Source organism: Leptinotarsa decemlineata, unplaced genomic scaffold, assembly GCF_025532065.1.
Source record: "Leptinotarsa decemlineata unplaced genomic scaffold, Ldec_3_MD MMD2_tig00001019_RagTag_RagTag, whole genome shotgun sequence".
Classification (NCBI taxonomy): Eukaryota; Metazoa; Arthropoda; class Insecta; order Coleoptera; family Chrysomelidae; genus Leptinotarsa; species Leptinotarsa decemlineata.
This window is the reverse complement of record NW_027412557.1, coordinates 1,591,342-1,663,430: the sequence shown is the minus strand read 5'-3', so window position 1 is coordinate 1,663,430 and position 72,089 is coordinate 1,591,342. Positions and strand designations below refer to the sequence as shown.

At 35.1% G+C, this 72,089-nt stretch overlaps 1 long non-coding RNA gene across 1 annotated transcript; it reads left to right on the top strand.

Annotated features, from left to right (window-relative positions):
- Nucleotides 1-54,559: 54,559 nt before the first annotated feature.
- On the top strand, nucleotides 54,560-56,978 carry LOC141482283 (uncharacterized). The gene is made up of 2 exons (XR_012465435.1): nucleotides 54,560-55,611; nucleotides 56,765-56,978. It is a non-coding gene; the product is annotated as an uncharacterized lncRNA (long non-coding RNA).
- The last annotated feature ends 15,111 nt before the right edge of the window (nucleotides 56,979-72,089 follow it).

The following is a 72,089-nucleotide window of genomic DNA, read 5'->3' as shown; positions in this document are numbered from 1 at the left end:
CACATTAGACAAAACTACACCTCTTAAAAATGTTCTCCACAAAAATGGCTTTTTGAGGAAAATATAAAAAAAAATACTAACCCAAAACCAAAAATTGATATTTGATCTGATGTACAAGTAAATCCCCCAGAAGAACATAACGATGATCAATCTAGATCACTTACTCAACATTCAATACAAAGGACCAATTACGAATTCTGGATGAAATAAGTAATAAAATGCTTCTTGCGTTTACGTGTATTTGCCATTCCGCAGTTAAAAAAATAATTGAGGCTGAACTAATAGTCAATCAAATATCAGTTTTTGTCTATCTCATGATAGACTAAAAGTAACTCGAGAAACAATTTTTGTATTTAATAATTATCAATTTGTTGACTATTGTTCTGAATACATCAATATATATGATACACATAAATCTTTCGATCTCATTGAATTACATTCTTCTAACTATACAGGGTGTCAATTTGAAAACTTTCCACCCTCAATATCTCCCTTTCAGTAATGTTGTGTTTGGTAAATGCTGCTGCTGTGAGTTTCTGTTTTCAGGCAAAATTTGGTTCGCAAATTTAAACGATCAACTCACGGGTAAAATATATGAATATGATATTCCATAACAAACGTTATCATATGATGACCACATTATATATGTTATATGCGAATTAGCGTGTCACACGTATTAAATTACAAAGCGATAACAGCTTCCTGCTAAAAGTGCTTATTGTGCAGTATCAGCAAGATGAACACTTGTGCTCCAGACAAAGCAATTGCTGACACTGTTCAAATATTGTTTTTCATACCAAACGTATAAATAGACCCTGTGAGGTCAGAAAGATGTTCATTAACGATTTATTCATTCTCCAGTACAGTTCACATACGATTCATATCAATTACTTATTCAGTTAATGTTCCAAGTTTTTCACGTTATATTCAAATTGTAATAAAGTGTTTATAAAGAAATAAACCAATTTTTAAAAAGTGAATTGTGAAAAACAAGATATAACATATGTGAACTAATTTTATTATCATCTCATTACGAACGTAATTCTTTGGAATTATTTTAGATTATCTACCTTTACCTGTTTACAAACTTGTACTAATATGCCATGCTCATTGCCCTCTCATTGTATTGAAGAGAGACGGATATTACACTTTTGTGCGGTAGGCAAAGTTTCACACTGAAGCTGAGGGCTCTAGAGTTTTAGCCAGTTTGTGTTGTTCAACAAAAAAGCTTTGAAGATTGCCATTTTTGCGAGACTATGGAAGAGTGAAGGGTCGTGCAGTATCTGTTGAGAGGATTGAACCTCAAATTCATCTGCTCTATTTCTGGTGTTTGATGATGTGCCTATCAGGCACAGTCAGTATTTCATGTTTAATTGTTTGAAGACCTATCGTGGTTTAAAATCCCTCTGGAGTCAAGAAGGGCTCTATTTTGAAATGGACTTTCAAAGCCTTCTGGTTGCCAAGTTTCCATTTTCCAATGTGGAAGGCAACCGATTTCGATGGATCATCGTATTGCTGGACAAACTTCAGTCGCTGAGATGTTTGGTTGTTGAGCCCATTTGCTTTTGAACCTATGTGTTGTTGGGTCCGGTTAATTTCAAATAGTCCTGATTCTAGATTTCTTCTGAGCTTCCAGTCAGTTGAACGAATAACAATATACCCACTAAATGTCACCACTACCGTGTGCAGATTATGGAGGTCAGTTTCAATTACTTTCAAGTATGTTCTGAAATTATTTTACATATGAATATCATCTGATTGAAACATTATCATTCTCCTATTTTCATTATATTACATTAATAGTATAAGATGGTATAATCAAGCCGGTTGAAAACCGAACAATTGTATTTGGATTATTAATATAATTTAATCGGGTATTTCAAACTTTTATTATATTACCCTCTGTCAATACTCAATAGGTTTTTGAGTTCCACAACACCAACAATTTCAGTGGCGCTCCGTGGCAATTGACTATCAAAAAAAGGTAACGTACTAATAATAATAAAATCATTTTATGTAGTTCGAACCCATGACCCAGTGCCGCTTGACGAAAAGCTGCCGTTAGCTTGTGCGCTGTATAAAAAATTATAATGTGCATGATTATTATAATCACCCCACCATCATTATGAAAATTTTTGTTTTGCATATGAATGTTGAACAGCTTCAAATCGAAAGGGTATATTCATAAAAATGTGGGAATCTTTCAAAGAAAGGAAGGAACAATCAATTTCGAAAATAACTCCGTACAAAGATCTGTACAGAGTTATTTTTGAAATTGAATTACTTTTTGAAATTGATTGCTTCTTTTTTTTCTTTAGAAGATTCCTACATTTTTGTATCAGATGGAGAAGTAGAAGGCCAAAAACTTTCTTTGAAGAGCTTATACTATATTCCAGAACCGTATTGTCATGTAGGTAGTTGTACCTGCTTTCGTGGTAATTTTAGTAGCTTTTTTGTACACACATTTTTTACAGTCTCAAATAAATGTATTCATATACAATACGATACAATGTATACATTTTTATACAATAAATCTTGCTTCTTCCAAAGTGGGGTAGAATACACCTGGGCGTATGTCGCCTGTTTTGTGCTGCTTCAACCCTACTTTAAGAAGTATTTAACTTCTGTAATAACATTATTATAGGTATGCATATAACAGCAGTGGTATTTAGAAAATTAAAATTATAATAAAAAAGTGGTAATCATAATGATGGTAATAATGCAGAGGAAGGGGTAGCAATCGGCATTGTAGGATTTTGAGGTTAATCTTCAAATATTTTGTTTTATTAAATTATTTTGAATGTCTTAGGGTTATCTTGAATGTGTTGCTTGAGGGTCGGTTAATATTTACTTAATTTTTTCATTTTTTTCAAGTGTGTTGAAAGAAGGTTGTATAGTTTGGGTCCGAAAAAGAAAACGAATCTTTGTGTATGATTTTTTCTAAAGAGCGGAATTTTGATATGCAAGTTTTCGACTGATCTTGTCGTTTTGTGAGCGATAAAACTAAATTTCTGAATAGTCAAGAACATCCATGTCAAACAGTGGTAGCTGTATTATGAGGATCTAATGTTGAGTATTTTCCTTTCTCTGTATAGCTGTTCCATTGGAAAACGTCTAGCTCTTTTGAATATAATTTTTATTAACGAGTTTTGGGTTGTTTGTAGGCAATTGATGGCATTATTGAATGCTCCTCCACACACAACAATATAATACCTGTGAATAGATTCTGCCAAGGAATTATATAAAAGATTTGTTCTGGTTCTGCAAAATTCAGGTTCTAGGACGTCAGGATCATGCTCAGTTGATATAGAGCGTTCTGGTTCATTAGGGATGAGTTCGGATTGATGAATCCTCTGTTCTGATTTCGACTGCGAAATGATCCTAAACTGTATTGAACCGTCCCGAATCGTTCTTGCTCTCGATGCTCATGCGCAATCATGTGGAAATTTGTTTGGGCTATTTTCTAGGATGTTTTTTTATTCATTTGACTTGAAAATAATTGATGATTGAGGTTAGATAACATATGAACCGGCTACAAGGATACGCTACATAACAAAATGGACATGATCAACAGTATTTTCTCGTACTTATAATGCACTGTTTGGAACCTTTGGTGTAGCAATGAATATTACTGGAATTGGGAAAAAACTTCAGTAATATTCAATATTTTCTCGTGTTCATCTCTTCATATATACGATAGGTGGCACAGTGTGCGCAGTTTTCAAACAGTTTCGGATATTAGAACCAGAACAAACCTAAAATTAATATATTTTTTCGAAGGAAGGTGTAGAATTTGAACATGAGAAGTCTCATCCTTTTTATAACGTGGGAAATATGTTCTTCCCACCTCAGATGTTGGTAATACCTACGCCTAGAAATTTTATGGACGTTTCTTTTTCTATTTTTGGGCAGCTGCATGTCATATTCTTAGTGCAGGTGGGCATATGTATTCTGAGTTTGTTGATAGGGGGTTGGTCGTCAGAGTTTAATGAAAAGCATTGAATTTTTTTCTTTTTTATTTCAATACTCAGTAGGTTATTGTTGAACTAGATTTTTAATTTCTGTAGGTCTTCCTCAGCTCGATTGAAGATATTGTGCCAACTGTCGTCTCTGAATATTAGCGCTGTGTCATCAGCGTAATAAATGATATGGCTGTTGAAATTTTGTATTTGGGATATAGCGTTAATGTTCACAAGAAACAGAATTGGGCCCAAAACTGTTCCCTGTGGAATACCAGTAGATATATTTAATGGCTCACTGAGTTGGTCCAGCAACAAGTCCTCGAATTCCGTATGTAGAGAGTTTGTTCAATAGAATCTCATGTGGGACGGTATCAAAAGCCTTTGCTAAATCAATGAATATCGCTAGGCATTTTGATGATTTATCCAAGGCTTCAACTGTTTGACCTATAAAATCTATTATGGCAATATATAATATCTTCTAAGAACAAGGATGTGCGATTGGCTTCTGTTGATAACTTCGTGCATTCGTGCTTGTTGTTGGAATCAATGATGCCATCATTCATTATAAATGAAATCAGGAGCCAGATAGGAGTCATTCCAGTTCATTGCTCATAAAATTTTGAAAGTGGGATACTATTTTTCGTTATAGCTCATAAAATAATTCAGTATGAAATTGACTAGGAGTATTACTAAAAAAATGCTTGCCGTTTGAGAGTAACAGCGCTTCATTCATATATTTTATTTCGACTATAATATTCGACTTTCAGGAAAAGGGAAGCAAAAGGAATAAAAAGTTGAGCATAACGCTGGATTTGATAGAATTTAATATCATTGGAATAGTTGACTTTTCCTACATTACTGCGGCACGGAAAGCTTCATTTCTTTATGTGTGTAATATATGTGGCATGACATCTAACGCTCAAACGTATGAGTCAGTGAGTTCTGGATTTGGACGCTATCTTTCCATCCTATTTAATGGTGGATGAATTATATATGACTTTAATTTTGTTGGTAACGCTTTCCTGCATACCAGAACGAGAGCATTTTCTCTCAACGCTTATATCGCTAAACAAGTATATGCAGGAGGTGACTATAGTAACTAAATTAGAATATTTTATATGCATTCATAATACTTGATGAAAATCTATGATACCATATTCAGGTATAAGATTTGTACTGTTTGAACACCATAAAGTTTTACCAAAATGTAAATCATTATGTTAATTTGTTTATGGATCTCAATCCCTAGTTGTGATATTGATAATCAAACTCATCTCTCACAAAATATCCTCTTCAATGAGTATTTATGATACCTACTAGTTGCTCAGTTACTACTTGTGATTTTTATTTTGTACTCATTTGTGGGGGTCTTTCAAGAATGTTGTGCCTTCTCTGGTTTACGAAACCAAGTATGGGAAATGTGCTCCATATCTGTTCATAAGAAAATATGATTGTTCATGATTAATATAAAATATTCAAGTTCGATTGATTGTATCATTTGGAAAATGTTAAATGAAGTTAAAAAAGTCATAATATTATTTCAATAATTTTTTAGGACAACCATCCCACAAGTCAAAATATCATATCGGCGCCTAAACCACATAGTAGGCATCTATCCTCATTCATAAAGTTGTTTATTTTATCTATAACTAACGTTAAATAATAAAAACAAAATCAAATTATGCAAATTATTTTGTTCAACAATAAGTACACCAACTATCACAAAAGTCAAAGATTTTTCATTTCTCATCTTCTCTATGCTAAAAATCCATTTCAATAAGTTTAGCAACTATCCCACATTCACCCTAATTTCTCTGATTTGCCAACGTTCTAACGACAGCAATTTGAATTCAATAGTTATGATTTACAATAATTAATTTCAGGATTGAGAATATACTTGAATGTCTATAGTATTCTTCTCCTCAAGATACATATACTACTTAGGTATATTTCATAGTTTCTATGAGAAGTGATGTCCAGACAGAGATGAACATTTCTGCCTATGCCATAGACTTGTCTGTTTTTAGTGCTTTTCGTTTTAGTGCAGATAAGTTGATCCACAGTGACAAGTATTGAAAAGCAGTCTTTTTGGTAATGTAAATTGTTGTAAATGGCGTCAAAATAAGATAATTTCACCCAGTAACCCTTTCCAATAAATCCCAATAGATTAATAATTATCGTACTGCCCCCTTGCCTCCGCAATAAGAGCTAATCACTTCCACCTAGACAAAAAGATAAGATGCTTGTCATGTGCCGAGTTTTGCTTCGCACAAGCAATAAGACCGCTGAACCCCAGAAGCAAAACTCGGCACATGACAATGCAGGTACAATAACAGGCAATAACAGGTAATAAGACAAAAACAGGTAGTCGAGCAAACACAGGTAGTGGTAGCAACACAGGTAAAGAAAAACATCCGTCCCTATAAATTGAGACACAGAGTTCGAACTAATCAGTCTGGTTGAAAAAATCAGACATCACCAGAAGATGACAAATGAGACTTTGCCGAAACGTTGTGAAAATAATCCTTATAGGCATAAAATACACAGAACACAGAGCGACACCCGAGAAAACAGCTCATCATACTTTATCCGTGAGAATCTTCGAGTTAATATATAAATATATATATATATATATATATATATATATATATATATATATATATATATATATATATATATATAATATATATTAACTCGAAGATTAAGACACATATAAATATATGTGTATATATATATATATATATGTATATATATATATATATATATATATATATATATATATATATATATATATATATATATATATATATATATATATATGCACAAGCCTGACAAAATAAAAATATTGGCGGTCACACAGGGTGTGACATATATTTATATATAATAAATATATATATATATATATATATATATATATATATATATATATATATATATATATATGCACAAGCCTGACAAAATAAAAATATTGGCGGTCACACAGGGTGTTCAATTTTTTCTCGCCGAACCCAACTGTGTTTTTTTAAATGGCAACCTATATGTTTTATCGCTTTTTCGGTTTCTACATAGAAAATAAAATACACTATGTATATTTTCACTTCGAAAATTTTGACGGTTTTCGAGATATCTAGCATGACAGGTTTTTTTCCAATATTTGTCACTCAGAATATTTGAAATTATAAAGTTGTGCCAAGTCCAATTGTATTTATTTTTTGGTCAAATATTCTACAGTGGCAACTCTCTCAAACGATATATCTGAAGTCGACCTGTGACATACAGGGTATGAAAAACCGCTTGCCACATATTGTAAATGAAAATTTGCAGAATCTTCCTTATTTTAAATGGAACACCCTGTATATTATTGATCCATTAGGAGCGCCAACGAAATCTCTACAAATTTTATTGAGTATTCCCTATGTCTAGGTTCAATAGTTTCTCTTAAAAAAGCATTTTTTTCGAAAAATGGTCGTTCTTCCGATTTCTACGCCATAAACTCGATGAAAAACTTTTTTCAAAACGAAATCCATTTGACAACTGATAAGAATGTACGAAAGATATCAATTTTGTACATTATAGCGTGTCCAAACAAATATTTTTTCACGAAATAAATGTATGTACCTATCACATTTTACTAAATGGAAAATTATTTTTTTCATTGGATGCAGAATTTTTCCCATAAATCGTGCAATATAAAACCAAACAAGTCACATATTTTCGGAAGAAGCTGGCGGCTCGGTGGCTCGACGTAAACCATATTTTTTATGTATCCCCATAAGAAAAATCCAGTTTTGTTAAATCTGGTGATCTAGCGGGCCACCGTACAGGCCCATTCTGTCCTATTCATTTATTGGAAAATACTTCATTTAGATGATCTCTCACTTCTGCCGAATAGTGAGCAGGTGCACATACATTGCTCCATTCATATGTCCCTGAAAAAAGTATGGACCATTTACATATTCTCCAATGATGCCTCCCCAGACATTTATCGACCACCTATAGTGATAGTCCACCTGTCTCAATAAGTGGGGATTTTCTAATATATATGATGGAATCGGCCGATACTTGATGAAAATCCATAACTAACGTATTCTAAAAACACTTTATTGTGTGATTTTCACTAGATAGTTTTACAAAAACGCAACACGTGTTTCGCCATACAATGGCTTCCTCGGGCGTGCCTTAATCCACACGCCATTGTATGGCGAAACACGTGTAGCGTTTTTGTAAAAGTATGTAGTGAAAATCACACAATAAAATGTTTTTAGAATACGTTGGGGATTTCCTGTCGAATAATAATGGTAATTATGTCGATTCACAAATCCATTTTTATGGAATGTCGATTTATCCGACCATAAAATGTTATTGAAAAAATATTCGTTTCGACGAATTTTTCCCATGGCCCAATTGCAAAATCTCACTCTTTTCTCAAAATCGGCATGCAGTAGTATGATATGGATGAAAGCGATGTCTTCAAAACTCGTTGCACTGATCTCTCACTTATATCCACTATTTCACCAATTTGTCGTTGACTCCTACTAGGATCTTCTTCAACAGCAAGAAGAACTTGCAATTCATTATCTTCATTATTCTAAACATGCGCTCATGTTTAGAATAATTGATACATCCGGTTTCAACAAATCGTTTAATTTTATTTTATTCGCTGAGGTTGTTTTACACCGAAAAAATATGGCACAAATTTCGAGATTATTGAAATTATTGTAATTATTCAAGAACGTACGTTTTGCAGTGTAATTCAAAACTTGTTTATCTAGCAACAGGTAATTTTAGGCATGGGGCGATATTTTAAGGAAAGGCTTGGACAAAAACTATGCATCAAATGAAGAAATTGCACGGTGTTCTATTTAGAGAATAAATGTGTTATAAACATAATATATATCTCGATCACAGTCGTCACATATGGATTTCACCGTAAAAAAATCATTGATATTATGGCGATACAATAGAGAGTTGTCATTTTTAGGAAAAAATAATAATAAGAAAAACTATAGGACACGCTATCATGTACAAAATTGAAACGAAATATCTTTCGTACATTTTTCAGTCGTCAAATGGATTTCACTTTGAAAAAAGTCTTTCATGGAGTATATGGCGTAGAAATAGAAAGAACGACCATTTTTCGAAAAAAATATTTTTTTAAGAAAAACTATTGAACCTAGCCATAGGGAATACTTGGTGAAATTTGTAGAGGTTTTGTTGGCGCTCCTTATGAATCAATAATATACAGGGTATTCTATTCAAAATAAGGAAGATTCTCCAAATTTTTTTTACAATATGTGGCAAGCGGTTTTTCATACCCTGTATATCACAGGTAGATTTCAGATATATCGTTTGAGACCGTTACCAATATAGAGTATTTGACCAAAAAAAAATTCAATTGGACTTGGCACAACTTTATAACTTCAAATATTCTGAGTGACGAATATTGGAAAAAAAACCTGTCATGCTAGATATCTCGAAAACCGTCAATATTTTCGAAGTAAAGATAAACATAAAGTGTGTTTTACTTTCTATGTAGAAACCGAAAAAAACGATAAAAAATATAGGTTGCCATTTGAAAAAACACAGTTGGGATCCGCCCAGAAAAAATTGAACACCCTGTGTGACCGTCAATATTTTTATTTTGTCGAGCTCGAGTAATAAGGTAATATAGAAATTTAGATTCCTATCTGTTTCCTAAATAGAGATATGTCATATATATACAGGGTCCTGCCACTGTTGCAGGAAGTTGATTTCAATTTAAGAGCCACCGGTAGACAGCTGTTTCAGCCTATTGGGCATCGTCCGTACCGGGCGGATGGTCCTCGATTAAAGACAAAATGAGAAAAAACCAAGAAAGTACTTGATAAAAATAGCTGCGTAAACGCAAGCGAAACATAAGTGGAACCACCTATTGGTGTGACACCCAAGTCAACTTGCCAAGTTTTTTATGTCAGTGTTGGTGGTTTGACCAATCAACCGACAACTGCGGTAGCAGAAATTTGGGAAGCTAACCTAAAATGCCATCGGAAAACGATTCCACGTGTTTCCAGAAATGATATGAAATCGAGAAAGGTTAATGCAGTCAAGCTGCTGGAAAATAATTCCATGAAAATCAAAAAATAAATAGATAAGTACTTTTTGATCATTCCCATATTGATTTCAATTTAAGAGCCACCGGTAGACAGCTGTTTCAGCCTATTGGGCATCGTCAGTACCGGGCAGGCGGTCCTCGGTTGAAAACAAAATGAGAAAAAACCAAGAAAGTACTTGATAAAAATAGCTGCGTAAACGCAGTTGTCGGTTGATTGGTCAAATCACCAACAATGACATAAAAACTTGGCAAGTTGATTCGGATGTCACACCAATAGGTGGTTCCACTTATGTTTCGCTTGCGTTTATGCAGCTATTTTTATCAAGTACTTTCTTGGTTTTTTCTCATTTTGTCTTCAATCGAGGAACGCCTGCCCGGTACTGCCCGGGTGTCATCTGACACCCTGAAAACTGAAAACTCTAGAAAAACTTTACGGTACATAGAGAGACGTAAAAGTTGCTATCATGTTTTTATTCAACTCAGTCAACCAATTTCCAGGGCCGTAATTTAAAAGGGAATAATTCACACAATTATAATCGAATATTACCGAAAAATCCCGAAATATAAAATTTAATTTAATTTCTCAGTATGAAGTGAACGTCTACGATCTACGTCTACGATCCAAAAAATACAGGTCCGTATTTAAAAATTCAAAGATGGGGTGGCCCAAGTCAGGTGACACCCTATATTAAAGTTTCATGGATATATTCTGAGAGCCCACATCAAGTGCCAATAGCAAAATGTGGACAGATTTTCACTATGTCTGCGAATAAAGAAAATATAGGCAAAAAAATAATTTGGGATGTTTTGTTTTTTCCTGTATATCTCCAGAACCAAAAGAGTTATAATCGATTTCTTCTCATCATTGAATAGGTCTCTAAAATACGAAACTTTGCCATAATTCAATCGACACTCTATCTCTTATCGTTTACGAGATCCCCATGTACAGAAACGAATTTGAATAGCCCTGTGTATATGAATATACCGCCAGCTATCAAAGTGAGGACACGGTTCAGTCTTAACCAAGTGAGGACCGCGGCGTCTGTTTTCCACATGGAAAATGGAAAATATACTCGTGAAAATCTTAATAGAAAATTTTTTTTTTTCAATATACATCTACAAAGTGAGGAGGAGTATTCTCCTAGTGAAGTGAGGTCCGTATATATTTTTCAAAGATCCTAACAATGTGAGAACATATATACACGTACTAATTCATCAAAAAGGCAAAGTGAGATCCATTAAACGTTGCCGAGTTTTTCACATGTGAAACAGATGGATGCAAGGTGGATAAGAGATATGTATATTAGCGAAGATTCATGACAATTTGATTTTTGCATCGTGAAAACTACTGGGTAATTTAGTTTGGTTTTGATCAAAATAAACTAAAAAATACATGTTGTTCATGTTTTGAGTATTTCAGTTTCACAAATACATTTTTCAGGATGGACAGAAAAACATAAATCTTGAATATGGTGAAAAATAATAACAAGGTTTTGGACCGGTTGTGGATTCCAGAATATGAAAGTACCAAGAGACTTGCAGGAATGAGATCAATAGTCTAGTTCACATGTACCATTTTCTTCTAAAATTTTTATATAGTCTCCGAAAAATACGATCAAGGTGTCATTCGATTCATACTGTCTCGTAGAAAGTTTGAGGATAAGTTCGAAAAGGCACTGAAACAAATTACGAAAGTCATGAACAAATTTGTTAAAAAAAAATTATGTTTGTTTTTTTCTGAATATCTCAAACAGCACTCAAAATTTTCGAATTTTAAAAACAGATCAGAAAAGATCATCAAATATGCTGAAAAAAAAGTTTTGATTCCCGGAGCAGAAGGTATCTCTATTATTTATAATTTTTACAGAGCCCTGAAACTAGAGCCAAAAACGGGTAGCCTGGATTCGCGTGCGGGGCGTCAATCTGACACAGCAACAAACTTTTTTTTTAACATACTAAATATGAAAATTGAGAAATGAAAAAAATTCATGCAGTTTTAGAATACATCAATGAACAATAATCCGCGATAAAAAAAATGTATCCCCATTTTTCCAATAATTATGCATTTGTTAGTTATTAATTTTTTATGAACTGAAGGTTAACATAAAAACCCTATTAAACAACTAACTAAAACCCTAGAATTTTTTTCACTTCGTGAATTTATTCTCAATAGGCTAATGAATAGACCGCCTCGCGCCGTTGCATTTACATGGGTGAATTTAAAAATATTTTTCGTTATATATTTATTGAATAAAATTATGATTTTTATAGAAAAATTTTTATTTGTTGCTAAAAAATGCGTTCATTTATTAACAATCGTTTTTTGCGACCAAATATTAAAAATTAAGGAATCATTTTTTTAATCATAAATTATATTGTTCTACGAAATTTAAAAAAAAAATGTTTTTCAATTGTTCATCCAAAAAACAATTTGTTATAAATAAATTAGTTTTTCTCATTAATTTTTATTTTGATACTCAATAGAAGTAGCCATATATGTTTTATTTTTTAAATTGTTTTTTTCTATTTTTTATATAACTAAAAAATGGTACATGTGAACTAGACTATGAATAGAAAGTGAGCATGTCGATTTCTTTTGTGAAGTTGCTGTACCAGGTGACAACGAAAAATTGTACGCGACGCCATTCAATTGTTTATGTAGTGAGAAATTTGAAATTCGGAGTTCTTCGAAGCTGATATTTTTTATATCAACCGGAAATAAAACCAAGTCAAGAATTTTCAATAGGACTCTGTATATTTTTTTCAACCATTTGATGAGAAATTGAAAAGAGAATTTTTTTCTCGTCAAACAACTCTATATAAAGAGAAACTAACGACGAAATTTTTTCAGTTTTTGAATAAAAGTCAACAATTGAAATTTTTCATTCATCAACGAACTCTTTACTGACTTTTCTGAACTTCGACATCGAAGTGTACCTCTTTTACTACAAAAAATGACATTGTGCTATCCATTTATCTGTACCGGTGAAAACTGTCATTTTTATGAAGTTTTTATCCCGTAATGATAGCTTTGACATTTTCACTTTTTCACTTTCAGAGAAAAATAAACAGACACCTTTTTGTAGTATAAGAGTCATTTCGAAGTCGAAGTTCAAAAAATACAAATTTCTATTTAGGTTTTTGAGATAAATGATGTAAACAATGGCGTTTGAACAAAATTGATGAAAAGTACGTGGGTGAATCAAAAACTTCAATTTTCAAACTTTTATCCAAAAACTAAGCAAACTTCGATACGGAAGCGCAGAAGGGCCACATATTTTTATTATTTGTTTCTTGTAAATTACGACTTTGAATCTCGAAATTTTGACTTTTTTCTCGAATTTTCGACTTTAATCTCAAAATTTCGAGTTTTATCTCGAAATTTCAACTTTAATTTCGTAATTTCGAAATTACGAGATTTCTCGAATTAACAGTTCTCTACAAAATAACAAAAAAAATTCCATTTACAATTCCATTGTTTATTCATTGAAAAATTTGTTATAAACAAATACGCAACTTGGCTCAAATTTTTTTGAAAGTTATTAAAATTATAAAAACAACCAAGAGCATAAAAAAATCGAAGACAATTTTTTTTCATTATTTATTCAATTCAACCTTCAGGACATTTTTGTAGATGATTAAATTATCTTTCAAATGTCATCTTGCATATATTTTTTAGTTATTGTTAATTTGTTGTTTTAGGCATTTGTTTATAAAAATTAACGATATTCTCGGGTTTTTACAAATTTTCAGGCTTACAGCTCAGTAAATAATGCAAATTCGGATATTGAACGGATGAAGATGAAAATAATTATTCTGATGATGGAGATGAGGATTTCGAATACGGCATGGTCACTGATCAACAAAATAAAAAGAAGTCAGCTCATTAAAAAATAATAAACTTAATCTTCGGAACAGATTTAGACAAAAAAGAAATGGAAAAATCTAGAGATGAAGAAGAAAATGAAGCAGAAGAGGAAGAAGAGCAAAAAATCGAAAACCTCCCGAGTAATAAAGGAAAAAGAATAGCACGTTCACTTCCAAACCTAAATATTGCAAGTACATACTTCAAAAACTTCCCCCCCAAAAAACAAAGGAAAAGACGAAATTAATAAAATAAATTGACTGCTTTATCAGTCTTGATATAATAATAACAAATATATTCGACGCTAATTGTAATATTACGATTAAAATTCTGTATTTGAAAGGAACACACTGCTTTCGGTTATATAAATATCATACAACATATTATTCTAACCTCGTGTCCTTATATTTTTTTATGAAATTGTTGCATGTCTAGAATATTGTGAAATAGAAGTAAGCAATTAGGTGGGAATATAATAATTCCCAAAATTTAGCGAAATTCATTAATAGCTCATGAAAAACTGAACAAATAACCAACTGCAACTGTAAGATAATTTATAGTTTAACAAAATTGCTCTGAAGGTCAATATCCGAATTCACTTAATTTACTGAGCTGTGAGCCTGAAAATTTGAAAAAACTCGAGGAAATCGTTAATATTTATAAACAAATGCCTAAAACAACAAATAAACAATAACTACAAAATATATGCCAGAAGACATTTGAAAGATGATTCAATTATCTACAAAAATGATCTCAATTTTTATTGTCGTATCTCTAATAGTTTAAAAGTTATATGAGTATTAAAGTCAACAAATGTATCAGCTGCTGCAACTTTTGCAGCAAGTGTATTTTCAAAATTGAATAAATATTCGAAAAAATTGTTTTCGGCATTTTTATGCTCGTGGTTCTTTTTGTAATTTGTTTAACTTTCAAGAAAAAAATAAAGCTAAGAGGAAAATTTGTTCATAAGGTATTGTTAAGTTAATAAACAATGGAATTGTTAATGAATTTTATTCTGTTATTTTGTAGAGAACTGTTAATTATGAATTTAGAAAAAAAAATGTCTCAACTAATAATTTAAACAATAAATGTATAAGAAAAGTATTAAAAACAATTAAATATTGTTATTAAGAATGTTTTTATCATAGTTGACAGTTCTCTATAAAGTTGAGAATTTTTTATAAAAAAATTATAAACGAATGAAGATAGAAATTATTTGTTTCAGTTTATGAATATCTTTTATTGACATAAAAACGATAAAATAATGATGAATAAAGATAATTTTTTCTACAATATTATTGTGTTTTTTCTTTTTTTGTTCGCTTTAAAAAATTATTATAAACGAAGTATTAACATTTTCAGATCTTTTATCAAGCTATCTTCTTCTGTATGTTTTTAAGAACTCCACAAAGCGAAAAAATTTTACCGTAAGTATTTAAATATTTATTTTACTATGAATGATAAAGAAAGTTTTAGAAAACTTTGATATAATTAACAATTGTCTAGATTATTGAAAAATAACTTTGATGAAAAATTCCAACGGGAATCAGTTCTCTATGGTGTTTAGATCATATCATGATTTTTTAAATTTTTCCATTTACTTTAAGTACCTCAACCTAAAAGTGGCGCGCGGACGGCTATTTTCAGCGTTAAACCAAAATTATAAATAATGGAAAAAATGGAGATATATATATATATATATATATATATATATATATATATATATATATATATATGTATGTATGTATATATATATATATATATATATATGTATATATATATATATGTATATATATAAACAGAAGTTAATATCGGACATAGCACTCATGAAAGTGTATATATATATATATATATATATATATATATATATATATATATATTGTCATCATAAAAGTTGTTTCGGAACCTACATAGGTGTACGTGACTAATAAAATCTAAAGTCAAAGGTGACAAAAATCGCAATTTATATTAGGTATAAATATTGTAGAGAATTAAATTCTCTACAACTTTTTTTTTCATATTTTTTTTTCAAACATTGAATAGTTGTCGAGACAAAGGGCGGAGAGCACGCGGTTAGAGCATCATTTGAGTTCAACCGGTAGTCTCGGTTATTAATTATTGATAAATACATATTCAATAATAAATGTCGTTTCTTATCAACAAATATATTGTATTGAATTTGTTTTCAATAATTGAAGATATATATCTATTCAATAACAGCGATTCCTAAAATCAAAAAATAATTCGTGAACAAACTTTAATTACATTTCAGTCATATTCTCGTTTCCTTTTTGAAAAGATAAAAAACGTTCTTGAAAACATTTGAGAAACCACCCAATGTGAATCAACTTGCAATAGCATTTAAAGAAGAAAACTGCCCGGTTCAAAGATTATTTGAGAATAGAATTTAAATCTTGTTGACAGTCTGTAATACGAGTACTCTAAAATCTGTGGACAGTATTGATTATATTCGTTATGCACAATACATCAAATTTACAAAATTGAATAAATCTGTACAGCAGTAGCGGGTCTAATGGGGAGCACAGGGGCACGCCCCTCCCCCTCGAGGATTGAACGTTCACTGAATATAATTTGGGGAAATAAATTTAATGATTGGGAAAGAAACTTAGGCCAATATAGATTGATAAAACCTCATTTATGAATAAAGCCTAACTGTTTTATACGTTACAGAAGTTTTGAGGGTACCCCTTCAGAAGTTTTGAGGGTGCACTTTCGAAACTTCAAATTTCGAAAAAATTACAAGAGGGTCTCTGTAATGTTTGATCGTTGTGAAGGTAGGACTAGTGATGTGAAACTAGGAAAATTAGTAATCAATCCAATTTATAAGAAAGCTGTAGACATTTTGAAAAACCATTCTAATGCGAAATATCATGAAAAAAATACTGTACTTTATCACAATTTTCATATGACTCATGAGGATAAAGCAAACAGTGTAGCAAACCGTGGAAAGCCTATTCCAATTATTGAAACGGTCATTTTATGTGGTGTCCAGAACATACTCTTGAGGGGGCACAGAGACGATGGTATTATTGAGACAAATGGGAGCTGTTTCCCCGAAGGAAATTTCAGAGCACTGCTATAATTCAGAGTTGATGTTGGTATTCTAGTCTTACATATAGAAAATTGTGGAAGGAAAGCCAGTTACATCACCAAAACCACGCAAAATGAAATTATAGAATGCAGTGGCGAAGTTATCACTGACAAGAATACAAGATTGAAGAAGATTTCATGAATGCTGTGGATGTGGTGGATCTCAGTGGTGAAAACTCAGCTCACATGATTTTACAAGATCTAGATAAACTTGGCCTTGATTTGGCTTATTACCGAGGATGAGCTTTTGAGGGATATTCCAATATGAGTGGAATATTTAAGGGTGTGCAAGCCCGCGTTTTCAAGATCCAGTCTCTTGAAATTTACAGCCAATTTGCCAATCATAGGCTTAATTTGGCTAAAAGCAAAACTTGTTTTGTTGCTAGCATCAGAAATGCCATGGAAGTTATATCTTTCCTGGCAAATTTTTTCGTGCCTCTGCTGCAAAATTTGAAGCTTTGGAAGAACAGGATGCGGGAAAATCATGACCCCAAGCCAGGAAAACATGGTTGAAAGAATGTGTGAGAAACGAGATGTATGAAAAGGCAAGGAGCCGTGTTGATGTTCATGGAACACCTTCCTGCAGTTTCCACTGTTCTCGAAGCCATTGCTAGTTCACCGGAGGGTAGAGGATGTAATACATTCGCTTCTCTGCACTCTATTCTATTCTCAGAGTTCTTAATAAGTGTGGTAGTGTTGGCTGAGGTATTTGGAGTTACTTCATCCTTAGCTCGCAAAGTCCGAGCAGAATACATGGATATGATGCAAGCTTCTCAGTTCGTAGAAGCTACAATACAGAACATACAGGAGACAACAGCTCTGGCACCTTCGAAAAGCTTCATAACCAGGCGGCTGATTTGGCAAAGAAATGGGCACAGTAATCCACATGCCTAGGACAACAGTGCGACAAAAAAACCGATCTAATGTACAAACAGACTCACCTGAGGTCTATTATTGCATGCCAGTCTACATTCCGTTTCTCGATTTCATTATAAAAGAACTGACAGCTAGGTCCTCCAAAAAGGAGATGGAATGTGTAGGCAAGCTGCAACACCTGTTAACACCCGATATAAATGATGCCTACATTAGTGACATTCTTCAAGGGGCAATCAAATACAAAGAAGATTTGCCATGATTTTCGGTCTTGGGAGATGAGAGGAAAATTTTGAAACAAATTTGGAAATCAAATCCCACATCGTTTAAATACTACGCAAGACAGTGACTGAAGAGAGACTAAATGGTTTGGCTTTACTGCAAGTTCACGAGGATATTTCTAATACAATGAAGGCTGAAGAAATCTTGAACGGATACATAGGAAATCGTAATAGAAAATTGTCTCTAAAGGTGTTGTAAAAATTTACATATCAATAATATAATGTTTATATTATAAAAATATTATTATGTTTGACCAATAAAAAAATTTAATAATAAAAAGTCATCGTCATCTACTTTTCAATTATTTATGCTTGTACCTGAATAGCTCTCCACTCGATGGTAATGATGTTAAGGGTTAATTTTAATATACACATTTTTCTTATTGTTAGTTGTGATAGAATATTCAAAACTTAGCGATGGTTTTTTCCCAAATGTTTGTTCCTGAATGCATACTACTGAACATTAATAGAAAACCTCCAGGGACTCGGTGCTTTATGGAGGGGTTATATACCCCATACTCTGAGTTGTAAACTGGGCCTCCCGGCACTACTGTGCAGTTATCAAATCTTTCACTTACGAGTGCAGCACCTCAACATTTAAGTCGTGTTCATTATCAAGTTCAAACTTGATTACGGCATAATTTGAACCCCAGGAATAGGGTTGAATAATGCGTAATGAATTCGTGGAACCTATCTCAACAATTTTAGTACCGTTCCAGAAGAAATAATCAACACAATAGGTATTGTGCAACTGCAAGAGTGGTTGTGGTTCGCGATGTGGATGCAGGAAATCGGGGTTACCGTGTAAACAGTATAAATGGCAGTCTTGTCTCAATGCTTCACCACATCAGAGCGATGTCAATGAAGACAGAACCTTTTACCCCGAACTCATGGAATACCTGGAGACAAATGTTGTTGCGTCATTGCAGGTGATAAAGAAGAAAACTGTGAGGAACATCAGTGGTCGGAAGACGACGATGAAGAAGAAGATATTTGCAATTTTCATAAAAAAATTTTAATTTCCACAATCATAAATGCATGGAATATGTTTCAATAAAAACATTAATTGAGAATTCATTTCTTTTTTCATTCAAGTTAATAATATGAATTACATTTCAATTGAAATATAATTTAAGTATTCTCCATAACAATTCTATAACTATACGGGCAGGTAAGTTTTAATAAATGAACTGATACTCAAAAACAGTAAAAAAACTTATCGAATATACCTAATATGTTATGAAGAAATAAAAATTATCAATAATTATATATTTATCAATAGTTAATGAACTTCATATGGCGATTCGAAAACGATTCAACGTATAAAAAATATTTGACACAAAAGTTTTAGGGAATTTAATCCTCTACAATATTGATAGGAAATACAAATAGCAAAAACTCTTAGGAATCGAGATATTTGCAAAAAATGTGCAAAAAATCGATTTTTGTGATCTTTGATCTTAGATTTTGATAGTCGCGTACTCCCTACCATATGTAGGTTTCGAGACAACTTTTAGGATGTCAAAATACAAGTTTATACGAGTTTATAGCTGGTTATTTCAAATTACGAGATACTTCACTGATTTTGACTAAGATGACTGGACCAATAGTTAATTAACGTGTATGTCAAGGAGAAGACGTCCCAAATTCTGAGGTGAACCTACTAAGTTACCTGGACTATATACAAATAAACCTCCCTCTAGAATCACAGCGTTTATTGGTGAAAATCGTATGAGAATCCGTTTGGTAGTTTTTGAGTTTATCGCGTTCAGACAGACAGGCGAAGCGTTGGACTTTATTTCATAATATATAGTGACGACATCACCTCCTAAATTACGAACTGAATTTTCTCAACCTTAGCACACAAACATTTGATTGTATATACAATATTATGTACACATTTTGCCATTCTGCTAAGTTTTGGTGAATATTTCCTCAAAATGTTCATGATAATATTACTTTGAATCCAAGTATGTGATAGAAATCTTCTATGAGCTGGTAAAAAATTTATCGGTACATGATTTCAGAACGACCAAAATCTTTCGTGTCAAATTTGGTTTTTTCTTCAAGTTGGTATCATTTACTGATTTCGTTTCTGTCAATTTTAGAATTCTATCAATCGAAACATTAACCAATTTGTTCAAACAAATCAGCATTCTTGTTCATGAAACTGTCCCCATTACCAAACAAAAGTTTAAATATTTGCAGGAGATTTCGCAGGTCTTTGAAAATCTACAATCAATTCATTCAGTTCTTTAATCCATAGTAATTTGAGATTTACTGTGGTGAGAAACGTATGTCGTGTTTTAGTCAATATTCTAGATTTGGTTGAAGCTACGTCATTTTGGGAAAGTTTCTAGTTTAATAGTCTGAATGGCATCAAGCAAATCACTTTGGTCTCCTGATTTACACGAAAAGTCTAAACTTATGAGTCGATACACCACTGTATGGGCATCTCAATTCACATTTTCATTCATTCAATGTTCGTCAACTGAAAACTATTTCATTCGAAAGGATTTTCACAAAAAACTTGTACTTTTAGCATAGAGAGAGGAAGAAAGGCAAAGGATATTGATTATATTTTCATAAGATTATTTTTTTGATAAGCAAAATTGATAAACTCAACAATTTACTGGCTAAGATGACTTCACTCTCAGAAGGAACATTTCGGGTGGAATTTTCAGTTTGCCCTTCATTTCACTCGAGTAGGTTCTCTATTGATCTAGGATCACTGATTTTTGAAGTAAAGAAGCATTAGAAACCCAAAAACATCAAGAAATAAACATAATCGAAAAAATATACGAATATATAAAGAAAGACACCAAGTAAAAACCGTGATTTATTTATAATCTAAGACGGAGTATGTTATATTTGCAGGTAAGTGATGAAAAAATTGAACTTCATCAAATGAAAAGATTAATGGTAGTGTAATCCATGCTGCCAGATTGCCTGAACAAATCTTGATATCGACTGTAAATAAATTTGTCTCAATTGACTAGGATTCTTTCAACTATATCATTCAATCCCGTTATGATTACCTCTCATAACGAAAAAGTTTTCAACTCATTTCTGTACGCCTCTGTTCCCGATATTTGAATATGTGTTTGATAACAACAGACCTACTCTCAACGTACAAAACTGTATGTGAAAGAAGTAAAGCTTTTATTTTTTCTGTCTTGCTTTCATTTCGTCTTCTCTCCGAAAAGTCCACTTTCAACTGAAATGTCTAAAGTAATCTCGCAGATGGAGGCCATAAACCTATATTACTCGGAAAAGACTTTTCTATTTCTTTTTTCTTCTCTTTATAAAAATTTAATATTACTTCCTTCGTGCGGGGAGAGAGGACATATGCAACTTACATAACATTTTTTTATTTCCTTCTCCCGATTTTCCGCCCACGAGTTTTCAGTTTGAATCACAGTTTGAATGGATACCTTATCTAATGAAAGAAATACACCCGAAATAAAATGTATATTGTGTTTTCACATAGTTTCTACACTCATATTGAGAACAGTAACAATGTAATAATTAATCGGTGTCACATATGCTAGGTAGAATAACGACATGACTCTTCTTAAAAATTCAAAAATTCCGGACATTTTCAGGAACATAGCTGAAAACAATTGATATCCTTCGAATCTAGTAGATAATCCATTTAGAAGTAAATTTGGGATGACTCTTCGTAATCTTCGACTTTTCAAAAAACATCAATTCAAAGTTTATTGTCCTTTCTGATGAAATGAACCAAGATGCACTTATGGATTAGATCGCATTTCCAAAAAGTTGAACGTGAAAGTAGCCTTGAAAACTTCTTGGTCACTTCAACAAACTTTAGACAACCATAAAGACGAGATGTTGAAAAATGAAATGTCAGAGATATATAACATAAGTTGTGAGGACTGTGTCAAAAAATATATCGGTCAAACTAAATGAGAAATTGAAACTCGTTTCAAAGAACTCGCAGCGTGTATCCGTTTCAGGAGACCAGAAAAAATTAGTGTTGCTAAACATGTTTTGGAGAACGGCCATAAGATTATTGAAAACTGTCTAACATTGTTGAGATCGGTACCTTTATGACACAAGATTTTTGTATGCTTCGAAAGTCTGGAAATGTGACATGAGAACCATGAGAACAGTAACAAAAGTCTCATCCCAAACAATCTATTAATTATCTTTAAATGAATCACACTGTTGAAATTCCTGTGAAAATTCACGGTAAAATTTTCTGCGACTTTCAACCCGTGTCAGGAAGTGGAAGTGTACCCTGTTAGATATAAATAGAGACCAGTTTTAGAGTTATAAACTCCAAAGAGATCACCAACTATACACTATATATCGTTATTATTTGCTTTTTTTGCTGCTTTTAAATGATTTAACATATTCCATAAATTACTACAATCTTGTAGGATTATCCCGATTTCTCACTCATTCAACAATCTTGTTTCTTGTTACTAATAGTTTGTACGCGTTCTTTGTTGAATGTTTGTTATCCTCTTCTGGATTCGATTTTGATTGACCATATATTGCTTGCATCTTGTGATCCTGACCCTTATCATAAGACATTACGAGGTGTCTGCTCTTTTGTTACATTCCATGTAGCTAGGGTCTCTGTTACATAGCCTTATTTTATTCAGATATAACCTAAATAGACGAAGAGTATTCCAATGAATATTCAGAGCCAATCCCTACTCTGCTGAAGTAGTGTTTCGATGGTTCTCGTCTTAGACGGTCCCTTTGTAATAATATGTGCATTTCCAGGTCCCTCACCAATGATTTTGGTAACTCCTCAGCTGGTTCATGATCCATGCCTAGCATATCCATCAGATTTTTTATGGCCTGTAAATCCTTGGTACCCAAATAATCTATTTTTTTCTCCTCCATCGCGTTTAGTTCTTCACGGCATCTCAATTCTGTTAGGTAGATATAACTTCATCAATGTTCACATTTCGAGTCATGTTATTTTTTTGAAAATGATTTTTGATTGAATCGTAGGTCATAGACATTTTCACAATAATTTCAAACATTTTCTCTATTTTTCCTCAATTTAATCAAGTGATACTCGAACTTTTTCACATTTCCTAATTTTCTCAATATCCTCCTAGATTTCTCAATATTTTCTCATTACCACTCAAACATAATATAGTTTTTTGATTTCTTCGACTTCAGTTCCAATACTTTACTGTATCTTCATCAATAATAATAATAATAATAATAATAATAATAATAATACGAACGATGATTTGCCTACCGACGACAACCCTGACAACGACAACGGACGCTTTGAGTGGACGCATGAGCTGAGAGATAGCCTTATGCATTGCTACGAGAGTAGTGAGCCCGCGCGAAGAGGGTACATGGCGAGATTGCATGCTCTATGGTGTGAAACACATCCGGAGCATGCCGCCTTTTCCGCCCAAAATCTTAGGGATTACGTATCCTATATTCGGCGGCAGGGCTATATAGCTCCTCCCCAGTCTGCTAACGAAGTGGTAGAAGTGGCAGTTCTACCACCCGTTGGCACGGCTGTAGAGGAGACTCGCACCATACCACCAATGGAGACGACAATCAGAACACGCAGGGCGCTCCACAGAATTAGGCCCCTGAAGCCACAAGAACTGGCTTGTTTGGATGCGGAGGTTCATAGTGTTCTAACAGAAGAGGCTGACATCTGGCAAATCAACACCGCCGTGTATAACGTCGTCCAATCGCTTTCCGAATCGGAAGGACGAAATCCCGGCCTTGCGGTTCGGAAGATTGAACGGCGTGTACACAAGATGGAGACTAAGATCACGTCGGCGAGACAACACGCGTCTCGTATCCAATGTGTGATGGACTACAGGGCGGCCAATAGGCCTTTCACGCCCGCAGTGCGGCGAATAGCCGCCAATTTACGACGTATCCATCACACTCTAAGCCAAGGCGTGCTGTTGACCACCAAACAGCATTGCCTTGATAGGATACGAATGCTAGTGGCTGCTAAGAAGTCACTAGTGAGGCGAGCGAGAAGTATCGCGGAAAATCTTAGGTTCCGCGAGAAACCTTCTCGCTTATTCCAAGAGCCTCCACGTGTTGTGGATAATCCGCCGACTGCTGATCAGGTGGAATCCTTCTGGAAGGATATCTATGAACACCCGCAGCCACTCAACTTAGACACTCCAGCCCTAGCGCAGTTCGAAGCTTTCAACAGAGAGCTTCGACAGCCTGAGCTCAATGAACTGCCCAACCCGATAACCCCAGATGACGTTCGAAGAGCCCTTGTTGGTTCCAAGAACTTTGCTGCTCCAGGCCCAGATGGGCTGAACACTAAATGGTGGAAAAAACTACCAAGTACCCACCGCCATCTGGCCAGAGTTTTCAACTTATGACTGGACGGAGAGCAGCCGATTCCGGATTGGTTTGTCGAGGGGCGGACCGTTCTCATCCCCAAAAGCGGAGATTTGTCGATTCCTAAGAATTACAGACCGATAACATGCTTGAATTCGTGTTATAAGTTGTTTACAAGCATCTTATACACACGAATACTCACCGCAGTTGACCGAGTGTTCGAACGGATATATGAGCAGAGAGGGTCGAAGAGAGGAGTCGCTGGATGTAAAGAGAACCTGCTCATCGATAGATGTGTAACGCAGGACTCGATACAATATAAGCGTAACCTCTCTATGGCCTGGATCGATTACCGTAAGGCATTTGATAAAATTTCGCATGAGCTCATCTTGCATTTGCTCAGATGCCTTGCGGTACCCGACAACATAGTGAGATGCATTGAACAACTGATACCACTTTGGCGAACTCGCTTCACCATAACATCTGGTCAAGCAAGAGTCCAAACAGGGTGGGTCACTTTCAGAAGGGGTGTATTTCAGGGTGATTCCCTCAGTCCCCTTCTATTCTGCATCTCACTATTGCCATTATCCGTTGCGCTCAGAAACACTCGAGGGTATAACTGTGGCACCCCCGGAAACCGGAGGCACAAGGTCACCCATCTGTTGTATATGGATGATCTTAAACTTTATGCCTCTGGAGAGAAGGATCTCTATCAGTCCTTGAGGGTGGTGGAAGAGTACACGCATGCTATCGGTATGAAATTCGGGATAGACAAATGTGCAATGGTTCATCTCAAAAGAGGACGATGCGGGGACTACGGAGAGGATATGCAGCTCGTAGATGGAAGCATCCTACACCATCTGGATGCCGGAGAGACGTATACTTACCTCGGGGTGGAACAACGCCACTCACAAGAGGTAACCGCAGTGAAAAACTCTCTACGCGGCAAGTATCAGCACAAACTTCGACAGATCTGGTCATCGGAGCTATCGGGGAAGAACAAAGTTGCTGCAACAAATATGCTTGCCGTTCCAATCTTACTCTACTCGTTTGGAGTAGTGAAGTGGACTCGGGAGGAGCTGTATCAACTCGACGTAAGGACCCGAAAAATGATGCATCTCTATAGGAGTTTGCATCCCAAATCGTCCGTTCCACGGTTGTACTTCCCCCGACAACAGGGAGGTCGTGGACTTTTGAGTTTGGAGTGTCTACATGACAGAATGGTACTGGATACAGCCTGTAAAGTCGTCAGGAGTTCGGATCCCCTTCTCTGCATGGTCCGTGACCATGAGAGAGCAGGAATTGGAGCATTTCTCCTTAGGGCAGCTGCTCGAGCAGCTGATGAACTCGGTATAGTTTTCGACTCTGAACGAGGTGACTACAACTCTGTCACCGAGTTGGAACCCGTTCAGCAAAAAGCTCAGATAAAAGCCGCAGAGATCACCTTACTTCTGCGGAGACACAGGGATAAGCCAATGCATGGGGTCTTCTTCAATAATATTGAAGACCTTGGCTTATCAAAGCGCCTGACGCTCGCTTTTCTCAGGTCGAGTGGGCTGAAGTCGGAAACTGAGGGGTTCATCATGGCTTGCCAGGATGGTGTCTTCAACACCTTAGTCTATCGCAGTCGCGTGATGGGTATAGAGGTTCCTGACACAAGGTGCAGGGCCTGCCGCGAGGCGCCCGAGACCCTAATGCACTTGCTATCAGCATGTCCAGCATATGCGGTCTCGGCCTATATCCATTGACATAACGCGTGCTATATTACCATCTACGGCACTCTTACGGTATTGACGAGACGCCGGTGTTGCCCTACGCTCCGGGGGATATTGAATCTGTTGTGGGGAACGAGAAGTGCCGAATTTATTGGAACTATTCGTTCCCCACCCTCAGGCTCATACAAGCTAATAAGCCTGATGTAGTCCTTCTCGACCACCAGACCAAAACGATATTTGTCGTGGAGTTTTCAGCTCCTGGCGAGACGAATATCGTCAGAAAAGAGGAGGAAAAACGGATAAAATATCGAGATTTTTGTCTTCAAACTACGCAGACTCTATCCAGATCACTCTGTCAAGATGGTCGTTCTGATTATTGGAGTCCTTGGTGGAATGATGTCTTCTCTACTCTCGAATCTCAAAATCATACCGGCTTGCCGCACTAAGGCAGAAATCTTAGCCGCACATATGCAGAAGGCTGTCATTCTTGGCTCACTGCGTTTGCTAAGGGCACATGATTCTCGGACCCAATGATCACTTACCCCACGGTGTGGGGAGTGGTCATTGGTTGATTATGCTGGCGCGCCCTCCCGAATGTATCGGGGCTTCGGGGGATAGGGCCTGACCAGCGCACACTACGGTGAAAAAAAAAATAATAATAATAACGTTTATTGTGCAAAAACAAGTTTTATACACAAAGAGAAAAGGGTTAGCCAGAGGCTATCTTCCACCCGTGCCATAATTGAGAGAAAAAAAAAGCATACAGTAAGACTATAAGTAACAGTTACAATAGACACAAAAATAATATAAAAAAAATATTATGGAGATATTATGAAAGATTAGAATCATTTTTGAACATCTAAGAAATGAATTTTCAAAGTTTTTTTGAATTGATATATAGACAAATGAATATACGGTAATAAATTATTTAGATACTTCGGTCCAAATAAAGAAAAATATCCCTCAAATTTGGTGGTAACATGATATGGAATGGTAAATGTATCTTTTCTTAAATTAATAGATTACTAATTAATCAGAACAGGTAATTAGGAGTTTTGCTTTCCAATAGTTTATATAAGAATACAGATATGAGATAACGAATTCTAAACTGATCTAATTTCAATAAATATGGAGTTACATGATCACGGTAGTTTATGCAGCACACAAATCTCATACAAGCATTTTGTATGCGTTGAATTTTGTGTTTATTATAGTCTGGCAAGAAGTTGTAATACAATGAGCAGCAATACTCAGTATGGGGATAAATCAATGAACTAATTTCAGTTTTGTTTCTTGAGAAAGCTGGAACTTGAACTTGAACAAGTTTTGTAAATGTGTTTAACGTGCTCGTTGAACGAGAGAGTGTTATCGATATATACACCCAAATTTTTTGCTGAATTCACCCAGTAAATCGGTTCATTGTCAAGAAAAAGATGGAAATTTGTTTCAACTTCATTTCTTCGTAGGTCAGATCCCAAATATAGGGCTACTGTTGTTTTCGTTAGGTTAGGTCCGAAGTGAGTGGATCTATTCGACCCTCAACCGTAACCCGCAAGAGTTTATTCTGGCCCACACCTATTCACACTCGACCAAATAAACCCAGCTTCTCAACCAAGCTCTGCCGTTTCACCATTTTCCAAACAAAGGCGACACACACTCTCTTCCGACAGTCCGAGTCTCTGCATATGATGATTCAAATGACAGTGATCTGTGAAAAGGCCTGTTAGACATCGTGTTCATCCCTACTGTACTCCAACAACTGTTTGGTATCAAGCTTTGAAAGGTGAATAAACACCTTGGAGTGAGCCAATCCTGGAAAATTCTGTCAGAAGTCCATTATTTTTCTTCCATCTAGGTTTTCAATCTTTCTTTGGCAAAGTCTATAGCGATGCCAATGACAGTTCCTGGTCCGATGAAGCTGCTTGCAGCACCTTCCTTTGCAAGGGAGTTAGCAGCCTCATTGCCTTCCAGGCCAGTATGACCAGGAATCCAGACCAGAGACAATCTGTTAAGTCTTCCTATCGAGGAGAGGAGTGGCAATTTGCTACCAATTCAGACGTTGCTCGGTAGGAGCCAAGAGCTTCCAACTCCGCTTGACTGTCCGAAAATATTTTTATTGACTTGTGTATGAGGTTGGATTCTTTCAATCTCTTCGAACACAATTCAATAGCGTAAATTTCCTCTTGAAATACAGTCGCATAGGTTCCTAGGCAGGTTCATATCTCTGTCCTGGATCTGCGACTGAAAACACCTGCACCAGAACCTATCTGCTCTTGATATTTCCTTCTCCCGGAGGATCCAGTCCTCTCTACTCGGGAACAGTACTTGGCAATGCCCATCTAGCCTCTCTCTCCAGGAAAAAGGTTGAGAGGAGGTAGATCTAGAAGGATCTCCATGGCCGCTGACTATGTGGTTCTGATGGCACCACTGATGGTCAGACAAGCCTGTCTTTGTAAGCCAGAGCTTCGTCTGGGCCGGCCAGGCAATTGCACCATAAGTGATCATTGATCTGACAATCATCACATAAATTCAATGGATTTGTTTGGGACCTAAGCTCCAAGTTCTACCACAAATCCTTCGACATGTCCATAGGGACAGTCTGGCTTTGTGTAAAAATTTTTGCAAGTGAGGGTTCCAGGTGAGTTTTTTATCAAGGACAATGCCAAAATATTTCACCTCCGTTCCAAATGAACTGACCTCACCATTGAGGAAAAGTGGCTTTAGATCGTCCAAGTTTCTTCTCCTGGTGAAGGAGATTATCACAGTTTTGCTGAAGTTGACAGACATCTGTTCTCTCAGGTACCAACTGTGAACAACGTCCATCATGCTTTGGAGGATATAACAAACTAACCTTCCCGACATGGACCTTGCCAAGATGACAAGGTCATCTGCATAAGCTTGCAGATCTAATTTTCTTCTGTCGAGGGCATCAAACAGACTATCCATCGGGAGCGACCACAGAAAGGAAGATAGTACCCCACCTTGAGGGCAGCCTCTGGTGACCCTGAACCTAATGGCCTCGCTTTGAAGAGTGGTAGCTGCAGTTATGGTCGATTATATACCTTTCCTAGCCAGAGATGATCCTATAGATTCTGGTAGTGCATTGTTAAATACTCCTTCAATATCGAGAAATACAGCAACCGCAATCTCCTTGTTGTCAAGGGATTGGGAAATTTTCTCTACAAGGTTGTTTGATGGTAAATATGTCGATTTGTCGGTTTGATAAGCATACTGGTGGTTATTCAGGGGGGATGCATATAATGCCACCCTCCTGATGTGTCCGTCCAGTATCCTCTCAAGTCCTTTCAACAGGAAGGATGTATGGCTGATTGGTCCTACCGATTCAGGGTGTGGGTCTTTCCGATCCACTTCAGGTTATATACCACTTCTTCGATTGACGACTTGTTTATTTTGTGGAAATTCATGTTCACTGAGGATACACTACAAAAACACACTTTTGTCTATTTTCCACTATATTTCTTTATTGTTGACCGGTTTCGGCTTTTACACCATTTTCAAACCTTTTTTTTTGAAAATAGTGTAATAGCCGAAACCGGTCAACAATAAAGAAATATAGTGGAAAATAGACAAAAGTGTGTTTTTGTAGTATATTTTGCTGCCAACCAACTGGGTGGTATATAGTTCCACGTCAGACTAGCCCTATACAATTTTATGAGAATAGGTAAATTTATTTCCAGTCCATTTTGAAGAAGAGCTAGAAATATACCATATTCTCCAGGAGATTTGAAGGGCTGAAACGACTTGATAGCCCATTTAACTGCCGGTGCTGTGATAACATTTTTGACGACCTTCCAATCGTTCTTTTTTGGGCGATTAGCGCCCTCGGAGATGGGAGGTATGTTGTTATCAAGGGTCAGATTTCCAGGAAAGTGGTTTTCTATCAAAAACTCCAACGTTTCTTTACTAGAGGTCGTGAATGTTCCATCGGGTCGTTTAGGCGACCCAATTTCAGCAGTCGACTCTCTAGAGAAAATTTTGTGAATTTTTGTACTGCGAGGTAAATCAGAGATACTTTCACAGAACGAAACCAATTTCCTTGTTGTATGAGGTTAGAATAGTTTTATAAAGCTCCTAGTTACCTGACTCTTTGGCTCGAGTAAATAATAGTTGAACCTCATGTTTACTCGGTTGTAACGTTTAAAAAAACCATATCCACTACAGAAACAATTCAATTCCCATCGAAAAATCGACTAAATATTCAATTTAGAGTTGGCAGGAAAATATATCTGCGACTCGTAATGATCTATTGAATCGGCCGTAACTAATTGCAAAATTGTCAATTACTTCAATTCATATCCATACATTCATTCGATAAAAATCAGCGCCTTGTTTACGTATCGAAAGCACCGTTAATTTTCATTTGGCACCCTATTCAACAATATCCAAATCAGAGTGCGACTAGTTAATTTCAGTTCATGTTTGAAGTTCGATAAATTCAAAATTGTTTCAATTGAATTGACATTTCAAGAATGGATACAAATTAAATGGATAGACTGATCCGATATTCCTGGTGACTAGTTTGTATAACGGAGAGTGTTTATTTTGAAATATTTAATATTTCATGTATGGCAAATTGATATATTCAGCAGAATTTTCCGTAGAAATTGTGAGAAACGAACAAAACTGATGTCTTTTGAAATATCATCCATGGTTAATGTACATCTAAACATATATGAATATGAATGTTCACCGAGTTCAAACATTTCTTGTGACAAAAAAGTTTAAGAGGAAAAGTTTGACACATGAGAGATTTTGAAAAGATTGGCAGCAGATACTACCTGCTATGAGAACCACTAGAGACCTTCGCCCATTATTTAATCGCCTTTGATAATGTAACCGCAGTCGTAGGCGAAACCTCGGGCATAAAAATTTGCGACTGCGACCAACAAACCCAAAAAATAGTTTCGACACAATAGTTATAATATTACGTATCGCTCTCCCAACCATAGACCCACTTACTTCTGACTCAACCCTAACCTAATGCAATCAATAAGTAACAGAAAGACAGTCGCTTGATTTACTGCTAAAAAAAACTATAATTACCTAAAGATAATATGTAAGTATTACACATTTGATGAAATGTAACCGGCTACTTTTATTTTTGCAATAAAATTCATTTTTCAAAAAAAATTGACATTTTCATTTACTTTTGAATATATTTTAAGTGTGATATTCACACTTCATAATTTAATTAAGGCTTCAGATCATCACATAGATCATTCGGACTGAAAAAACATTTAGTGTTTTCACATTATAATAATAACAATAACACCTTTAATTTTCACTTGAAAAGCATGAATATATAAATACATATAAGGAGTAACATATAAAAAGTTGGTATCCATATTATGAGTTACGAATATAAAATATAAAAAAATATCAAAATATATACAAAACACGTAGAACGACAGGTTAGATGAATAAACATACAATCTTTAAAAGAGTCAACAGTCTCATAATAGGTACAAATATACAGAAATGAAATTATGATGAAAGTTTGTTTATTAAATAATGCTTCAAGTCTGGATTCGAAAATATCATTATTTGTTGATTTTTGAATAGTCATCAAGGCGAATAAAAACTATGCATCCAAAATATAAATTACTATTTTCATAAAGTATAGATATAAGCAAATTAGTCACAAGATTTCTGGATCTAGTGGCGAATGGTGATTTGTTCTATTGAAAAATTTATCGTCATGTTTGTATGTGTATGTACAGGGTCTTCTTTGATAATATGCCAAAATTCAAGGGTGTGAATCTACATGAAAAAATGCTGAGGTCGCTATATAAATTATGGTCAAAAATAAGCGTTTACAAAAATATAAGGTGTTAAAGATGAAAAATTGTTAACTATTCAATATTTCCAAAACAATTTGGGATATTGTAGTGATATTTGATAAGCAGTAGATGAAAGTTTATATATTTATAAGAAAAATAATAAATAGTGCCGAAGTCATTGAAATTGACTTCGCCATTGTTTCTTCCTTTTTATATTGTCCTACAACTTATTTAAAAAATATTATTGTATTGAATTCGCGTTTACTTCAGTTTCCTCCGTTTCATATAAATCACACTATTTTTTGTTTTATATTGGCTTTCGGTTCATTCTCTCATCAAGAATATTTGCAAAATAAAGAATGCAAGTGAACAATACAATGAAAACTCTGAATAAACTCATTCACCAAAGTCAGATTGAAGAATAAATCAGCATACGCTTATAATATAAATCAAATTTGACGAAAATATCAAAGGAAAATATGACATTAAATATTTTGTTGCATCTGGGATAACGGAATGTGTTATTCAAAAATTAAAATCTGATTGTAAATGTTGCTGAGATTTTGTATTTCAGATTTTTTGTTTGAATAATTCGTACTTTAACGAAAACCATTTTCGAAAACAATTTTTGATTTTCAACAACCAAAATTTTTGTATTGGTCTCGATTTGGAAAAGTCTTGATTTATCGGCGTTGGTGGTTTGACCAATTTTCAAAACAGTCAACTGCGTCAGCAGAAAATATAACCCATTCAACTTAAAGTAAAAGATATTTCCGGGTAATTCAATGTTTTTATCCTTGCAAGTTTTTTCGGTTGGACTTTTCATTGAAGTTGGTCACTTTCTTCTTCTATTCGAAAGTTTTCCATTTTTTGTTTGATGATGGAGAAGTAGAAAGCCAAAAAATCTTTCAGATAAGAACTTGTTTGAAAAATATCCCCTTCTCCATCATTCAAACATGTTCTCAAATTGTTTATCAGGTTATTCCAAAATAAAATATGTTGTAAGCTACTGTCATGTATAAACTATTCACCAACCATTTATTCATTCAACGAATACATATTTCTGCATTATTACTTTTCTTCGAACTGTACCAAAGCGGTGCTATGAGATTTCGTATTGTTCTCCATGCATATAAAGCATCCACATGGTTTCTGCTGGAATCCAGAAATTTACATACATACACATTGTTGTAATTTGGGTTACATGCATCGGCATGATTTCCAAGAATTCTTATTATTATTCCACTACTGTTTCCAGTAGAAATTAGTTATTGGTTACTCTCACATTGAAGGATTCTAATGGGATTCGCAGGCACATTCTACCGGATGACCAATGTATATGTAAAACATTTCACTAATTAGTTACAACGGTTGGCATTCATCACAAAATAGTATTTTCTTCAGTTTGTTCTTGTACAGAGTGGGCCAAATTGGTCACTTTCGAAGGGAAACTTCTATTTTCAAATTTTATGACAAACTTAATGGTGAAAACCGGTATCTATCATCTTTTCTGAGTTACAGCATGTTTTTCAAAAATGTGCCTTTTCGAAAAGTTGCTGTAACTTTTTTCCTGTCAAAAATTTCTTGTTTCTATGAAAACATTTTCGAAGCACTTTTCCACGTAGAATCCAATGCTGTGAAAAACTTATTTTTTCAAATGAGAGATCAATAATTATTGATGGAAAACTAATGTTTCAACTGAGACACCCTTTATATTCCCGCATATTTCATTAGAGCTAAAAATTACCATTCAAAAATTAAGCACACTTGATGTTTTGCTAGAGTCACCTTTGAAATACAGAACTTTTAAATTTTTCATGTAGATTTTGTAACTCACACTTTGATAAACTAGGCGTTGAACGATACGGCGATAAAACCGAATGCAAATCTTTACTGGTAGTTGTCAAATTTTGATTTGAGCAGTGAGGACGCTCTTCAATTAGTGGTTTTTGTTCAATTTTCAAACACATTCACAATGGAGTATAACAATTATAAAAAATGGGATATGATAATCTGTTTTATATAAACCGGATAAAATGCAGAAGGAGTAAACAATTTGTATCATGAGAGGTATCCTGAGAGAAGACAACCTTTTATAGACTTTTCGCAAGATTGCAACACAATCTAATTGATGGTGGTCAACTTGACAAGAAAATGCCAAAATTATATGAATCAAATAGGTATAAGGAGTTGGAAAAAATAGCTGTTGAAAATAATACCAAAACATATACGCCAAATTTGGAAATATCAATAGGCCTACCAAGAACTAACGTTAGGAGGATTTTGAAAAAACGCAAATTCAGGCCATACAGGACCAGAAGAGTTCATCAGTTCAGACCAGGAGATTTCAAACGCCGTATAGCTTTTTGCAAGTGGTTCCTGGAAAGTTGTACCCGTGATTTCCGTTAATAGTCCGGTCAAATTAGACCAAAAATAAGAGTAAGGCTACCTAAATTCCCACCAAGCTGAAAATCAGTAAGATTGTTTAAAATATGATTAAAAATGAAATTTAAAAGTTCCTCATCTTTCTCATGTATGAAAAAAAAAATATTCAAGGTCAAAGGTCAAAAAAATGAGTTTTTCGCGATTTTCAGCAGAACGGTGAGTTTTATCATAAAAATACTTCAGACAAAAATTGTAGATCATAAAATTATCTACAAAAAATATATGAATATTTTTTTTTACCACGAGCCAACGATTTTGAGATATAACGATTCAAAAAGTTGTAATCTTCATAATATGCATACGTACGCCTCGTATATACACACATCGGAAAAGTCTAGGGATATTTTTATAACTTACTAAATATCATAAAAATAAATGCATGAGGTCGTTAAATTTCGATTAAATTGGTACACTCGACCACCCTGTAGATTTCTGTGGGTTGAACAAAGCCTGCAAAAACGGTAACTAATCTTTTATCAAGTTTTTTACAAACTGTAGGTTTTCGGCTAAAATGAATAATCTGAAAGTGTCGAGTTTGTACATTCTATGCAGTTCTTGCTCAGCAATTGAACTGGAAATATTGTGCTCTAACATGGAACGCCATCACTTACCATTGGCTGAAATGAATAGAGCTGTAGGGCTTCTTCAAGGTGGCATGCGACAAAATGATGTAGCTCTTCGTTTGGGGGTCTCCCAAAGTGTTATCAGTCGATTGTGGCGGCGTTTCCGTGAAACTGGCAGTTCAGCCGAACAACATCCAGGGCGAGGACGTGCTACAACTGCAGTTCAAGACCGATTTTTGGTCTTAACCGCAAGAAGACAACCGACAATCACAGCACCTGAGTTGGTTAACGTGTTGCAGCAGACGCACCAGGTAACCATTGGTCGTGATACTGTCAGAAATCGACTGCATGAAGCAGATCTCCACAACAGAAGGCCACTTAGATGTCCACCTTTGTCGAGAGGCAATCGCGGTAGAAGATTAGAGTGGTGTCAAGAACATCAAAACTGGGATGCAAATGATTGGGCCACAGTTTTGTTTACAGACGAATCCAGATTTGGATTTCATCCAGAATCTCGTCGAGTAAGACTGTGGAGACGACCTGGAAATAATGAACGTTTGAGACACGTCCAGGAAGTCCACACATACAGAGGTGGTACAGTAATGCTATGGGGCGGAATCATGATCGGTGGCAGAACCGATCTCGTTTTTCCAAATCCCTCCCTCGCAGCTCGACAGTACCTCGACACCATTCTTCTACCTATCGTCCGGCCGTTTGCTGGTGCTGTTGGTGAAAACTTCCACCTAATGCACGATAATGCTCGTCCACATGTCGCGCGTCTAGTGACTGACTGGCTCACCAACGAAGGAGTTGATGTATTGCCATGGCCAGCACAATCACCGGACCTGAATCCCATCGAGCATGTGTGGGACATGCTTCAACGAAGAATTACTCCGCATATGGGGAACATTCACACAACGTTTCAATTGAGAGAGCTTTTAATCGCTGAATGGGCAAATGTACCTCAACAAGACATTGACAGTCTCATTTTGTCGATGCACGATAGATGTAGGGCCGTAATAAACCAGCGTGGAGGCCATACTTTGTACTGATTCCAATTTTTTTTGTATTATGATTTTTTTTCGGGGTGCCAAAGAAGAGCCATATTTTTTTTTAGTTTTGCTTATATGCGCACTCAGTATTTTTGACCATTTAATAAATTTTGTTGTAAGTTACATTCGTTTAATAATTACCCGTCAACTTTTTTTCCCTAAAGCGATCTAAAAAAAATTGTTGCCATTTTTAAAAATATCCCTAGACTTTTCCGATGTGTGTACATCTCTATAGTTGTAATATATGTTAAAATATTTTTCTATCGGTCATTGTAACTTACACTTATAATATTATGAAACATACATAAGTTATTACTATGTTATTACTATAAAAATTACAAGTAAAATGAAACCCAGTCCCTCGATTTATACTATTTGAACTTTTTTGAATATGAATTATCATTGTTTAATGACATCGGGATGCGTAAAACACAGAAGTCTGCAACTTACGATTATTTCGAAAAGGCTGATTTTGATATTAACAATACAAATACGACATACATCATTGAAGAAGGATACTTACTACATCGCGTTATGTGGGATAGCAAAGAAACATTTAACGTTATCTTAGATAAATACGTACAGTATGTACGTCGACATTTTGGTTCCAGAGTTACTGTCGTATTTGATGGCTATAATGATTGCACGAGAAATACGAAATACAGTAGTTCTACAGTTAAATAGTTTTGCATGCTCAAATTAAGAATTCATCAAGTCAAGTAACTTTTGATATTCCTGTGAACTATTCCACTTGAGTTGAAAATTAAATTACTTGAAACATTATTGATTGACTTGACGTTTTTATCGTACTGCTTGACTTATAATCAATCATATTCAAGCTACCTGATACTTCGCAAATTATAGTTTGCCCCACTGAAAGCCTAAACCTAAAGTGTAGTCATTGATAAGCCAAGGATTGTTCGACCGTTCTCAAGGTCGGTACGGCGGTATTGTTTCATCCGTGGCGCAAAAGAAATTACGACATCGCGGCTTCATGCACACAAGAGTGATATTTTGAAGTGTACTAGAAAAATCGTGATTTATAGCCGCCCTGAAACATTCATGATTGTATGAAAGCCAAATACTTTTTTTCTAGGTTAGTTAACCGCAAACGTCCAAAGGAAACAATTTAGATTCAGCTTTTTTTTTAAGAACGCTAGATAAAATAATGATTGTGTGATAATGGGTGATATTTCCGAAACATAATCTGAACAATTTCACGACAATGGGTCAGAATTTTTACCGGAAGGAAGTTTACCTGAAGTTTACCTGAAGTATTTACCATTCACTTCATATTCCAACTAGTTAAAGATAAGTCGAAGTACTTAGGAATAATTATAGACAGGCACAGATGGGACCTTCACGTTAATCATGTTAAAAATAAGCTAAGGGGATTGCTTATCAAATTTAGATATCTCGCTGACTTTTTGAGTACAGAGAACTTGAAAACATTATATCTCGCGTTAATACACTCCCAGTTATCATATGGAATATTAGGATGGGGTGGCGTAGCTCCATGTAATCTGCATAATTTAAACGTTATGCAAAAGTGGATTCTGAGGATAATTTACAGGAAAAATATTACTTATTCCAGTGAATAATTATTTCTGGAAAATGGCATTTTTGATATAAGATAAATCTTCACTTGTCGGATTCTAATCAATATCCACAGAAACAAAATAAAATTACAAGCAATTAAACATCATCACAACACGAGAACAAAAAGTAGATATATCAATGAAACGACATGTGGAAAAACTATCGGTCAAAGGTCAGTGGAATTTTCAGCACCAAAAGTTTATAATCTACTTCCTGATGATATAAAAGAATTAAATCGTATACATCCTACATACTCCATGGGAAAAGTGGTTGAAGTTTACAGATAGAAAAGTTTTCAACGATCTCGTAGACTTAAAACTACTACGCTAACTTACGAGTAACATACATCAGACCAAATATTTATTTGTATGAATTATAAGAAAAAGGGAACTGATTTTAACATTTTCATAAAAACTTCTCGAAATTGACATTATCCAACCGAGTTTTTAATTTTCCCTAATTCTGACATATTTCCCGATAAAAACAAACTTCTCAAAATTGACATCACTAAACCGATCTTGATAATTTTAGCACTCAGACAGTTATATATTCATACAGGAACTACTTCAACTGTATTCATTCACTTCATCATAACCGCAATCATTTAGGAAAAAAAATTTCAATTTTAAATTGTATTTTTCTATAATTTTAAATTGTATTTTTGTATAGTATAGATTTTTAAACTAAATAAATGTCACTGAATAAACATGAAGATGAACATGAGAAGTCACTGAAGCTCTATGAGCTTCAGTGACTTCTCATGTTCATTTATGTGCTTGTTATATGTTCATCTTTCATCTTTTTATACATTTTTTTGAAATAAACATTATTATTATTATATTTTTGCTGGGTAATTATATTTATCTGACGATAAAACCTGAAATGGATTTATGTCAAGTAATATCAAATATAATATACTTGATTTGATTCGAAGTAGTATCGTGAATCTCCCAGAATACCTTTATACTCATATGTATAGTTCAAGTAAACGATATAGTGCAACCTACCATTCAACAGTTCTCCTTTAATGATATAGTTATAATTTCGTTATTCAATAATTATTTCTCATTATATAAGAATCACAGTAACTATATAGGTAATATATGTATATAATAAAAATATAATAAATATTTCGGTTATATAGGTGAGTGGGAAAGTGGGGATTCAAATAACAGGATGATGATTGAAAATACTTCTGAATACTACTTACTCACATATCGCTGTCTTCGAAAGCTCCTGGTGATTCCTCTTTCCTACTTTCTGTGTCACTATCACTGTCGTCATTTAAAGAAATAATGAATTCATTTCCACCATTACTATGGAAGTATTCAATCTATATATAATCTTTCTCAACTGAAATTACTTTTTTATTCCTTTTCTGCAGGTCTTCTTCGGTAATATCAAAAACTTAATTAGCTCTAGTACCTTCTTATCAAATTTTGGAAAAATCATTTTTATGCCTGATGCTTTGTTTCAATTTTCCCTAAATCAACTCGATGGGATTGAAAATACAAAAATAGGGGGGAAGTCTCAATATGGTGTGTCCATTATTTTCAGCAATACTCTCAAGGGCATACACTTTTTCAAATGTTTTTATGTGTAAAACTTTAAGTAGTTGGTTTTTGGTATAGTAATTTTCAAAGAACAAATTGGTATCCATTAAAAAACTTTACATTTTATCTTTCCTTGAATTTTTATTCGGTAGGTACTTTGATGAGCTATCGCGAATGATAAGAAGCGTTGTCAAAAACTATTACACTATTCGCATCCAAATTTGGGATCAATGTGTTTTCAAACCATTCCTCGAAAATATTAGCTTTCAAGTTCTTATGATAGTGAACATTACAGTCCTCAAGTTTTTTCGACATAATTTCAAAGATTTCCGAACCCATCCTTTAATTCCTCCGCAATGCACAATTATTATTCGCGATCCTTTGTTTGTAGGCATGTTAGGTATACACTGTGAATGAAACGATAGCTAGGCAAATATTGGTTTATTTTACTTCCTCTAGAACATTCAAAGTACATACAATTCAAAAAAATATACCGGGTGATCCTCTACATCTCCCCCTTTTTCAAAATTATACACCAATAATAATTTACAACAAATTAACATATACTATTGTGAAACTAAAACTAAACCAAATGATTTTACTTTTGCCTAACACAAAATACTAAAACACCTTCCTTTATTTACATTTTTGACATCATGGGGTTATATCTATAAACGGGTTTGATCTTCTACATATATAACATTGCTACCTTCCAAAACTTTCGGTTCTTCAACTACATAATTATCATTTATTTTTTCTTCATGAAATGATAGCTAGAAAGCTCCTGTTTCTTTTTTTAACTGATTCATTATTCAACCTAACTTTATATGACCTATGTCTAACCTTATCTATAACTTCTTCCGGTTACCATCTAGAATTAATACCCTAAATCATTATTTTTGTATCCTAACTCTAATAAACTTTTTGGGTTGTTTTATTATAATAGTACCTTTGTACTTCCTGACGGTTATTTAATTTTTTTCTAGTTTGATCTATGTTTTTTAAACATGGTTTTAACATACTATCTTAAATATGAAGTATTCCTCTTAATTTTCTCGATATTAAAAATTGTGCTGGTGAACCAATTTCATTTGAAACTGGAGTATTTCTAAAGTGTAACAGGACCAAGTACATCCCTACTTTTTCTAAGAATGTTTTTTATAGTTTGCACAGCAAGTTCTACCATACTATTATTTTGTGGATATAATGGTGAAGAAGTTTGGTGGTCAAATTCCCACGTCTTAAGAAATGACATGAATAATTCAGAGGAAAATTGTGGACCATTATCAGAAAATAACGTTTTTGGTATGCCGTGACGAGCAAAAACGCTCTTCAAATGCATTATTACATTTACAGCAGTTGTATTTGTGTTTAGGCAAATCACTTCTACGTATTTTGAAAAAAAGTCTATGACAACCAAATATTGCTTGCTGTCCAGTTAAAAAAAATCACAGCCTAATTTTTCCCATGGCTGTGATGGTACTTCATGTGGCATAATGGTTCTTTTATTTGAGATTTTCTATATCTCATACATATAGAACAATTACGTATGAAGTGGTTGATATCCCTACTCAGTGTTGGCCAAAACGCACTTTCTACTGCATAATTTTTTGTTTTTTCTCTGCCCTGATGACTGTAATGCAATTTATGCAAAGTTGCATTCACTAATTTTTTAGGCATAACAATTATTTTGTCAACATAAAGCATATCGTTGAATTCCAGCAGATCATTTTTATTTCGAAAAAAACATTTGATGTAATCATTATATTTATTAATATTTCGTGGCCACCCATTTTGCAAATGGGTGAATGTCTTTCACGAAATCAGACTGAAAATTGTTTTGTATTTTCAGCATACATACTTGAGCCTCTATATCTACACTTATGTCATCATTTATTTTTGTATTGTTTGTATATGCTCTAGATAATGTGTGCTAGATACATGTTCTTTCCCGGTGTATGAAAAATATCTATACCATATTTCTGCAATTTTATTAACATTCGTTGAAGTCTCGAATGACAGTCGATAAAATTTTTTTAAATAGTGGTTTTGGATCTGTTTGAATCTTGAACCTTTGTTCATATACAAATTGATGAAACCTCTCACAATCAAAGGCAACACCAAGCATTTCTTTTTCTATTACAGCATATCTTTTTTCTGCGTCTGTTAACGTACGGGAAGCATAAGCACACGGCATGTTATCCTGCAACAATACTGCTGTTATTCCATATTTAGATGCATCAGTGGAGATCGTGGAGGTTTTGTGAACATCGAAATATTTCAAAACTGCATTTTCACATATTATGTTTTTGATTTTTTCAAACGCTTCTTATACATTTTTATTCCAAATGAAAACATTATCGTTTTTCAATTGAGACCGAAACGGTGCCGTAAGAGATGATAAATTAAGAATGAATTTGCCAAGATAATTCACAAAACCCAAAAATCTTTGTACGCCTTTCTTATCTTTTGGATTGGGCATTGATTTTATAGCTTTTACTTTCGAACTATCAGGTTTGATGTCATCTCTTGTTATGAGGTGACCCAGGTATTTTACTTCTGTCTGATTTATTTTACATTTCTTCATATTAAACTTAACAATCTTTGATCATGAATTTCTTGGGATTCCCCAGAAATCAGAATTCATCTATAAAAGTATCAATTCCTCCAAAATCAAAGATTTTTCTAAATCTTTTATGAAAAATTTCCGGTGCTGACGCTATCCCATAAGGTAACCTCCTGAAGCAATAATGTCCAAATGGGGTATTGAACGTACACAATTTTGAGCTTTCATCATCTAACTGAATCTGCCAAAACCCATTGTTATTATCCAGAGTTGTGAAATACTTATTATTATTATTAACCAGCCTGTTAGCAATATTATCAATAGTGGGCAAAGGAAAATGTTCTCTCCTGATAGCCTTCTCAAGGTCCTTGGGGTCTAAGCAATGTCCCCGTTAGGTTTCCTAACTATTACAATAGAGTTAACCCACTCTGTAAGTTGCTGAACTTTCCTAAAGTGTTTTCTAGTTCCTCTTATCTTTCATTCAATTTTTTATATAAGGGTTAAGGCACTTTTCTTGGGGCATGAACAACTGGAGGAACATTATGATCTATTTTAATTTTATATGTTTGTTGCAAACATCCTGTACCACTAAAGACATCTAGGTATTTTTCTGATTGATTCGGCCGTTATTTGATGAAGATCCATAGTGATTTGTGAAATCACTTTCAAGTGATTTGTGAAATCACTTGAAAATCACGTGAAAAATCACGTGAAAAAGCTAATGTCTTAGCGAAACATGTTGTGATATATTTTTCAAATAAAGTTTGTGGAGATCAAATCATTGAGGTGTAGTTTTTGAAAAAATCTAGGTATTTCTTTGTTATATCGTTGTAATCTATTACATCAACTCTCAATACCGAATTCAATTTTTTTATTAAACCTAACAATGAAGGACAATTATCATTCACAACAAAAAAGTATAAATCCATTGTTTTATTTCTATAGGTATATTTCAACTCAATTCTTTTTATTACAGGTATTATTTCTTTTGTTAATGTGCCTAATTTGACAACAAAAATTTCTAAATTTTCAAAAGGAATTCTATTATTTATAAGGGTGTCCATGGAAATTACATTGACAATTGCATCTGAGTCTAATTTTAAAGGGCAATTGTTAATATTCATCTCTATCATCCATTCTTGCTCACCTGCCGATTGGACACAACCAACAAAATATTATTCCTCACCATATTCATCGTTTTTGCTCAGTTCTTGATTTTGTGCTTGAGTCAGAGAATGAACACTTTGTTGCTTTTTCCTACACATCTTGGCCTAATGTCCCCGCTAACACCGTAGCTTCCTCTGTAGAAATGAATATTACAAACTGGGCTACAATTCTTATATAAAAAAACAATAGGTACCTGGCTCAAGCAGTTAGTAGTGGAAGCCATTTCAGGTAGAATTTGAAAATTTGTAAACCAATTATACTTTCAGTTCTTGGACAACAGTTTGAATATGAATCAACTTATTGGTATTATGAAAAAATGTTTAATGGTGAGTAGTCAAAACCTCCTGTTGGTCGTTCAGCAGGAAACCCGAACGTTTCCCCTTATTTATTTCCAGAGACTCTAAGCAGGTTCAACTACTGTCCTTTAGCTTTAGCTAAGTTTCCGAAAAAAAGCTTTCAAATCATGATGTATCAAACCAATGGTGTACCTAAACTTATTGGTTAGGTTAGGTTTATTTCCAGAAACTCCATGCAGGTTCAACTTCTGTCCTTTAGCGTTAGCTGGCTTTTCGAAAAAGCATTACCAGCAAAAAAATAAAACTGACGTATCAAACCAATGGTGTCACAAATGACAGTATGTATTTGTTAAATCAACTGTTCGTTATTAACTGTGGTAACTACAAGTGTTGAGGAGCCAACCAAAGAATTTTTAGAATTTTTGAAGGATGATGCATTGAGGGTAAGTTATATGCTATTGAGTTATTTTGGACTCCAGAATATGTGGTTCAATTTATGACCTAGCTTCTTGTATATGACTTGATTTTCTAAGTTGACTTGATTTTGTAGATTAACTAGGTCTTTTTTGTTGTCAATCAATTTCTGATGGTTATCTTAGGTTTGTATGTTGTTTTTATGTTGTGTCTATTTTCTCCGTAACTCTCTGACATAGGCAATGGTTTTAGTTTCTTTAGGGTTTGTTGTTTTCTTGTTTTTCTTTTCTCTTCGGTGTGTTGCTTCGTGAAATGTATGATTTTCATATTCCATCTGCTGAAGACCCTTTTGTATGTTTTTCATTTCTTATTCCTTCAGGTCTTCGTCTGCTACGTGCTTAGGTCAGGATATAAGGGTTATGGCTACCGCTTGTATTTGTTCTGGATAGTGAAATGACGTCGCGTTCAGGTTATGTTATTGGTTTTTCACTGCAAAATTCTACAAACTATCGATTGAGGCTCTAAAGCACTGCATTTTAAAGCTACTGATCTCTCAAATGCCTCAATACCTTTGAAAATTTGTTTAGAAGCATTGGAAAGATATCGATATCAATTTGATTCCACCCAGTGCGGTACATATCAAAAATACGCTACAGGCTGTGGCTGCTCATCATTTTGAGTTTCAAGTCAGTATAACTCAAACTTCACTGTTTATATAAAATAAACTTCCTGAGAACGATACTAATCCAATGTGAATCCCTACTTTCGCACAGGCATCGCTCTTAGAGCGCCTTAAAGATTTTCATGTAGTACTTGTGTTTTGTTCTTAAAAAAAGGAAGCAGATAGTGTAGCAGGAAAGTGGTCCATCAGCCTAAACCTACTAAACCTCATCAGAGGAAGATGAAACGCCATTTTGACGAACTTTACGACTTTACGAAGATGGCGTCTTCAAGATCCGAAAAAATTCTTCAAAGTGAACATACTTTATCGAGTACTGGACGTCATTATCAATCAACTGAAATCGCTTTTTCTTTCAATGAATGAAAATATTAATATAAAGTCGCTTTGCAAAATTCAAATGATACTGATCTATAGGATCTTCCAACAGGGACGGTTTTCTAATAGAGTTTTAAGATCTGATCCAATTTATATCCATATTCGGGACACTCTATTAAGGGGGTTCAAAACCTACGGACGTGAAACAATTGATACACACATTAATAATAATAATATCATTTATTAATGAAAGAGAGAGAATGTATACAGCAAATGTAATTTTTGCATAAATGGTACCTACTCGATAATTGAGCAAACACTTGTTTCGAGATAAAAGTTCCTTACTCAACTACATAAAAAAAAATATATATTCAAATACAAGATCATTACGTGAAAAAGCATCACACTCAAAAAATATATATGGAAATGACAGTGTAATACAATAATGAAAACATTTATACAGTAATTAGTTTTTTTGCATAGATGATATATATATATATATATATATATATATATATATATATATATATATATATATATATATTTCAATATTAAATTATACAAAAAGGATTTGAAGCTTTATATCTTCTATTTATTATCTGCGAGCGCTTTCCAAAGTTGGTAGTACTATCATCATCTGGCACGAAAAATACAGAACAAGGATCAAGCTACCCCAACAGACAAAACAACACAACGATGGACAGCATTTACGTACGTAGGACACCAAACCAAAAAACTAACAAACATCTTCAAACCACTGAACATCAACATCACATACAAGCCGAACACGAAGATAACACAAAAAATAAACAACTATGAAAAAGAAGAAGACAAAGACCAAAACGGGATATACAGTATACAATGCTAGGACTGCAACAAATTCTATATCGGCCAAACCAAGAAAAAACTGATACAAAGGTACAATGAGCACAAAAAGGCATACATAAATCCAACAGTATTTAAATCAAACCTTGCAACACACGCCATACAAAACAAACATAATTTCCCCCCACCAGAGAACATAAAACTAATAAAACAAATCATCAAGGGAAACCGCATGGACATTTGGGAAAACTTGAACATCCATAAATTCAACGGTCATAAATCACTTATCGAGGAACAAGTACAAATCGAAACACAACAAGATCTCACATTCAATATATTAAACAAAACCATACACATTCCTAGAGAAGATCTAACACGAAGAAGAGTACCTGATGCAGAACAAATACAAGCAAATTTACCTAAAGTACCTGAAATACCTGAGTTAAGACGCTTTGACCGTATAAAGAGACAGACAACAGGATGACCAGTTCAGTTTGAGGAGTGGCAGATGATGACAGTACTACCAACTATCGAAAGCGCTTGCAGATAATTAATAGAAGATATAAAGCTTCAAATCCTTTTTGTAGAATTTAATATTGAAATACTCAAAATAAAGGAAAATTTGTTGCATCAATCAAAATATATATATATATATATATATATATATATATATATATATATATATATATATATATATATAACGAACTTTTAACTCGAAACAAGTGTTTGCTCAATTATCGAATAGGTACCATTTATATATATATATATATATATATATATATATATATATATATATATATATATATATATATATACATCTGGCGGCACTCCTCAAACTGAGGCACTCCTCAGTTTGAGGAGTGCCAGATGATGACAGTACTACCAACTGTCGAAAGCGCTCGCAGAGAATTAATAGAAGATATAAAGCTTCAAATCCTTTTTGTAGAATTTAATATTGAAATACTCAAAATAAAGGAAAATTAGTTGCATCAATCAAAATATATATATATATATATATATATATATATATATATATATATATATATATATATATATACATCGGAAAAGTCTAGGGATATTTTCAAAAATGGCAACAATTTTTTTTTAGATCGCTTTAGGGAAAAAAAGTTGACTGGTGATTATTAAACGAATGTAACTTACAACAAAATTTATTAAATGGTCAAAAATACTGAGTGCGCATATAAGTAAAACTAAAAAAAAATATGGCTCTTCTTTGGCACCCCGAAAAAAATCATAATACAAAAAAAATTGGAATCAGTACAAAGTATGGCCTCCACGCTGGTTTATTACGGCCCTACATCTATCGTGCATCGACAAAATGAGATTGTCAATGTCTTGTTGAGGTACATTTGCCCATTCAGCGATTCAAAGCTCTCTCAATTGAAACGTTGTGTGAATGTTCCCCATATGCGGAGTAATTCTTCGTTGAAGCATGTCCCACACATGCTCGATGGGATTCATGTGCGGTGATTGTGCTGGCCATGGCAATACATCAACTCCTTCGTTGGTGAGCCAGTCAGTCACTAGACGCGCGACATGTGGACGAGCATTATCGTGCATTAGGTGGAAGTTTTCACCAACAGCACCAGCAAACGGACGGACGATAGGTAGAAGAATGGTGTCGAGGTACTGTCGAGCTGTGAGGGAGCGATTTGGAAAAACGAGATCGGTTCTGCCGCCGATCATGATTCCGCCCCATAGCATTACTGTACCACCTCTGTATGTGTGGACTTCCTGGACGTGTCTCAAACGTTCATCATTCCCAGGTCGTCTCCACAGTCTTACTCGACGAGAATCTGGATGAAATCCAAATCTGGATTCGTCTGTAAACAAAACTGTGGCCCAATCATTTGCATCCCAGTTTTGACGTTCTTGACATCACTCTAATCTACTACCGCGATTGCCTCTCGACAAAGGTGGACATCTAAGTTGCCTTCTGTTGTGGAGATCTGCTTCATGCAGTCGATTTCTGACAGTATCACGACCAATGGTTACCTGGTGCGTCGGCTGCAACACGTTAACCAACTCAGGTGCTGTGATTGTCGGTTGTCTTCTTGCGGTTAAGACCAAAAATCGGTCTTGAACTGCAGTTGTAGCGCGTCCTCGCCCTGGATGTTGTTCGGCTGGACTGCCAGTTTCACGGAAACGCCGCCACAATCGACTGATAACACTTTGGAAGACCCCCAAACGAAGAGCTACATCATTTTGTCGCATGCCACCTTGAAGAAGCCCTACAGCTCTATTCATCTCAGCCAATGGTAAGTGATGGCGTTCCATGTTAAAGCACAATATTTCCAGTTCAATTGCTGAGCAAGAACTGCAGAGAATGTACAAACTCGACACTTTCAGATTATTCATTTTAGCCGAAAACCTACAGTTTGTAAAAAACTTGATAAAAGATTAGTTACCGTTTTTGCAGGCTTTGTTCAACCCATAGAAATCTACAGGGTGGTCGAGTGTACCAATTTAATCGAAATTAAACGACCTCATGCATTCATTTTTATGATATTTAGTATGTTATAAAAATATCCCTAGACTTTTCCGATGTGTGTATATATATGAGAGGGTAGTCGTTGCTGACTACTAGTTAGGAATGGAACTGAACTAATAGTGGGGCTTAGCAGCAAATGAAAGAGTACTCTTTAAAGTTTATCCAAGCTTTCGGAAATTTAATAAATTGTTTCCATCATCAGGGGTGAACTTTTTTGAGGATGTTTCATACGATGGTTATGTAAAATATTAATCTGCTGCTAAGCCCCACTATTTGTTTAATTCCATTATGTTGTTGTACCACACAGCTCATGCCACATTGGATATTCTGCATGAGCGATTTGCGGGCATGGTCATCTCACGTGAAAGTGATGTGAAATGGCCACTGAGATCGTGCGATTTGACCACGTTAGACTTTTTCTTGTGAGGTTTTTTTCAAGTCGCAGGTGTATGCGAATGAGCCACAAACCACAGGGATCCTCAAAGCCAACATAACCCATGCCATTGGTCAACTTCAAACTGATTTGATTTTAATGATAAAGAATCATATTTTGTCATGAAGCTTTCCTAAAATATGTACTGCATTGATGTTATTTGTCACAATACATGTGAGAAAATCTGAAATTAATGAAAACCCATTTAAGAAACTATGGAAAAAAAACCGGATGCGTAACTTGGCTATTCCGCCAATGGCACCCTCTTTAAACTTTGATGATATTATTGATACTTTTACGGAACACAAAGCTCGGAGAGAAAAATCTTACTAATAAATATCTTGTCAATATTGAACTGTTATTTTATTATCAACATATAATAATATAATAATATATTTGTTCAACAAATGACAGAGTTAATTATATTTCATCAGTTCGGACTTCCGCTGTCTATATAATATAAATTAATTTGAAATCCCTGAAAGAATCTGTAAAAAATCAAAAAGATCAACCGATAAATACAACCAAAAAAAATTTGAAATATTTATACAGGCTGAAAATTAAAAAATATTATTAACAAAAAATTAAAATTAAAAGGTTCCAGACCAAGTTATGTCACGACGTTTCGATTGTTAGTATTCACAATCGTCTTCGAGTGATAACGGGTTATTTCTTTGTAATATCAGTTTTTTGTTTGATAAAATTGTTATTTTTCAGTTAATCTTTTTAATTTTTTAAAGATTCTTTCAAGGATTTCAAATCAATTTATATTATATTAGACAATGGAAGTCCGAACTGATGAAATACACCACGAAACATTGTCAACCACCTTCAGAGTTATACATAATAATTCAAGCAGGTAGTTAAATGGTTTTGATGATATTTTTGTACATAATATACATAGTATTATATCATCAAATGAAATATGAATGAATAAATATGAGTGATAATACACAAAAACATATGCTTGTCGTGGAATAATGAAAGAAAATAGTGATAGTAAATTATAAAGGAAGTAGACGAAAGATCAATTAACGTATACATATACATACATACATAAACACAGATACTCATATATAGATGAAGCTATTTGAGATTTATAGTATCCATACTTTTTCATTGAAGAAAACTTAGTCTACAATGAAAACGTCTTTTGGTCCTGTTGTATTATTTCAGAATTCATTCTTTATATCGATCAGTTGATAGGTGAATGATCTAGGAAGGTTTGAAATCCAATTTTTCAAAAAAACTAATCAATACAGTTTATTGTATGATTTTCACTATAAAGATTTTACAAAATCCACGACACGTGTTTCGCTATACAATAGCTTCTTCAAGTATAAAGAAGTTTATGCTTGTAAAACCCTTGTAGTGAAAATCATACAATAGAATGTATTGGTTAGTTTTTTAATATGGATTTTCATCAAGTATCGGCCAGCTCTATTCAATTCAATTTTTCAGTTCTTTCTTGAATAGGCTTAACGAGTTAATTGTTTTCAGTTCACTGGGAACTGTATTGTATACTCTGGGTTTGAGGAAATATGATGAACGTTGGGATATCGTTTTAGAGACGAAAGCCACTGCGAGGTGGTTATCTCCTTTCAGAGTATTATATATGTGCACATAGTAATTTTTAGATCCTTCTATTTTCTGCTTCTCTACCAAGACGTTCAAAAATTATTGCTTACTATCTAAAACTTTTGCTAGTTGATAAATTCCATCACTGGAATATAGTCAATCTTTCAAGTATATTATCTGCATCTTCAGTATCCATTTCTGGAGTACGTCGAGTCTGTTCATTTGATTATTGTAGGCACCTCCCCAAGATAGTATTCCGTACCTCAATTGTTATTCCACCAGTGCGAAGTATAAATGTCTCGAGTATCTTATTTCAAGATATGTATCACCTATGATTTTGAAAATTAGATATTCAACTGAAATGGACACAATATTACTGTTGGGTAAATATCTCAGTGTTTTATTGAAATTAAATTACAATGAAACGATTTTTCTTGTGGTTCAATCCAGTGAATTTGCCGCGGGCCTCAGATGGTATAGTTACACCACTGAATAATGATAGCACTTTTTCAATACATAGTTATGCAGTTGGAGTATCAGTTTATTGTGGGCACACCAATAATGATATTCATCTTTTGAAAAAGGAAAATAAAATGTAGACTGGAATTGCTGATTGTCAAAACTGGAAATTTTTGGGAAGTGAAAAAAATAGTTAGCCTGATTAGCATAAAAAACTCAGAAGTAGCATTTACCAATTCCATTACCCAATTTTTGGCCAATTGTATTCATCTGTGCATATACCATTTTGATATGAAAATGTATTACATAAGGTGCGATTAATAAACACGATTCAGAGACTTGCAAACGGTTTCGGAATACATTCAGACAAATCAGCATGAACTATTCTCTCAACTAATTCATTCGGTAGTTGATTGGTGCCATTCATCAATCAGTCTGTCGAAAAAGAGAGGAAGGTCCATCAGACATTTGCGGTAAACTCCCCCCAGTCGCCACTCGCCCAAAGTCCATTTGCATAAGTTAAGTTACTGGCAACAATAATTCAACCCTTCCATAACTGTCAAACCGTCTTCACTCTGCGGAATTGCGATACATTTAGTCAGATCGGAAACCATTGAAAACATATCAGGATTGTAATTTGCTTCTTTATTACATATGTCGTGTATTGTATTTTTCGTGTGAAATACTGTCTCTCCGATTCTCAAGGCCTATTGATTTGTGACTGCACAAGTAACAAATTATCAATCAAATCACTACTTATTATATATAGAGCAAAAATAATAATATTTTGTATAGAAATGCTTAGAAATATGAAAGCTGAGTCAAACGTTTTCAATTCGATTTTATTGACTAATAGTAGTAGTAGTAGTAGTAGTAGTAGTAGTAGTAGTAGAGTACCTACCTCAATGGTGAGGTCATTCCATTTGGAACGGAGGTGAAATATTTTGGCATTGTCCTTGATAAAAAAAAACTCACCTGGAACGCTCACTTGGAAAAAGTTTTACACAAAGCCAGACCGTCCCTATGGACGTGTCGAAGGATTTGCAGTAAAACTTGGGGTTTAGGTCCCAAACAAATCCATTGGATTCATGTGATATTTGTCAGGCCAATGATCACTTATGGTGTAATTGCCTGGTGGCCAAAGGCTTTACAGCTCTCTGGCTTACAAAGACATACATGTCTGACCATCAGTGGTGCCAACAATACCACACCTTCAGCGGCCATGGAGATTCTTCTAGATCTACCTCCTCTCCACATTTTTCTGTAGAGAGAGACTAGATGGACTGCATGTAGCCTTGTGTACATTACCAATTGCACAAATCAATTTAATGCAGAGTACAACAGACTGTTGATTGACACTAGAAGTCACAGCATTCTAGAAATGACCTCTGACTTTATGCCTCCAACTGTCAACTCCGAACTGCTTTATAAAGTACTGTCCCGAGTGGAGAGGACTGGATCCTTCGGGAGAAAGAAATATCAAAAGCAGATAGTTGTTGGCTCACAGATGGATCAAAAACACCTTTCGGTTCTGGTGCAGGTGTTTTTAGTCGCAGACCCAGGCAGAGATATCAACCTGCCTAGGAATCTATACTGTATTTCAAACGGAAATTTACGCTTGACTCACAAGTCAATAAAAATATTCACGGACAGTCAAGCGGCGCTGGAAGCTCTTGGCTACTACCGAGCAACATCTGAATTGGTAGCAAATGGCAAAAACAACTTTCCTCGATAGAAAGACTTAATATATTGTCCCTGGTCTGAATTCCTGGCGATACTGGCCTGGAAGGCAATGAGGCTGCTGACTCCCTTGCAAAGGAGGGTGCTACAAACAGCTTTATCGTACCACAACGTGTCATTGGTATCGCTTTAGGCTTTGACAAACAAAGATTGAACACCTGAACGGCAAAAAGATATATGGACTTCTGGCAGAATTTTCCGGGATTGGCTCACTCTAAGGCGTTTATTCACCCTTCGAAGGTTGATACCAAACATTTGTTGGACTACAATAGGGATGAACTACGATGTCTAACAGGTCTTCTTACAGGTCACTGTCATTTGAATCATCATATGCAGAGACTCGAACTGTCAAAAAATATTGTTTGTCGCCTCTGTTTGGAAAATGATGAAACAGTAGAGCACATACTTTGTGCCTTCCTCGATGAGGACTGAATCAGGTTTTTAGAGTTCGGGATCTGACCATACAAAGTAATCAGCTTCGTTAAGAAGCTGGGTTTATTTGGTCGAGTGTGAATAAGTTTGAGACACAATAAATCCTTGCAGGTTGCGGTGGAGGGTCGAATAGACCCACTCACTTTGGACCTTACGTAACCTAACCCACGAATAATTAAGAACTATCGCTTTCAGTGCCAGTTTTGTATTTACTTATGGGCTGGTATGATAAATGGATCATTATTTGAAAGATATGGAGGGCAACAGTTTTTACGATTTTTGCAAAATGAATTACAATTCAAATTAATATCTCAGCACTTATCGCCAAATAAAAATTATTGCGTGAGAAAATAATTTAAAGTGATCTGACGAACTGCGACACGTGTGATAAAGAAAGGTTATAATCGCGATAGGTTTATTTTAAGTAGTGAATCAATTCAAAGAATAAAGTAGCATTTTTACATTGTATTTTCTTTACGTAGGTATATACATACTTGCCTATTTCAAAATTAAAATTGAAAATTATAAACCTACTTTTGTTCAAGTTAGATCACCATTATTATTTGGATGATGATGTGACACTACAACACAACAAAATATTGTCATATATGCTACTAGTAAATTTTTCCGGAAAGCAAGTCGCATAATTGACTTTTATTGGCAAATTTGTGATACCTTGGTTTGCTTTTTTTGAACAAAATACAGTCCATTTTATTCGCTGATGATGTAGCTTTCAATTGGTGAAATAATGTTCAAAATGGTTCAGTAGTTTTTGGTTTGATCTAGTACAAACAAACAAATCATTTCTCTTCATATTATTAGTTTTAATGTTCATTCTTCATTCAATCATTATATTTTGAATATTCATATATAAACATTGATTCAAGTATAAGATTTGAAGCATTTTTGAGTAAATTGGTTGAGACTTTCACGGCAGAGATTTTCATTGTTACAATCTTCATTCGAATTTGAAGGTCGTCGTGGTTTGGAACTGTATCCTAGCGTTTCGCCAGCACGAGTGCCTGCTTCTTCAGTGGTTTACTCATCTTGATGAATGACTCTTGATGAGTCATCGGTGAATCATCAAGATGAATAAACCTCTGAAGAAGCCAGCCACTCGTGCTGGCGAAACATTAGGACGCAGTTCCAAACTACGACGGCCTTCAAAATGGAGATAGCAACACTGATATGTGAGTAACTTTTGAAAGAGTAGCAATTCGAATAGTGTTTCAACATATTCATTAGAAATGATATATTTCAAAAAGCATTGAAATAATCAAATAATGTTAAAAGAAGATTCAAAAGAGATTTAAACTGTAACACATTCAGAATGTTAATTTTTCATCCAATCAATATATTATGAATGTTCATCTATAAACACTGATGAAATTATAAGTTCTGAAGCATTTCTGAGTAACTTTTGAAAGAGTAGTGATTCAAATATTATTTCAACATACTCATTAGAAACGGTATATTTCAATATGCATTGAAATAATCAAAGAATATTTCAAAGAAGATTCGAAAGAGATCTAAACTTTAACGCATCATTCAAAAGTACTTTAAACACTATGCAAAACTGATATTTTGAAGATGTGAATATAATTCAAAGAAAAAATGTGATGACATCTTGTCTTACAAAGAGGCCATCTAAGGGATCGACAGAAGACTCATTTCACGAATGTCAATGATAAACAAGGTTATGTCATAATTCAAAGAAATCAGTGTTCAAAATATATTTTTTGAATATTCAATGAGTATTCATTTGTTACTTGGTTATTTAACGTAGAGTTTGTGATCATATTCATTCCAATAATAGGAAAAATAATCCAGTTTTAAATTAAATTTGATTTTCTCCACACAGGTACAAAAAAGTGCGCTAAGCCTACTAATTACGTCAGTGTCAGCAGTTGAGCTTAGTTTAGACAATTTTAAACAAAGTAAGTCGAAACCTCAGTAAGTAACAGGTAAAAGTACAATCATGTTTTGTAAAAAATATTCGCTGAAAACTGCATTTTGAATTTGCCATGGATTTCTGCGGGTTGATGATGAGAAGTTAAAAAAATTAGAAGACATCAAATATAAGGGATTGATTCACCGTTCACGGTGGATATACTTTCTGCCCTTTTTCGGAAAATACGTACTTCCCGGACTAGTCCGAGAATCACATCGTTGTTATCAATGTAAATAAATGATAATCTTGGTATGTATGGTTTTTCATAAATGCAGTTGATCATTGACATAGCAGAGAAATAACGACTAACAGACATTTGACATGAAATTAGTTGACATTTTGGTTTTTGAAAGTTTGTATGATTTTTTTTGGCAATTATCGCAATGAACTATGGAAAGCGGCAGTGATAGTGACTTTGAAAGTATGCCTTGTGAAATTGGCCATGCAGCAGCTGCTGCTCCAATTATTGCCTGAAAAGTCCAGGTAAGAAAACATTCATGATTTGTTCTGGAAATGGATGTAAATGTAGAAATGCGAAACTATTCCAGAGGATATAATTTTGACGCAAATAAATGAAACCGCCAAATCCTCTACTTTGTGAAGCATGTAGTCTATGTTGAAAAATACCAATTCAGTGAAGAAAAATGTGAACATAGCCACTTTTCCAAAGATTATCGCATTTCTTGAAAGGAAGAATGTTGGTTATAGAGTAAAGGAATCAGAAGTCTTCAACAGCGAGCAAATAATGGAACATATCTTATGCTAAAGATAGTTTTAACAAAATATTACGATTGTAGGGTATAAAAGTGTCAACTTGATTTGCTTTATTTTTAGGTAGAAACATTTATTGGATTATACGGTGCGTGTAGACGGGAAAAACTAACAAAAATGTCAATTGATCTAATAAACAACAAGGAATAAATGATGCTTGTTAAAATACCAGATTCCAAAAACATATTGAGAGAACTTTTGTTGCAATTGAGCAAGAAAACATGCTGTTGTATAGGTAATATTTATCTTTACGTCCATCCCATACTTCACGCATAACTGATTATTCGTTCGTGAATTACAAAAAAATATGTTCGATTCAGTCTGTTGGTATTCACAGTTTTGGAAATCTCAGATCATAATCGCAACATTTTTAAATTTACTCAAACCTAAAAATTACACAGGCCCCAGCATTCGTCGCACTTCAGCGACGAATGATATGGCCTGTAACCTACGGATGTTACCTACTAAATGATCAAATTGACCTGGTCTACTCGCCAGTTTTCTGATTAGCCTACCCACATAATTAGTGAAAAAGTTGAGGTAATAAAGTAATTAGGGACCATCTTATTACCGACTGTAGTAGTATAGGTATATAAGGGTGTACAATAGTGTACATTGGTAATTATTTCAGTTAATTTTATTCATTTGAAAACGTTCTTGTATGTCGCACTTCAGCGACGTTATTTGCTGATAATGATGGAAACATTACAAATTTGAAAAGACACGGTGGCTGGAAGTCTACCAATGTTGCTGGAGGATATATAAACAATCATGAACAAAATGAAAATCAACAAGACCATTCACAAATTATTAGATGAAAAGGGTCAATGTGAAACGGAAACTTTACCACTTTGTTCTGACTTCAACAAAGGGCATTTTAATATATCAAGCATTTCAGACGAATTTAATCACGTCAATATCCGCAATTGCTATAATTTTCATATAGATATTATTATAAATAATAATTAGAATGTTTTTGTTAGTACCTACCTAATCCTGTTTGAATTTCAATATTTAATACAAATAACAATTGAAATGTTCAATTTTTTACAAAGAAATACAATGAAGAAATGTGTCCCATAGTGTACGCTACACGTCTAAAAACAGTTTTTCTGGACTCACAGACTTCCAGGACTCGCCTACAGCTCATCCTAGAATTTTGTCTACTCTTTCTTGTTACGTAAATTACTATTTTCTAACCCATAAACATATTTCATTTTTAAAAAAATAACTCTGATGCAGAATGCGTTTTGTCAGGAAATATTTCCATTTGTTTATATTTTAAATTATTTTCACTTTTGTATTATTGAAATGTATTTATCATTATTATATTTTTTTGTTCCTGATTGATAATTAATCGAGAGGTTTTTCTCTTATACTTGTATTAGAAAAAAGTTGAAAACAGAGACTGATGAATTGATGTACTTTTTGGTTCCTATTTGGGGATTTTTCTTCAACCGCAACCACCTGGAATATTGATATAAACATACTCACGCTTAGAAGCAGACAAACAGATAGGCGAGAGACATTTCGAAAAAAAAACAAGAAAAACAATTTAGCTATTAGTCCATTTCCCTAAACAAAAAATTTGGTGAAACTGATTGCACTGAGGAAAATGGTTTCCAATCGACTAATCAAACAAAATTATTATATTGACTCTCCTTCAAGCGAAAAGGTTAGAAGATCAAGACGTATCGTCCAAACCCTTGAGTAATAAAAATTTTATCTTTGATGGTTCATTTACTTTTACAAAAAATTAATCAATTCGCTAAGACGCATAAGACGTACTTACTTTTCGAGCTCCACCCTGAAATTTTTGAATATTTCACTGGGTATTAACCAGCATATCGCTGTAATTCCCTTTTCGAGGTCATCAGTGTCAACATGTATTTTATAAACAACGGATTTGAAATAAAACAAACGAAATAAGCCTATAAATGAGTTCATTCTAGGGTTTTCATTATCATCTGTCAGGCAGGAAGAAAATAATGAGTGTTATCACAATCTTTCTGAAAATGTAAAATATTCTTTTTTGCACCAGGTTGACTTTCTAGCTATTTTGATATTAGGGAGTTTCATTGAATCGGTAGTCTTCTTCAATATGTGAAGGTACAGATTATTTGTCAACTTTTTTCGAATGAAACATTAATTGACCAGCATGCTGTTGTAATTCCTCTTTGAATATCACCGATATCAACGCATTTAAGATGTTCCCAAAGAAATGTTGAGAAAAATCCGGTAATCTCGACACTTTAAACACTGTCTGACTTGAAAACTAAAAAAAATCAACTCCACTGCTGATAAAGTAGTAAATCTGTATGTGAAAGTAACCTACTCACTCCTACACCGGTTCACGTCACAGTTCCGTTTCAATCATGAAAAACGAACATTCATTTCAGAAACAAATATTAGGTTGTTTCAAAATTGATGTCCATTTTTATGAGTCTACTTCAAACTGTAATATCTCAGTGAATACTTATTGAGCGCCATTTGAAGCAATGCACTTTTGCCAACGTAACACAACTCGATTATTTCCATCAGCATAAAAATCGTGTGCTCGGTATTCGATGGAGTCGACGGAGGCCGTTTCTGTCTGGTCCTGGTTGGCGAAGGTTCTACCGCTGAGAAAGTTACCGAAGACCTTGAAAATATGGTAATCGGTTGGCAAGTGGTATAGGGAATATGGGGGATGAGACAGAAGTCTAAAGCTCAATTCGTTTAATTATCGGACGGTGACTTGTGTAACGAACGGATGGGCGTTGTCGTTCCTGCTGCTGACCCAATTTCCAGTACATTTTGTCGATTTCCTCACCTCACAAAAGACTCTGCTGTGATGGCTTGGCCGGTTGCAGAAAGTTATAGTGAATCACACCAGTCAATGGCCACCATACAGTAACCATGTTCTTTTTTTTGGTGTGTTTTTGCCTTTGGAAAGTACCTGGGTGGCTCATCGGTGTCCAACTACTGTCTTGAACGTCTTCCTTTGTTGTAGAGCAGCAGAGAAGATTGTGGGGCGTTGAAGTGGTTTATGGGGGGGCGAAGGATAATTTAAAAATGTTTTTTTGCTTTCAACACAAACTTTACCGCTCCTTTACGCTACACGCGCGTTTCCTCGTGTAACGGTAAGTTTTAATGCGAAGCTAGAAGTTTCTAGTCTACATTTTTGAAAGTACTAGGCCCGCCTGCTGCCTCATATAAAAGCGCGCGCACCATCCAGCCAGTAATGTCATTCAACGATATTACGAAAACAAGAGAATTTAGAATCACTGCAATATATCATCAAAGCAGTCAATAAAATCCAAAACAGCTCTTTAAATGACAGACTATTTAATCAGCTTTTTGTTATTAATGAAGATTTCAACCGATTGATATTTCACACAGAAGTGCCTTATCAAGAGGTTACAAGATTTTACAATCTATTTGACTCTGTAATAGAGTTCTTGAAAAACAAAGACAAAGAATTGCAGGACAACGTCTTAACTTCAAAGAATTATATTGCGTATACTTGACAGGCCTGTATAAATTATGTCAGTCTCCAACTTCAAAGTGACGACTTGAATTTGGTTAAAACAAAAAATGTCATTGCTGCTTTTGTAGCCAAATTGCTCTTATGCAAGAGTAATATCGGCAAACGTGAGTTTCGTAATTTCCCTAATTTATCAGCAGTATCTTTCAACAACGACGACTTGCTTGTTTACTGTCAACACTTGGAGAACCTCTACAGTGGTTTCGCAGAACGATTCCAGGACATTTTAAAATTGGAAATACCGGACTGGGTGTTGGATCCTTTTTCAAATGTCAACACAGCAGGATCACCCCAGCTGGAAGAAGAACTCATAGAACTGATCACGAACGAGGAAATAAGAATAAAACTCAAAAATGATCACGAACGAGGAAATAAGAATAAAACTCAAAAATGGATACCAAGAATTTTGGCTATAAAAGCCAATCCTACAATTGTACCGTGGATTGTGGTCCATCGTTCAACGACTTATGATAGCATTTCCATCATCGTATTTGTGTGAATGTGAATTTGGTGCTGTGGCAACGTTGCTAACTAATAAAGAAGTCGGTTGCAAATTACCGAACGCGGTCACTTACGGCTGTTTTTAAATTCTAGCCTGATATTAACAAACTTGTTAAAAATCATGAATTCATATTTTATATTAGATTAGTTTATTATTGAAATAATGACTGCGATTGTGATTCTTAAGATGTAGTAAAGTAAAAAAAATTGGGGACGCTAGAAAATAATTAATTCTCAAAGTGAGCGGTAGACAAAATAAGTTTGAGAACCTCTGTGGAGAGGATCCACTCTTCATCACACGTGAAGATCCGATCCAAAAGAAGATCTCGTTTTGGTTGTGCAAACGTAACGAAGAACTAACATCGAAACGTGACAATTTCTGTTAGTTCAAATCGTGGGGCACCGACTTTTCGAGTTTTTTACCTTTCCGATTCGTATTGAACCTTTTAAAACCGCATGGGAGCTGACGCCCATTTCTTTCGTCATCTCACGCAATGTTTGTGATGGGTCAGTCTTCACAAGGTTCCTCAAATCGTCATCCTGGATTACCGTAGTAGGTCGACCACATCGGGGTTCATCTTCGAGGCTGAAATCTCTGGAAAGAAATTTCGCAAACTAACGGCGTTCATTAACACTATCATTACCAAATCGGCAGCGCTTTGATTCAATTTGAATTCGTAGAGAAATATTTGCCAAAAATCGCTTAACGACATAACACCATTCAATATAGTACAAAATTATCAATCGATCAATATATAATTCCACATAGTTGAATAAATATTTATTGAAATATGGAGTTACAAAAACACATGACATTAAAACGGACAAAACGTTTGAAACAAACTGATATTCGAGACATGGTTTCACAAAAATATGTTCTATTGAAATAATCCTCATAAAAATATTGAATCCCAAAACCTCAAGTGAAATTATCACCTGTGAGGAATTTTTTTTGTCGCCAGATCAGTTCCACACCGAATCAGGAACATACCTGTAGCTTGTATCGCGACTTTGATTTCTTACATTAAAAAATAAACGCTGCTCTTCGTGTGTTATTTCCATAAAAATCGTGGCAATTCTTTATTTCAAAGGAATACACTATTTTTGCAACTTATTCACTTATTTGTTACTGTATAATAAAATATGTTTTTCGGAATTGTTGACCGTCGTTTATTTTGTATGAGTGGTTGATATTTTCAGAATTTGAAGAGAACCCACAAACTTTGTCTTCCAAATACATTTTATCCGGTTCGGGTGCATAAATATTCAATATTGAAAATAGAATACTGTTATTCCATTTTTTGAATCGCCACGTTTGGTTATTGAATGCCCTGTTAATAATTATGGAGGCTGTTTCTTTAAATGTTATCCAGAATCAGTGTTCATTTTATTCCTTTGAATTAGGACGTTCTTCATTCATCACAGCTTATTGATTTTCTCTATTTGGTTGTTCTTCTTGTGCCAATTTTTATAATAAATGAACTTGTGGTTTTTTCGATTTACTATTTGCATAATCGCAATATTTTTGTAGTGACGTACTTTTGGAAACTGCCAATTGTATTTCTGGATGCAAAACAGTTTTTGACGATATATGTCTAAATGGACTCATAATTTGGTCTGCCTGAAAAAGCATAATACTTCAATCAACTATTTATTTTTCAATTACAGAGATGAACTATTTAGACCATTGACATTCCTTTATTTTTAAGAGGTATAAATCCACAAATATGGTAATAATGTGTCATAAATTCCATTCTGCAATCGACCATGGATATTCGCACTACAAAAATAAACGAGTAAATAATAAGATAAATCACAAAATAAAATCACCATTTATGACATATTTATAACGGCATCATTTCACTCTCGTATAATTTTCATCTAAACGAGAATGAAGGAAAAAAGTGAAACAATGGAAGAAGAAAACGAAGTTTATATTTTCATTCGTTTATGGCTTCAAATAGTCCAGTCTAGTCGACTTTTTCTATTTATGATTCGCGTTTCTTTTAAAAATTCCTCGGACAACCGACTTGATTTATGTTGTTGCTGATAATGTTTTCGATCGCATCGTCACAAATCAAAGAGACATTATGTCGCGAATTAAAATGTTTCCCATAAATCAACCACTATTGTCTGAAACCGGTATGTAGATTCTAACTGAGTAATGGTAGCGGACCAAGACAAGAACAGCGCTCCTAAACTGTATCTTTGCTGCTGCAGGTTGAATTCGAGGGGAAGTATGCCTTTCCAGCAACGGTCGAATATTCTTCTAGACGATTTAATGTTACATCGGGGCACCGGGAGGACATATTGAATAACCATTATTTTTCCTGTGCTCTTTAATATTTTGTTTATATTGATGATTCCGAGAAAATATCACTAATCATACTAACCCCATTCTAAATGATGCGTCAATTCAATTATAATGAGTCAGTATATTTTCTTTCCGAAAAAAAATGGGTCCATAATCTATTATCACTAAAAATGTAACTCATAACTAGTATGAAGTTGATACGAGAAAAAAGGTTCCAAACGACGTTATTGTTAGTATCCATAGTAGTCTTCGGGTGGAGAATTATGGAAAATAACAATCAAAATTAAGTGAATTAGTTTAGTTTGAATTATTTTTTCAAGATTTTTTTTATTTTTCATATTTCCATAATTCATTTCCATTATTTCATTTCCATCTTTTTATTTTAATCGTTTACATTAATTACAATATGTGATTAAATTGGCCAATACTTGGTAAAATCCATAACGTATTCAAGTAACACTTCAATGTGAGATTTCAACACCCCATATTACTATTCTATAGTGAAACACGTGTTGCGTTATTGTAAACTGTTCAGTGAAAATCTCATAATGAAATGGTACTTGAATATATCATTCACAAATAAACATTTTCACATTTTTTAATTATATAGTTATTGTTTCATTTTTCCAATTTCCGATATTTCTTCTTTCAACTAATTTTTTTTTTTCTGATAAATACAATATACCTTTTGAGACAATGAAAGTTCGTAACACCAAAGTTATAGTATTCTGTAGTCTTTGGTAACACCAAGAAACATCGATGTGAAGAAAACATAAATTACTGTAATGCACTACCCATTTCAAAATATTCGAAACTTTAAAAGCGAGAGTAGGAGACAATTTCGTGATTAATAATTTAGATATTGAAGATGAATCTTGAATACAAAATATGACTAATTAAATTCCACAATAACGGATAGTAGATAAATTCACAGGGTTCTGGCATTAAAATCGTGGGACACTATCTTTCGAGCACTCGGTAATAATAATAATAATTCAGCGGATGAAGAATTTTTATGAGATCCCAGTAAACAGAAAGTCTTTAATATGCAATTAACACTGCAAAATTAATTTTGGATGACGGCCTCAGTAGAGATATAAGAAGATGAGATTGTCATTTTATGTAATAAGGCGCTTCCGCAGGGAGAACTTTCAAATTCATATGAGAGGCGTAATTCAATTTTTGCATATAGATGTCACTTGTCATCTGTCTTTTTTTAAACCAATCAATATCAACTTCCGAAAAATTCAGATGAACTAAAGAAAAAATTTTACGAGAAAATTCGATTTTCAACTTTCAACATATATTTAAGTTATATATATGTTACGGGCAACGTGATTAACTGGGCATTATTAATAAGCGATGGACAAAGTGATTAATTTATCACTTTGACCGGCCATTATCAATAATGCCCGACGGCTCGTGGTCCATGTAATAAGTATGTGTTTGAGGTAACTTGAATTTATCACTTGGACCGGGCAGTATGAATAATTCTCTACTTGTAGCCGGGCAATGTGATGAATTGGTACACGGCAAACCTCGTCATAGCCAATCTCAAGGTAGGTTTAATATCAGTTTTGCCATCATTTGACGGGTTAACGAACTCAGCCGCTGTTACTGGTTCTATTTCCGTTACGATTGAACCTAAATCCCGTTCCAAACTTGAACAACAATCTGACGATATTCAACCAGAAAATCAGCAACCTACTGTGGACATAATAAATGAAAACCCTCGACCAGACGATCAACAGCCTTCTGAACTGGAACAACATTCTGCCGATAGTCTACCAGAAAATCAGCATCCTTCTGTGAGTGTGGACATAATAGAAAACCCGCGAGCAGCTGATCAACAGTTTTCTGCCAATATGATCAATGAAAAGGAAAATTGTGATAATAAAAAGGCTGCATCTTTACTCAACGCAAAATCAAACGGAATTCGGAAGGCTCGTAACGCTGCTAAAGAATCACTTGATAAGAAAGCCGAAAAAATGTTGGCGCATTCAAATGCAAAATTTCCTATTGCAGAAATGCAATAGGATACCAGATTTAGACCGAGACAAGACGGATAGTCGTAATATAATTGCTATTATTATATCTGTCGAAAAAGAAAAACTTTACAAACTTGGAATTAAACACGGTATTTTAAACCAACTATATTCCAGAAATGAGTACTGTGTGTAATGAAAATTTGATTACGATCGCCGATGTTCCAAAAGTTGATATTACTCTTCGAGAATGTACTCGAAGAGACTCTCATTTTGATGGACAAGGCTTCCAGCATTGTAACTGTAGTGGTGACTGCAATTCCAAATATCACAAAAGCTCATCTTGCAAGAATAAATAATTCTAAACTCAATAACTTTTTTATCAAAATAAAAGTAGGTAACCTCTGATGTTATTACATTTTTAACTATTTATTTTTTAACTAGTGTGTTCAATAGTTTATTTTTTATTTTCATGAAAATTTTGTAACTTTTTTTCATTTGATAAAAAAAACACTCCAGTTCACCTATTTAATTACTTTGCCCAAGATGGTGGGCATTATTCATAATGGTTAGGAAAAGTGATTAATCATGCTGTTTTAATCACATTGCCCAACTGAGTCGGGCATTATGAATACAGACCGGCCATTATCAATAGTGCCCGGACTTATCAAAATGCTCGTAACATATATATACAAAAATAAGCATTTATGGACAAAATCATCCTAGAGTAAAATTAATGATATATTGTGAATCCTTATGTCAAACAGATTTCGAATCCGTAAAAATCCTTTCGGTGTCTATTTTTGGTCGTCCGATTTCGTTGAAAGTGGTATGATTGGAATCGTCTGTATGCCAGGAAAAATAACTGATCATTTTCTGAATCCAAAAGGGCATCATAATCTATTTCTGTTATAAGTCATGCAACAGGCTAATGTGGGTACTCATTTCAAACGAGTTTATCTCTGGTTTACGAAAATTCACTGAGAGTTATTTAAAAATTATCGAGAAGCGTTCACGATATGTCTAGAAACATTCTAGGAACGTTAGAAAGTATTCTAGAAACATCTAAAAGCGTTCAAAACACGTCAAACAGCATTCAAAAAAATTCAAATGAGTCTCAAGACGGTAGTTGGTTGATTAACGTGACCGTTTCGGTCTACTCATTCATCCGACCTCTATGTAATGGTTTGAGCCCGATGGTCAGATGATCGATTGCCACTGCGTATCAACCAGCCCGTGCTAGAAATCGCACGTTAAAAAGTAAGATCTCGGTAATCCTTAGCTTGCATAGTTTAGAATTTTGGGGGTTAACGTTCGTAAGCGGGCGACAGACAGTTAACAGAAAAATAGATTGAAAACTTCCAGATTACGTTAACTGAAATATGTGTTGCAGATAAATAGAGAAAGTAAGGATTTTTGGTAAACTTTAGACAAACGAGACTGACCTTTTCAAAAAGAAGACCTACCGACTAATCTAGATGAATACAATCTGGAGGTATTTTCATATGGCGATTTTTATGTAATCACAAATTGTCATATATATATATATATATATAAATTTATATATATATATATATATAAATTTATATATATATATATATATATATATATATATATATATATATATATATATATATATGAATATATATAAATTCACGTGTCAACATATCTGCTTTTTAAAAAAGTCGATGGGCTTTCTGTTCGTCGAAATCTTTACTTCCTGGTAGTGTAAAAAAATATAGGTAAGTATCGTTGATTTATTAGTAGGCTCCGCTAAAAATTTGTCAAATTTGAACAATATTTTATATATATATATATATATATATATATATATATATATATATATATATATATATACATATATATATATATATATATATATATATATATATATATATATATATATATATATATATATATATATATTGCATAATGCAACTAATTTTTTTTATTTTTTTTTAATTTGAAAATCATTTTTACGCTTAATGATTTCTCCAAATCAACTCAATGGGATTGAAAACACAAAAATAGGGGGGAAGTCTCAGTAAAGTGTGTCCATATTTTTCAGCAATAGTCTCAAGGGCATACACTTTTTCAAATGTTTTTGTCTGTAAAACTTCGAGTAGTTGGTTTTTGGTATAGTAATCTTCAAAATACAAATTGATATCAATAATAACTTTGTATTTCATCTTTCCTCGAATTTTTATTCGGTATTTTGATGAGCTGTCACAATGATAGAAACCGGTGTCAAGAACTATTACACTATTCGCATCCAAATTTGAGATCAATGTGTTTTCAAACCATTCCTCAAGAATATTAGCTTCCATGTTCTTATGTTCTTGTCTATATTTAGTTATTCGTTTTAAGTATTATTTTTTTCAATGATTTTATTAGACGAACATCTATAGGTTTTGGCAATCCCGTATCACATCGCGTCTTGCGTTCATAAGGTTTGTTTTTGACTATTTTACGTACAGTTGAGAAAGGAATTTCGGTCAAACCTGCTTGTAATAGTTTGTTACCCTCGCAACCAAACTTGAGATGTAGATTCTTATATACGTTGCATCCGAATCCAAATGCATCTGAATCTCATTCACTGGTATCCCTATCGGAATCACTAATCAATAATTCCATCGCTATTGGAATCACTAAACAAGAAAAAGTCTGCGTTGTTATCACACTTGTTATTACTATAGGTACTTATCCAAGGACGCCGCATTTTAAACAGATAACAAAAATTTCAAGTAATTATAACTGCACCAATATCGAATTTCAACACTCAAATCGCGATCAGTTCCTGAACTGAATATTGACAACACGACGGCTCGCATTCTATTCGTCACCGTAACATGACTTCAAATGTAATTTTATGACTCTTCAGCCAATCATGAAACTCGGTTAGTAAAAATCATTCAATACGAAACGTCTATTCTTCGGTCCGCGTGGACTAGTTGGTAGCGGCTTTATTTCTCTGTATTGGTTTTTTGACTTTTGAAAACACCGACACTTTAAATATACACAATACCAGTTACTTTGATTATACCTCTTAACGTTCGATTCCTAACACGGAAAGCCGATGGATCAAAAGGATTGGTTCGGTGCAACCAGTAATACAGACTTAGAGCAAGGCATACAGGTTGCACACCAAATACTCAGTCGAACCAAAAAATTAAAATTTCGGTCCTCAGCAACCGGATTTTAACTCACTATCAAATACTTTCATTCACCATGGTTAAGGAAAATCAGTCTAGTAGCAGAACTGTCAAAACCTTTGGAACGAGAAATTGTATAAAAAAAATCATTTCGTAGAACAGATAGCAACAAATATGTTTTTGAATGTAATAGGTTTCGACTCCCATTGTCGTGAAGATTTCAAGGTATTTTATGGTCGTGTCGCACAAAAACCTCAACTCATCAGATTACTACAACACATTAACAACATTACTCTACTAAGAGGAAAATCGTTAGGACCTTATATTCGGTATCTACAAAATAGCTAAATCTTGATTACTAACAGGGACTTATCAAGATGTCAACAGCCTAATAAGGGAGAGAAACCCTTAGAACCATTGTCAACTTTCGGAGGGAGACGTTTTTGACTTTCTACTTCTCCTAAAATATTGCCTTTTTAATCTCAATGCCTTACGTTCCTTTAATTATACAACTAACTGAAAGGATATGAAGAATTCAATCTCACAACATTATAAATGTGTGATGTTTTCTCATCGTTTCCTTAATACCCAGGACTCTAATAGGGATAGAATCTAAGTAAAACACACTTTTAATACCCAATACACCAATATAGTCACTCTTACTATTCCTTTTAACAACTCTCGTCTTTTTACAACGACCCCTTCTCCGGCTCGACTCTCACTCACCGTGTTATAAGAAGGGCAGTCAACTGACTATATTACAAAATTGGAACCTAGATCAAAAACGAACCTTTGTATATAAACTATGTACAAACACACGATCGGTAGAAGTTCCACGAAATTCAAGGCATCAGAAAAGCCAAGTCGGTAGTCATAACAATTACTACGAGAACTGTTTTCACCGGATACCATATGAATGCAGCAAGTCCTACATTGGTCGAAACCGAAAGGTCCGGATTAAGAATAAAACCTTCGAAGAGAAACCGGTATATCAGAAGTAGCCTGAATTAGGCGCGAATCGAATAAAAGAAGGGAAATGACAGGAATAATGAGTCATCATCTCAGTCAGAACCACTGTGTATCGAAATGCCACTTTTAATTTTCTTCTCATTGTTGGTTATTATCGACATTTGACTTTTTATCTTTACTTTCACACTAACTCATTCGAAAACTTCAGTCGAATTATTCTTGTTTTTTTCTACATTCATTTATTTTCACAAGACAATAGAAGTCCAAATTCCGAATAGTATGTTTCTATTACAACCTTTACAGCACAATTATTATTATTATTATAATTGGAATTGGCCGCGGTGGTAGTGCGCTCGACTCACGATCGGAAGGTCATGGGTTCGATTCCTGCCTCGACCAGCTACTTTTCTCGATAGAATTCATCTGGTTAAAGCTGGAATGATTCTGCAGCCGTGTTAGGAATCACACGTTAAAAGGTAAGACCTCGTTAGTCCTTAGCTCGCACAAGTTTCTCAACTTCTGAGAGTTGTCGTTCGTATGGGGGCGACAGCTGATTAACGGAAAAACTGATTTTTAAAACAGATTATAACGCCACCAGTAGACAGCTGTGTCAGCCTATTGGGCATCGTCAGTACCGGATAGGCGGTCCTCGATTGAAGACAAAATATGAATTACCAAGAAAACTACTCAATAAAAATAACTGCGTTAACGCAAGCATGACAAGTGGAACCACCTATTGGTGTGACACCCAAGTCAACTTGCCAAGTTTTTATGTTAGTGTAGATATTTTACCAATCAACCGACAACTGCATTAGCAAAAATGTGGGAAGCTAACCTGCCATGCCATCGGAAAACGAATCCACATGTTTCTAGAAATGATATGAAAGCGAGAAAGGTTAATGCAGTCAAGCTGCTGGAAAATAATTTCAAGAAAATCAAAAGATAAACAGAAAAGTACTATTCAGATCATTCCCACATTGATTTCAATTTAAGAGCCACCGAGACATAAGTGGTGTCACACCAATAGGTGGTTTCACTTATATCTCGCTTGCGTTTACGCAGTTATTTTTATCAAGTACTTTTCTTGGTTATTCACATTTTGTCTGTGTTTCTGGCTCGGTGTAGTTTGGTGCGTTGTGTTGTTTTGAGCAAGCGAAAACGTTTCTGGTGAGTACGCTTGAATATTTCATTTCCGATTCTCTCCTGGTGCTCATCAGCTACTGGAAGTTTTCAATACTTTGTCGAGTCGTATCAGTATGGAGGAACTACTTGACAGCCTGATGGCCAGGGACAGGGGTGAAGTAATTACCTTTATGGGTTTATTACTTGACCGCCTGGGCCTGAGTCCAACAGAGCTGTTAAGAGGCAGCCCTTGGGCGGTAGCCCGGACGCCCTCTGTCCCCCCACCAGGGGTCAGAGAGCTTCTCGAGCGCCCGCCACAGAACACCTCCCTCGAAGGTGCTACTGCGATCACTACCTTCTCTACGCAAACCAAAGTAGACAAGGTTCAGACGAAGCCGCAAGAACCGGCACAAAAAAAGCGACGTCTACCGGAGGAGTTTCCTTCTCTTCCTCCAAAGCCGGCTCCTCCTAGTGTTGCAGAAAACACCGGAGCAAAGCCGAAAAGGCTAACGAAGAAAACCAAGCTTCGTAAAGAAGCAAAAAACAGCGCCTCAGAGTCGGAAATATCGACCACTGAATCCTCCATCGACGGAGAGATGGAAATGTCGGTCGACGATTTCGAAAATAGATCCGAGATATCTCTCGCCACCATACAGGGTGGCCCGAGTAAGCAGGTTGAAAATCTCAACGATTCGGACAATATCCCTCAACCCCGCCGCGTTCTGGAGCGCCCCAAAGCGCTAAGAAAACCCGCGTTCCCCCAATTGTCGTTCGCCAGAAGGACAAGTGGGTTCAATTCATCAAGCTAGCCACCTTCCACAAGGTGAGCTACACGAAAGCTGTGAACCTGGCCGACGGCATCAAGGTCCAGCCTTCGACGATAGAGGACTACAGGAACATATCCAAACTCCTGGTGAGGGAAAAGATCCCCCACCACACATACACCTTACCTGAAGACAGGCAACTCAGAGCCGTCTTCAGAGGAGTCCCAGAACACCTGGAGACTGCTGACATCGAGGACGCCTTGGTGGAAAAAGGCTTCCAACCAACCTCAGTGTCCCGTATGATGCGTGGAAACCGCCCGCTTCCTCTGGTTTTGGTTCAAGTGAGCCAAAATCAGAAGAACATTTACGATGAAAGGGAACTGCTCAACGTTAAGATCAAGGTTGAGCCCCAACATCAGAGGACACTGGTCGGACAGTGTCACCGATGCCAGCGGTTTGGACATAGCCAGAGGAACTGCTTGGCCATCCCCATCTGCGTCAAGTGCGCCGGCAGACACCTTTCAGGTGAATGCAAAAAGCCTAGGGCAGAACCCCCTAAGTGCAACAACTGCAAGGGGGTGCATACCGCGAACTACCGAGGTTGTCCTGAGTTCCCCAAGGTTCGCAGGAGGAACAATGTGGCAGCAAATGCCCCCCAAAAAGCATCCACACCTGGGAGGCGTCCTGCCGGAGCATCTGGCACGCGCCCGGGGCTACGCAGGAGCGGCTAAGAGCGGCAACACCTCCGCTAAGCCGACCCCAGCACCTAGAGATCCTAGTCCGTCGAAGGTTAGTGACATCTGCTCCGCTCCGGACCAGATGAAGAAACTCTTCATTCAGTTCCCCGCACTCGAGAAAATGTTTACGGTGAACACCAGCGTGATAACTGAAACTTGTTAATGGCTAGACAACCAACATTGCCTAGCTCTCTTAAGGTCGTATTTTGGAATGCCAATAACATCTCAAGTAAAAAACTTGATTTCACAAACTTTCTCACAGAACACAACATCGATGTCGCACTTGTGCAGGAAACCCACCTGCACAATGAGCCTTTTGGTATCCCAAACTACCGTTTCTACCATAGAGAACGAGTTGGACGTGCTGGAGGAGGAGTTGGCATTTTTGTCAAACGCAATCTTCCTCACGTGCAATTCGGCATTAACTCGGATCTGTTACACGGCACGGAAGCCGTGGGCGTTGAACTCCAACTGAGAAGAGGTCGTCATAGACTAATCTCAGCTTACAACCCTCCGAGGAATCGTCTACTCCCAGAATCACTGGATGAACTGCTGTTGTCGACAGATACCCCCACAATTGCTGCTGGTGACTTCAACGCCAAGCACAATCTGTGGAGCAGAATCACCAATACGAACGGCCGAGCGCTCCATGCGCATGCTGACAGGCATGAGTATCGAGTGATGGGACCAGATGAGCCTACGTTCTACCGTGGGGATAACAGACCTGACGTGCTTGATATCGCACTACTCAGGAACGTCTCCATGTCCTGCGAAGTGTACACTTTGTCGGAATTAGACTCAGATCATAATCCAGTCATCCTGATGCTGGGTGATGATCCCCCTCCTCAGGAATATCGCGTGAGATCATCCACGGATTGGGAAGCCTTCAAGGCTCATCTAGTGGAGACACCTACAGACCGCGAGGCACTTCAAACTCGCAACGGTCTCGACGCGGCAGTGGCAGATTTCGAACTGTCTGTGAACAACGCTTTCAGCGCAGCCACAACCAGGACGGAGTGTCCTCTGCGAAACTATAATGAGTTTCCTCCTAGGATAAAGAACCTTATCCGAGAGAGGAACAGACTCAGACGAGTTTACCAGCGGACCCTCTATCCTGGGGACTGCTGCTAACAGGATGGCCAACGAAGTCAAACGGGCCATCATTGATTACAGAAACGAGAGGTGGAGTGAGTGTTTGGAATCTCTTGAACCTAGGGATGATGAGCTATGGCGAGTCACCCGCAGGCTCGAGAAGAGGAAAACCGCCCCCTCCCCTCTTCACGGACAGCGCGGTATCTGCTACTCCCCCGCCGAGAAGGCGCTGGCCTTTGCAGATACAATGGAAAATCAGTTCCAACTTAACGTTGATCCGGACGATGATATTGACCGTGATATCCGGCTGGAACAACGAGTTCAGCGTATCCTCAGGGAGAATGACGACGATGTGATCCGTCCAGCTTCGGAGGAAGAACTGAGGGGGTATATCAGAGCCTCCAAACCAAAAAAGGCTCCGGGAATTGAATCAATCAACAATAGGTTGTTGAAGCAGCTCCCGGAGAACTTTATCAGATACTTATTAGATATAATAAATAGCTCAATCGCCCTCAGATACTTCCCTCGAAGATGGAAGCATGCCGTAGTTG